General features: G+C 46.0%; 1 protein-coding gene across 1 annotated transcript; it reads right to left on the reverse strand.

Moving 5' to 3' along the window:
- Positions 1-7,358: 7,358 nt before the first annotated feature.
- Positions 7,359-51,245, reverse strand: LOC143509498 (R3H domain-containing protein 1-like). Its single transcript, XM_076998313.1, is given in 28 exon segments — positions 7,359-8,714; positions 9,027-9,111; positions 9,370-9,467; positions 9,654-9,798; positions 10,266-10,438; positions 12,775-12,878; positions 14,323-14,474; positions 14,572-14,723; positions 17,873-18,002; positions 20,059-20,115; positions 20,117-20,329; positions 21,714-21,812; positions 22,975-23,123; positions 25,662-25,922; positions 27,017-27,234; positions 27,347-27,400; positions 27,615-27,643; positions 27,779-27,871; positions 28,073-28,181; positions 28,499-28,639; positions 28,802-28,861; positions 29,051-29,129; positions 29,278-29,401; positions 30,755-30,847; positions 31,347-31,382; positions 33,777-33,984; positions 34,658-34,869; positions 51,089-51,245. Coding segments are annotated over 26 exon segments (3,327 nt in total). The 5' UTR covers positions 33,945-33,984; positions 34,658-34,869; positions 51,089-51,245; the 3' UTR covers positions 7,359-8,409.
- Between the last annotated feature and the right edge of the window lie 20,844 nt (positions 51,246-72,089).

Genomic DNA, 72,089 nt, shown 5'->3' on the forward strand with positions numbered 1-72,089 from the left:
AATCTTTGTTCGCTAGAGAGTGCCTACGTGCTTTATGGATTTTTCTGAAAATGTGAGAATTTGGAGGTGATGAAATGATAAAGACCTTCTGAGCTGATTTCACAACGTCACTCAAGTTCACCCAGCGTTCTGGAATAGTACAGGAACAGGTCTCCCAGCAAAAAGGGCAGAATAATCCCTTGAGACCTGGTGAAACAAAGGCAGTCTACCCTTTGTTCTCTAGAGAGTGTTTATTTGGTTTATGATTTGGCAGTCTACACTTTGTTCTCTAGAGAGTGCCTATGTGCTTTATGGATTTTTCTGTAAATGTAAGATTTTGCATGTTTTGAAAGGGTAAAGATCTTCTGAGCTGATTTCCCAACTTCACTCAAGTTCACACAGCATTCTGGAATAATACAGGAACAGGTCTCCCAGCAAAAAGGGCAGAATAATCCCTTGAGACCTGGTGAGACAAAGGCAGTCTACCCTTTGTTCTCTAGAGAGTGTTTATTACGTTTATGATTTGTTCTGTAAAGAGTGCCTACGTGCTTTATGGATTTTTCTGAAAATGTGAGAATTTGGAGGTGATGAAATGATAAAGACCTTCTGACCTGATTTCACAACTTTACTCAAGTTCACACAGTGTTCTGGAATAGTACAGGAACAGGTCTCCCAGCAAAAAGGACAGAATAATCCCTTGAGACCTGGTGAGACAAAGGCAGTCTACCCTTTGTTCTCTATAGAGTGTTTATTTGGTTTATGATTTGGCAGTCTACCCTTTGCTGCCACACTCCAGAAATGTTTATAATTTCACCTGTCCTGTATATGTCCCCGTACAGCGCTAATTTTCCGTTTCATTTCTCCACATGGCTGCCCGCCTGCTTGAGGAATAATGAGATGAGGAGACCAGCGATCCATCCTGGGCCGGCCACCTCCTGCCTAACCGGATGCCTACACCATGATGGACATTATTACATCTTTTTCCTTTTCTTTCTCTTCTTTCTGTCTAAATTGTTGTTGTTGTCATGGTGACCGGTGTCGGCCAGAGGAGGATGGGTTCCCCCCTTGAGTCTTGGTTCCTCTCAAGGTTTCTTCCTCATGCAAAAAACTAGGGAGTTTTTCCTTGCCACTGTCACCCTTGGCTTGCTCACTGGGGGCTAGGACTCGGCACTGTTGTAAAAAGGACAACTGTTGTAAAAAGGACAACTGTTGTAATAAGCACTATATAAATAAAATTTGATTGATTGATTGATTGATTTGCTCTCTAGAGTGCTTATTTGGATGATGCTTTCTGACATTTTGCTGAATTTGTCCCACGTTGCTGCACCCGTCTTATGGTGCTGGACCCGTCCTACGGTGCTGGACCTGTCCCACGCTGATTCCAGATGGTTCTCATAACGCATATAGAGTTGTAAAGGGTCTTGCGATAAGCCTTCATTGCAGACGCATTAAGAGAAGTGATGGACTTTGAGTCCTATCGCTGTCGTTTTGTTTGTATTGTTGAAAATGGAAAGTAAAGATTTGCCTTTCCCACCTTCATCTACGGCTTCTTCATTTAACGCCTCGTGGGTCACGATAACCTTACTCCAATTGTATAGCTTTGAGTTATAACTGCTTAGGTCAAAAGTGAAGAGTATTTTAGTAAATTTGAGAGGATCAATGGATCTTCTTTCACTCATGTTTGTAAATGACAGTGTGCTCTTGCTTGTTAGTACCAAACTAGTGCATCTTCTGAAGTAGCTGCAAACATAAACAGAAACACATTGAGTGTCAATCAAGTGTCCAATCAAAATGGGCAAATATTTCCTGAAGTTCTTAATATTTCCTTAAGATGTTAGCAATCTATACTTTTGCTAAACTGTTGGTCTGTAGAGAAGATAAATTAGCGTATGTCTTATAGTTGATTGAAATGATTAAAAGTCCTTATGTCAACAATGAAACCTAAATTGTTTACTGCTTAGGTTTCTCCATAAGTGTCACATTAAAGTGTTTTTGATTCCAGTGATTTTGTTTATTTTTCGCTAGCTCCATGTTTTGGTAGAGGAGGAGAAGAAAAACAGACCTTGTCCCAGTTTCACTTCTGTTTAATTATTTTCCTTAGTAAATATATGTCAGCAGGTTCAGATATACGGTGTCCAAAACATAGACCAGTAGCGAACCATGACCATTAAACCTGACATCTGACATAGACACATAAGCTGTGTGACCTGAATACAAGTTATAAATTCCACTGTGCTACTGAATTAATAGCACATCATACCCAGTAAGTGGCACTAGATACATACACGTTTTATAATTGTGCATAGCGGACATACTGCTACCTTGATTCAGTATATTCAATACTAGACACTGGTGTTTCACAACTGGCCTGTACAGCAAGCATTTAAAATCATAATGATGATATAGGGGCAGCACACATGAAACTCCATCAGTTCACAGGTTTATGAGCAGTGGCAATTTATGGTTCAACTCATAAGACTGTTCCTCAGCTATTAAGCAGTAAGATAAATGTAACTTTATTGTTAGATTTTCTCTAGTTATAATACAGTGTATAAGAAAATGTAGACTGAAAGCTAATTAGTGACTTACGTACCCCTCAGCTCAAATGCACAGAGCTGCGGAGCCAATGTGCTGTGTGGTCTAAATCAGGAAACAGATTATTCAGGCAGAAGTGTGAATCAATTCACATGTGTAATGAATTGGTTGGTGTATTACTGTAGATCTTTCTGACCTGCAGAAGGTGGTTCACATTCTCACTTTCCTCTCCTTCAGGTAAAACACGCATCTCTTTCAGCAATGTGTGTATTTCAGCATGTGTACACACATCTCAAGATGGGATAGGTGTCTGATGTCATTGCAGCTATTAAGCTACATTTGTTGAAAGATGAATAAATAAAAATCAGATAAGCTCCTTCATTTTAGCACTCCTTCATTTTAGCACTACAACGACTATAAATTAACTTCTCTTGTCCATTTCGGAAGTTTTTGCAGTGTGGTACTGCAGTAAAAACCTCGTCATATTGGGCTGACAAGTTGCCCCCACCAACCTGTTCATCTGCCCCTGAAGTGGCAGGCTCAACATCACACCTGTTTAGTCGTACAGGGACAGGTAGTAGAACCATCAAGACCCTATGAGACAAAGACAGTCTACTACTTGTTCTCAACACAGAGGCCATTTGGTCTGAACAGAATGGTGGTGTGTGACCAGAGCGGAACCAGAGAGCAGGTTGAACAGTAGAACATTAAAAAAAAAAGGTAAACGTATGTAATCGTTTAGTGATTAGCCCCATGGCAAATCTCCAACAATCACATCAGCTCAAAGCAGCGTTAGCGTTGCTCATGTTGCAAGGCCCAACACTGCATTAACATTAACTCTCCTTGCAGTTCACCTTTGTGCTACTACTGTACATCTACGTTACCCGCCGTAGGATTACGGTTAGGATTACGCTATTCTACAAGAGATAACTGAAATATTCACACAGGCATTTCAAGATCAGACTTGTCTCTACAAGACCGTGGTTTCTGTGGTCACTGTTAACAGGTAAGAAAACATTTTCTTTACTTATATGTGTCAGTAGTCCCTCCATTCTGAATTACTGTAGATCTTTCTGACCTGCAGAAGGTGGTTTACATTCTCACTTTCCACTCCTTCAGGTAAATGAACACGCATCTCTTTCAGCAATGTGTGTATTTCAGCATGTGTACACACATCTCAAGATGGGATAGGTGTCTGATGTCATTGCAGCTATTAAGCTACATTTGTTGAAAGATGAATAAATAAAAATCAGATAAGCTCCTTCCTTTATTTCAATCACCGTTATTAATCATTTTTATTATGGAATTTACCATAATTACTACAAACTAAAACACACTGCAGTCAAGCAGTGGCTAGCAGATTGTACACGGCTGTATTTTGAAAGGCTTGAAAGAGGAGTAAAGGGCTTGTTGAGGAAAGGTAGTTCACACTTTGATCTGTAAATAGAGGAGTTTGGCTTTAAGTAATTGGTGTTTAACAGAATTTGCATAATTTGGAGTGCAAGGGTGTTTCCGTAGAAACTGGCTTTCTGCTGTCGCCTCTTACTGGACCCAGAAGCTCCTCAACAGTGACTAACAAACACGACAGTACTGGTACATTAAAGTCAACTGTATTTTGCTCTTTGTTGCAGTTCACCCTTTGTTCTCAAGCTAAATTAGGTTTCATCTGAACTAATGTGCATGTTGACTGATCAAACAAAGTAAGTTCTGATGCACAGATAAGCTAAACTTTCATACTCAAATGCCTACAACTACAAACATCTCTGACCAGCATCCGACTTTTGGGACATGTGGAAGATGTCTGAAGTAAAAGTTGTTTTGCTGAACTGGCCCACTAGATAAAGCACATGCAGATGTCAGCATTTTGATTAACATTACAAATGATGTTACCTCCGACATTTACTGCATATTACGGTCTCTGGAAAAGCTGCATTGAACCGGTGGACATACTTTGTACTGCAGGAGTATTAGTGCTGGAGAACAGGTATAGGGAAGACGCCACAGGACACCGTTTTAATTACTGCTATTCCCAAGGTGTAGGACCTGTTTATGTTGGTTGTGAAATTAAACACACCCTCAGTACCTCAACAAGACTCCACTGAATAGTGATTCAGAATATGAGCAGAAAAGAGCCCTCCAGTTGAAGGGCAGAAGAATCCCACAAGGAGTTCGGAGACAAAGGCAAAGGCAGGATGACAGTTGGGTGGAACTGGTTGAACACGACTCTTATTTGGGCTTGGATTCATATTAAAAATAATCAATTGAACACCCATTGTTCTTAGATGTGGGAGAATGGGGTTTATGTATTAATGTCTGTGGCTTTGCCAACAAAATGAAGAGATTTTTGCCAAAGAAGGATGTTTGAAATTTAATTTCCTTATAGTTTAATTGTTTTAGAAGAATTTTAAACACTTTTTTTTCCAATTTAGGATAACTATACTCATTTTTAAAATTAGTTGGTGCTTTTTGGTATGTAGTTTAGACAAACACAATTCTAAAGAAGTATGAAGGGAAAAATGAAAAAGGTGTCATGGACTAATTACTGCTTACATAATTAATATGTTCATCTAATAAAATGCTATTTGGTGTAATTTCACTGTTCATTGCTTATTAGCTAATTTTGTTATTCACTTCCTTTTATCTGATGCCGTTTGCCTGCGTTTGGTAATATGAGGTCATGATTTTAGCAACTGTTCCTCGTGATGTGAAGTTACTGTGTTGTGTTTTTATGACTGTGTTTAGAATGAATGCTCCAGTCTGAACTATTAGTTATAATCATACAGTATTGGTCAGACGTCTCATCTACAGAAAGCCACTCTGCATTTGATTTGTTCACCTAGGCTGCTGCATTTAGCTTATTTGAAATGGTAATTTTTTATGTATTACTTCCGTTATTGTGTCATCAATAATGTCGCACTAAATTAGAGCGGACATTGGTTGAAGAGATAAGCGGTTACCTTACATCACAGGGACATAAATACAACATAAACAGTAGGTGACACAGATCTTTCTTTTACAGACTGCCTTGAGCAGAAGTATTAAAATTACTCGGCAGACAGTGGGTCCGGTCCGTACATTTGTTGGTAAGCGCAACCATAGCATCTGTCCTTGAGCACTGAAGGTACTACGGGAAAGAGATTTATGCTCAGAAAACAAACCAAGGACATCACAAATCTCCATCCTTACATGTTCATAACAGATCAAACTACACCTCATTCCTTCTCCAGACTGCTTTTTTAGATCTTGTAGAAAATGCAGAATTAAAATTGCCAGATTACAACCAACATCTATGCTGTAGCTAAGAATAGCTCTCAGTGTCAGAGTACATAAGCAATGTGGAACAGAGTACTGTAATTACAATATTAAAGAAAAGAAAAAAAACAGAAGTTCAACTAAAAGTTAAACCTTAAGCCTGAACCTAAAACATCACCAGCAAATGGGTAAGATGTACATTTAATATGTGAATGAAACTGGACTGACAATTTGTGCAATGAACACAATACATACATGAATAATATGTTCTTAAACAAATTCAGGTCAATGGTTTTCTTTTTTTGGACATATGTAATACCATGACATCCCTAGTTTGATCTTCGACAAAGGGCATGTTGAAAATGGTATTAGATTTGTTGCAGTTCATGCTTGATGCATAGCCATTATTTTATTAACACTATAATAAAAACCCCGCGTCTCTTTCCTACCACCTGGGGGCAGTAGAGTATAGTAGTCTCTCTCTCCACCACCAACCATCAAGGTTTTGAGTGGGATGCAGACAGAGCGGGACGCAAGACCCTGAGCTAAATAGTTAAATAAATCTACACTTTCCGGAATGATTCATGCCGCATGAATCACTATGATGATGATTCAAATGAATACGTTGACAATCCTGTGGCGACACATTTCATTTTTTTACTGATTTAATAGGCTCCAAATTATACGATTCCCTGGTAAGAGCAACATGGAGCATTTTAATGAGTCTGGGGATCTATGTGAATATAGCGGATGGTTTCTTTGAGGGGGGCGCGAAGGCGAGTCAGACCAGCACGCCGTGTTCACTCGGGTCTTCATGTCTGAATATCAGACGAGGACGAACAACACGAGCACTTCACACTCCAAACACGGCACAAGCGACCCGGTTCCGTTCACGTCCACGATAAAAAAGACCAACGAGGTATAAACGGGGTGAACGGACGGAGGTGAGGCGGTCTGTGTATAACGACCTCTATACCGACCGGACTCCTTACCGTCAGCGGGGGATGAGGCCGTCCGCTTTAGAGAGGATCTGGCAACCCGAACCCCCCCCCCCCCCCCAGACGCGGGCAGGTGGGCTGCGATTCTCTTTCACTAAATTGCTTTGACGTTATTAGGGAAAGGAGGGGCAAAAGAAAAAAGGAGGGGGCAAGAAAAATCTAGATAAACTGTGGAGCGTTTTGGAGCAGTGAGGTTGGGGGGAGGTTAATGTAGCAGACAAATGACCCAATAAAAGGGAAATTGAGATGGATAGCGGCCACTACAGCAGCAGATAGAGGCAGGAGAGAGATGAGGGGCCCCCAGGGGCCCAGCCACACCGCCGCAGTGCTGCAGGACAAAACGCCTTATAACGCAGACGCAGGCATCAGTCTGACGGGGAGCAACACAGGAATGTTTCTGGAATACGCAACAACGAATAATGATAATAATAATGACTCATCTTCATGGCATAAAGACATCATTGTTTGAAAAATGTCATTTGGTGTAAACATTTATTGGTTTTCAAACTAAAATAAAAATGACTTGCACCAGTAAACATTGAACAGCCTTTCAGAAGCCACACGTTTTTCTTTGAGAAATAAAAGAAAAATATATTCATATATATATATCGACTCGTATAAATGTGCAAACTGTTTTTTTTTTTCCAGTGACCCAGTAGGTATATAATTTTTAAAAGACTTTGAAAATCAAAGATCTGACATGGTTTTCCATGTATGAGTGAGTCAGTGTGAGAGAACCAGATCGTCCAGACGGAGGACTGTGACAGGGCGGTGGGACACGGAGGAGACAGGGTGAGATTCTGCCTTAAATTAAGTTAAAAATGAGTTGTCGCCACCCCCAACCCCAAAAGAGGGGGAGAAAGGGAGAGAAAAAAGACTTTCTTGCTCTCACCTGTGTCCCATTATTCAGAGAGGAAGGGGGAACGGATTGAATTATTTAGCTACTATATAAATTATTTACAAAACCAAATGTATGGGTCCTTATTTTACAGGAGACACGGAGGCGGCTTCTTGTTTCTTTGTCAGAGAAAGCTGAAGTCGACCTCGGGTTGAAGGCACATGAGACCCACTGTGTAGCGAGGAGGCCACCCCGTGATTTCACCACACGGAGGGGCGAATGGCTGTTATGGAAGGGTAACTGCACCAAGGAGGCCGGGGGGGGGGGGGGGCAAATGAACACAAGAGCTCTGGTCAAGGAAAGGCGCTCTGGACTGGTTTTAGACATGACATTTTATAACAATAAAAAAACTGAAAACCAAAAAAAAAAAAGGATAATTAAAAAAGGGGGGAACGCAACAGGAAACACGGGCTACCCTTTGATATGTGTCAATTATCCAAAGACAGCATGTGTGTAACAGATCTGAAACCTAATGGGGATTTGTCTCTAATGACTTCTTCAATTTCATCCTTATGCGTTTGTGTTTGCCACCTGCCCCTCAACACACAGGACATAAAGAGAAACTTTCACCCCTGCGAGTGTCTGTAACGAGTGTGGGGGACTGAACAAGTGTCCATTTTTTGTGAGGGCAACTCAGAACCAGGAGTGATCAAAAAGGGGGGGGGGGGGGGGGGGTCGCGCTGGTGCTGAAGAGTGCACGTTGTGGGCGGGGGCACATTGTGGGCGGGGCAGTTAAACTGAATCATCTCATTGGGAGTTGGCCCTCTCCAGGCTGGGCCTCTTGCTGGGGGCGAGTGTGAAGGTGCCTGGGGGCCCGGCGCGTCGAGCTATGGCCCCTTGTGTTGCCTGTCTCGTCGGGAAGGTGGCCAGGACGGTGTAGGAAGAAACCGGCTCAAACGTGCGCAGACCGTCACCATGGTCACTGTCACCATGGTGATCCGGGAGCCAGGTGATCACGGCGCCCGCCCTGCCTAGCTCGCCGAGCAGGTAGTCGGCCTGCGGCCGGCTGACTCCCCCGGGCAGGTCCGTCACCTCTAGCACACGCCCACTCACTGGACCAGACAGGAAGAGGGGAGAGAGGAAGACAGCAATCAGCAGAACTACACGACATCCGTCCGATTCTCCACAAAACAGCTCAGACGGCCATCACACACACCATCTGGTCTAAAATCCTTCCCAAAGAAAGTAGATTTAATCATAAAAAAGAAGTGTATTACATAAAGTTACATGTAAATATACCCCCCCCCCCCCCCCCCGATACAACTTGGTTGCAAGGACGTTGTTAAGACAGGACGTCTTTTAGCAAGACAATGTCCCCGTTTCGTCCTGCTGGGGAGCACTGTGATGCCCCCCCACACCTTTACCTGCTCCACCTACACTGAGATCTGTAGACAGCGCTTTTCTGGGCGGCTTCCTGCCTCGGGGGGCGTGCCGGATTCCCATAGTGCCCTGGGCAACAGAACAGACGAGAGAGGGTTAGGGGTATAAAAACCCAGACTCTCCATCCTTGGGACTCTGTGCCACAAATGTCAGCTGTAATGACATGACTGCATTTTAAAGCAGCTTCATTATGTGAAGCGTTACTGCCTTTACAACAGTGTACTAGCGTGGAGAGGATGTGCTAGGATGATCTACAGGAGACGCTGGGAGGAGCCGTCATTTAGGTTTAGGTTGTGTGTGTTTCAGCGTGTGTTGAGGGAGACTCACCTGGTGATTAGGGAGCGTGGGAGGTGGGTGGAGTAAAGGCGCACGGATCTGGGGGTTGTAGCGGAGCGACTGTCCCAGGAGGGGGTAACGAGCATCGCCTGGTGAAGACAGAAGAGGCTCAGCATGTCAGCAATCACAACGTCACTGCCTCAGAAGCAGCGGTGGCAAAACTGACTTCTGAGAGACAGTGAGTGAGTCAATATCTGATCAAGTAAAAAATAAACACCAACACATTTTTATAACTTTTTTTTCTTTAACTCCACTTCTTGGCAAGTCGGACTCACCTTGCCCTGGGACAAAGGGTCTGGAGAACTGGGGCATGATGGGAACGGAGGGCATGCCGGGGCGAACGTTCTTCCCGCTGGTCAGGTGGGGGGGCGTGGGGGACTGTGCAGGGGAGCCTCCCGGGCTTCCCAGCTGGGGACTGTTCTGTTGGGGCACCACACACAACTGACCACTTAAAAACCTTACAGGAAAAAGCGCTCAAACTCCCACACTCTTCCCAAGAGTACACAGACAGGAACACAGTTCTGGGGCCCGCTACAACCTTCCTGAGGGTCTTAACCATTTACAAAAAACAAACAAACAAACAAACAAAAATACCCTGGAACATTTTTAAAGTACATTTCCGAAAATGGACATGAAGTCACAGGCTGGTAAGCTGGGAGCTTGTGTGTGTGTGTGTGTGTGTGTGTGTGTGTGTACACGCAGGAGAGCCATGCATGCGGAGTCTGTGAGTGTGTTTGGGGAAATGAGGAAATGTAGTTGCAAGTTTTGGGAGCTGGAGGAGTGTGGGGAGGTGTACCTGCAAAAGGTCTGGAGGTGTGTATTTGGAGTGGGAGGCGGAGGTGTGTATGTGAGGGTGGAAAGTGAAGGTGGAGGTGTGAGGGTGGTACCTGAGAAGTGTCCAGACTGCAAAGCTCGGCTGATTTCTGGCTGCGCTGGTGGTCCAGACTGTGGAACTTGTTGTGTTTCCACTGTGGGGGCGAGTGTGGACGGGGATGATGAGCAGGAGGTAATGTGAGCTGCATCATCACCATGCCACCACCAGGGGGCGCAGGAGGAACTCCTACACACACACACACACACACACACACACACACACACACCCACCAATAAGACACCCCATTCAGAAAGAAAGACAGAGGGAGCTTTGCCTTGTATGTCAAAAAGGCACCGAGAGGCTAGTATGCAATATTCAAGGTTGAAGAATGAGACCGTTGCTGTGTGAACACCTATTAATACACCTCATTATTATATATAGCACACAGTCCTCTTGGTCCTCCATTACATAAAATGGAACACCATTAGTCCATCACGGGGGATTCTGAGTGTGTAATGAGGACAAGCAAGACCAAAATCTACAGAGTTGTTTTCTCCTTATTTTATTTCCAAGAAATTACCACTTGTACTACCCACTCTGGAAACTCTCCCACTTGACAGGATGGTTAACAGATGACCACCGTGGCTGTGTTGCTACACGGTGTCCCGGGAGCAGCGCACAGATGCCAACACCTCTGATCTGGAGACGGGGTTCAGGAGAAGCCCAACACGCCTGGTTCTGGGTAACAGCTGTGCACGAGGTCCTCCATACAACACTTAAAAAGTCGGAGGGGTTTTTTTTTGCCCCCAGAGCCTAGACTGACCTCATTTAAGAGACGTCCGAAGGCTTGTCTCTCTGGGAAATGACTCTTTTTGCAAATGGCTCAAAGCAGCCTATTTAATATCCTCTTGTGGATGAGATCAAGACAAGGTTGAACGTGAATGGCTCGTGTTTGCTATAGATACAGGTTTTATTAAGACTCGTTCATTTTGCTTATATGAAAATGGCTGGCGTGTGCTTTCTGCTATATGAAATAACTGCCGTCTAATTTCAGTGTTAGTGTTAAGTGCTTCAGCCTCATTCTGACAGAGAATTGATAGTCACTAACCTGATAAGGAACGACTTAAGCCACATTATCTAAATTAAATTCTAATGAAATGAAAAATACTTTACAAGAATAAGCAGGAGGTACAGCAAAAAAAGGAAAAGTACCTAGACAATCAGAGAGTAAACTATCTCCAGGTCTCGCTCTCTCTTCAAAAGGACCCGTATTTGATCAAGACGCACTGAAAAGGGGATGCTCAAATATTTAGGAATTACCACAGCACAGGTTTAAAGGGCTTGTACCCTCCCTCCTGGTAACTGCCCCATGAAATGACACCATTTCACCCACTGACTGCTAAGAGGGGTAGTAAGAATGCAATTTGAGCATCGGAGAGGCAGGTTTGCTCCCCTCATCTCCTCCTTTAATTAGTTATTAAGGACGGGAGGAGAGGGCGATGGAGAGACGGTGGTGAACGATCACAGGAGCTCGTGGCGAGAAGCTTCCGCGTTAATGGCACATAAAGCAGCACATTAGAACCAGAGGCTCCATGAAGGCCGTGCTCCTCTTGGCTTTTTTTAAAACATGGCCATAACCGGGAAGAAAGCAGCTAAGGAATGACTTTTTAATTACCACCCCATATCTGTTCAATAATTGGATCGTTAGGGCTGGAGAATGTAATTTCAATTAGCACCTTTAAGCTTGACGAGGAATTGAAATCGGGGCGGGGAGGGAGTGGGGGGGGGGGGACTAAGACGCCCCCCCCCCCCGCAAGCCCCCCCGCGCCGTCCCGCTCTTTTGTCGCGGCTCAATGACACGGCGCAGACGGAGCCACGCCCCCCTGCTGGTGCGGACGGACGCGCAGGGACACCGTCCTTTGTCCACGCCCCCTTTCAGGAAGCCCCCCCCCCCCCCCCCACCCCCCCCCACCCCGTGCGCTTGGCCGGGCGGAACGAGGGGCCGGAGGGAGAGGAGGGGAGAGCAATAACAGGGGGAGTGAAGAGGATATGGAGGTGAAAGGGTGGAGGTGCAGGACACTCCCCCATTCACACATTCAGGCTCTCGCTGCTGCACATTACGTTTGCGGCGTTTGGGATCAGAGTGTAATAAAAGGTGGTGGGCACCAGGGACGACCTCAGACTGGAGCGCAGCAGGACTGTTAATGTGAAACTCTGTTCTTCTGGATTTCTGCTAGTTCAGCACTTGTACCATCAAAAGCAGGAGAAGCAGAACGTCAGGTTGACATTCTGAACACAAAGAAACGACACGCAGGGAGAGCCGACCAATGGTTCAGTCATTTATCACTTTCTTTTATGAGTTATTTTCATGGGAAGTCACTGACTATGTATTATTAACTGATATGGCCACTTAACAGCAGAAGCCCTTACAGATGGTGGAAGTGCTAAAGTCTCATTTAAAATGTAGATTTGGAGCATTTAAATATTCAGCAGTTACAGTTTGCACAAACGTTGGTGAGGACGACTGAGCGGGGCACGTGGGGCGCGTGGGGTCTGGTCCAGGACTATCTGGGTTCAAGTACCTGAGCACTGCTGGACGGGGATCTGCTGCGTGCTGCAGGGGGAGGAGGTGCGAGGGAAGGACATCTGCTCCGTGCCTGGAGGAGGCAAGAACCCCACAGAGGAACTGTGGAGACACACACACACACACAATGCAAAAATACATTTGAAAAATCACAAAATATCAGCATCTGACATACTCTAGCACAAATTCAGCTGATAGGCTGGAAACTGGAAGCAAATGACTAATATAGGGCACTAAGTACACATGGGAATAATGCAAGACAGCACAATGGCACTGGTTTAAATATCCCCCTGCAAACCGGTGGGGATACGCCCCCCCCACCAAAAAAAAAAAAAAAAAAACCCACTGCCAATTTAATTTTCATGGCGGTAAAATAAGATGTGGCACCGTAGGCATTTATCATCTTTCGCTGCGACCAATTTTCCAAGACGCGATTCCTGGTCGCCCTCCCCTTCATGGCTCGTACGCGCTGGTCTAACGAGGACGTAAGCAGCACAGAGGGTGAGGGGCCCCAAGAAAACAGGGCGGAGTGTGAGGGGCCCCAGTAAAACAGGGCGGAGTGTGAGGGGCCCCAGTAAAACAGGGCAGAGTGTGAGGGGCCCCAAGAAAACAGGGCAGAGGGTGAGGGGCCCCAAGAAAACAGGGCAGAGGGTGAGGGGCCCCAAGAAAACAGGGCAGAGGGTGAGGGGCCCCAAGAAAACAGGGCGGAGTGTGAGGGGCCCCAAGAAAACAGGGCGGAGGGTGAGGGGCCCCAAGAAAACAGGGCAGAGTGTGAGGGGCCCCAAGAAAACAGGGCAGAGTGTGAGGGGCCCCAAGAAAACAGGGCAGAGTGTGAGGGGCCCCAAGAAAACAGGGCAGAGTGTGAGGGGCCCCAAGAAAACAGGGCAGAGTGTGAGGGGCCCCAAGAAAACAGGGCAGAGTGTGAGGGGCCCCAAGAAAACAGGGCAGAGTGTGAGGGGCCCGAAGAAAACAGGGCAGAGGGTGAGGGGCCCCAAGAAAACAGGGCAGAGTGTGAGGGGCCCCAAGAAAACAGGGCAGAGTGTGAGGGGCCCCAAGAAAACAGGGCAGAGGGTGAGGGGCCCCAAGAAAACAGGGCAGAGGGTGAGGGGCCCCAAGAAAACAGGGCAGAGGGTGAGGGGCCCCAAGAAAACAGGGCGGAGTGTGAGGGGCCCCAAGAAAAGAGGGCAGAGGGTGAGGGGCCCCAAGAAAACATTGCGGCTGCTGCTGGGAGCCCTGAAGATTATGACACATCCACGGGCTCCATGACGGGTGCAGAGTTGGGGAAGGGCGGGGGGGGGGCTGTGTGTGATATGGGGGGGGGAGCATTTTCCTCACGGGACCAGCTGGGTAATATATTCACTGGCTGGGTATCTGGCCACATAAATCATGGCAGGTATGGCCTACTAAAGTCACGGTGAAGAACGTGACCCCCTCTCGCTCACGTGGGGCTACAGCAGTGTTTCTCCTGACCTCTCCAACACAAAGACAACCTCGTGCACCATCTCTGCTACTTCTCTCCCTCAAAGCGGGACACGTGGAGACGTACCTCATGGCGCTCTGCTGGCCGGGTGGGAGCACGCTGTAGTAGACCTGGATGCTGGACGCTGGCAGGGCTCCGTGGTTGGACTGGTTAGGAATAATAACTGGCTGCTGATATGTCTGCTGGGACACGCCCTGGGATCCAGGAGGCATGGATACCTGTCAACACACACAGCAGCGTTGGTATATAAAAAATAAAAACAACACCAACTCAACCAGGATTAAATATGAGCTGTGGGGTGCTAGCAACACTCACCTGATAAGAGGGCACTGAGGGATACTGGACCATCATGCCTTGCATTTGATTTCCTATATTGCTATGTTGGCCACTGACCAGTGTTGGACTCTGGGGCTGCTGGCTCATGTTCTGGTAGCTCTGGGCTTGATTTGGCATCACAGTTTGGTAACCTAAAGAAACACAAGGAATGAGATGAAGAGATCATGAGATTCAGCAGGTATGGGCTTTGTTCTGCACCCAGAGATGCTCTCTGAACTTCCTGCCAGTGTCGTATGTTCTCACGTTACGCGGCGTAGGGGAAGTGAGCGAGTGTGAGGTAGCGAACTCCTCCTCACACCGCTAGCACTGGGAGTTTGAAAAAAAAAAAAAAACTCAGATTCAAAGAAGAACGTGCTACAAAAATCAACTCAAGTTGGGACAAATTCAGAAGGTACCTGGCAACCCGTAGTTGCTACTCAAGAATGTGAAATCAGACAGACAACATGGTGCAAACATGGCAGTACACAAACATATCTGTATAAAAACCTCATTAAACTCAGATGTGTAATAAGAGATTAAATGGGCAAACTCAAGACCGGTACTTTGCAAAAACAACCAGTCTCAGCTTGGACACTCTATAAATTATATCCCAGTCATTTTGTGCAAGAAAGAAAATACAACAAATACCTCCACTGTGGTGCATGAAAGTGTGTGGAGCTCATTGTACAACCAGTCACAGCAATATTACACGCACACGCCCCAATCAATGATTTGGTCCAGGACGTCAATTTTACCAAAAACACCCAATTATACTCTCGTTAGCAAAATTGCTGACGATCACCTGTGGTGGCACCTGAGATTTTTCCCCAATTAAACTGCTTTTCCATCACCTCCGAGTAAGTGTACAGAGTGTGTTTATTAAAGCGACATTCCTTTCAGCACCGTCCCGCGTTACATCTAGACGAGGGGGTGGGTGGGGGGCAGAGGGGCGGGGGGCTGCAGAAAAAGAGACGGCACTCGTTTGCAGAAACAGCCCAGCCGGGGTGCCGCGTGCTCAGAGAGAAGGCAGCAGCCATGATAAAAGCAGCTGACGCAGTTTTGTTCCAACACCCATTATGGGGCAGAATAATTTGCATCGGTCTCAAGGTTATCTGCATGGGGGGAGGTGAGAGGGGGGGGGGGGGGGTGAGGGGGGGGTTGTCTCATAACCTGCAGACACTATTGAAAAACTCTCGCCAGAGGAGGTGCACAGCGTGGAGACTCTGTGGGAGGCCCATAAGGGAGCAGGAGAAAGTCAGGGTTGTGGAGGGTGGGCAATTTTCAATTTTTCCTGGCTTTTGGCCAAAGCGACAGCAATCAATTTAGCCCAGATGAGAAAAGAAGTGGGACAAAAGGAATGGATGGATGGACGGCCCCCGGCGAGGGGGCGAAGAGGAGCGGCTATTTTTGGTTCAATTCTCTCACCTCCACTTAGGGAGCCAGTATGAAAGGAATATAATATTAAACACTTTCTGTTCAGGCTGAGTGAGCAAGCAGGAGACAGCACAGACGTGGGAGGGGGCGGGTGTTCACTCTGCCACCCTGAACCTAGCGCGGTTTCAAAGACATCTTTGGGCCTGCTACTCACAAGGTTGCCAGCCTTAAGGGGAGGGGGGGGGGGGGGGGGGGGGGGGGGGGAAGAGAACCCTGTCAGAAGCCTGTGCAAGATTTTTTATTGTGTGTGTGTGTGTGTGTGTGTGTGTGTGTGTGGGGCGGGTAGGAGAAAACCTACATGGTGCCATTCTCCTTTCCAGGGTAGTTGTTTTGCTTCCTTCACAGACTCTCTTACCCCCCCCCCCCCCCCCTCACTAACCTCCTCATCCATCAATCCTGATCTGATCCAAGTTTCTAACATCAAGGAAACAAATGATGTTGCCATGTCCTTCAGCGTGGCTTTGTAAAAACCTTTCCCTTTTCCGCACACAATTACGAAAAACACAATGTCAACAGATCATTTTAAATATCGCCTCCTACTACGTAGAAATTTGAAGAAAGCTGTCAGTTTCACAAAGATGCACACCACCACAGAAATCCTGATGGATGATTTTTCTAACGTCACATTGTTCGGTTGTCAGACGGGCGTTCTGCAGCAGGGTCCTTTTTTTAAGATGAGCTCGAACGGGGGGGATGTGTGTGCCTCTGAAATCCAAGGTGGCCCGTTTGCTTCTCGGCCGTGGCGGTCCGGCCGGGAGGAGGAGTGAGGGGCTGAAAAAGAGACCGGTTCACTGTGAGAATCGTAGGGCCTCTCAGACAGTGTCCCGGCCCCGCGTTCAGCCACTCTGGGTCCGAGCACATGGACGCCGTAGACTCCCAACGAGACATATGCCGGGCTGCAGGCTCACTACACAGGCATCTTGCAGTATTCTGTTGCCCCTCCCCTGGACCCGTGTTGGCTGTGATTTTCCACACTTTCCAGACAATACATTTTACACCTATTCTTTAGCTCACAGTTTTGACCGAGCCCTAAAATGGCTTTGCACCTTCCCAACAAAGACTAAATTCAGCCAAGCAGGTGCTTAAAACATCGAGTATCTCAAAGTTATTAATAGATTTGTACTGAAATAATTAAAAAATTCAAGAAACAAAGCACTTTTGACCCCTTTTTAAACAGAGCTTTTACAATTCAATTGAACAAAATGCGTCACAGCTCACAGGGCAGCAAATAAGCGGGCAGTGAACCAGTCAGGGAGGAAACGACGCTAACTGTGGAAATGCCTATTGTATCTGTATCTGAGTGCAATACAAAGCAGGAACCCAGAGCGCCAAAATGATCGGCGGTGTAATTAGCTTCCGGCTTCATTCTACCGCCCCTGGGGTGTCTCCTCATTTTCACAGTCAGAGTTTCAGTGAACACGAAAAACAGCAAATGACCAAAACAGACGGAGAAAAGAGTCATGAATCAAGAGTAAATAAATAATAAAAATATAATAACAATAATGAGAAAACGGAGATGAACAGGAACAGTGTAAATGGAGTCTATAAAGAATGAGACTCAAAGTAAGAAAGAGAACCGTGTCCCCACAAATTTCAATTCACCTCCAAGGGACAAAGGAGCATTTATATCAATGTGCATGAACCAGAGGAAAACGAGTGATGTCTTGATTAAATAAATTACAGCTCAGTAACTTCACATGTGTTAAATCACACATGTTTGGGGGAGGAAAATAAATAAATAAATAAATAAATAAATAAATAAAAAACCAGCTTCGTTTGAGAGAGTGGTTGGGGTTGCCAGGTGTTCTGCGGGGCTCCTGGCTGTTGGGAGAGGAGGTGAGAGGTTGCCAGGTGTTCGGGGGCGTACCTGGCTGTTGGGAGGTCGGGGGCGGGGCGAGGGGCTGGTTCTGAGCGCTAGCATACTGCATGGTGCCAAGCGCCCGATACTGCTGGCTGGACAGAGAATATTGGCCCGGCGCACAGTAGCACGTTGGCATCTGCAAAAGACAAACGAGAATCAAATTACAGAGGCACTCGCAAGCCATCTGATACAGGTGCGGCGGTCGATACGCAACACCTGATGAAAATAGCAACTGTCAGATAATAGACGTTACGAATCAATACATCTTATAATCTATACTTTCTACTCTGATACAGCGAGCTTCATCACAAATGTGTCGGATAATATATGAGAATGATTTGGCCATCACAATAACATAAAAAATATAATAACTTCACACTAGACTAAGAAGCACCTGCATCAGACGTCTCTCGCGTGACCAGAGGTGGGCAGTGTATCCAAAAAGTGTCAAGTGTCTCAAATAAAAGCAGTTATTACTTAAGTGAAAACTAATTTTACTCCCACTTAAGTATTATTATAGTTACTTAAGTATTATTATAGTTACTTAAGTATTATTATAGTTACTTAAGTATAATACTCGAATAAAAGTAGTTATTATAAACATAGAAATACTTAGGTAGGACTACAAGATAAATTCAAAAAATAAATTCTTACTTAATATTAAATAATTACATGAATGTAAGAAAATAATAAGATTACTCATGCAGTTATTTAATTGGATCTTATTTAATAAAACAGCAAAACGTTCATTATCATTAGCAATCGGTAGCAATGTTGCTAGTACCTATTTAGCTGATCTGTAGGTGCTAAAAATGTATAAAAATAGCTGGATACTGCACACTGATATAGCAGCTGAATTTGTTACTTTTTCTGTTGCTTGTAGCTAGCTAGCCACTGTTTCTGTCAGAATATCCTTGACGTCTTTGGATTGCAATACTATTTTCTGATTTTGATTTTGACGTGGTGATAATTCTCCTGTACCTCTACCTGACGCGACGTGGCGATAATTCTCCTGTACCTCTACCTGACGTGGTGATAATTCTGTACCTCTACCTGACGCGACGTGGCGATAATTCTCCTGTACCTCTACCTGACGTGGCGATAATTCTCCTGTACCTCTACCTGACGTGGTGATAATTCTCCTGTTCCTCTACCTGACGCGACGTGGCGATAATTCTCCTGTACCTCTACCTGACGTGGCGATAATTCTCCTGTACCTCTACCTGACGTGGCGATAATTCTCCTGTACCTCTACCTGACGTGGCGATAATTCTCCTGTACCTCTACCTGACGTGGCTGATAATTCTCCTGTACCTCTACCTGACGTGGCTGATAATTCTCCTGTACCTCTACCTGACGTGGCTGATAATTCTCCTGTACCTCTACCTGACGTGGCTGATAATTCTCCTGTACCTCTACCTGACGTGGCTGATAATTCTCCTGTACCTCTACCTGACGTGGCGATAATTCTCCTGTACCTCTACCTGACGTGGCGATAATTCTCCTGTACCTCTACCTGACGTGGCGATAATTCTCCTGTACCTCTACCTGACGTGGCGATAATTCTCCTGTACCTCTACCTGACGTGGCGATAATTCTCCTGTACCTCTACCTGACGTGGCGATAATTCTCCTGTACCTCTACCTGACGTGGCGATAATTCTCCTGTACCTCTACCTGACGTGGCGATAATTCTCCTGTACCTCTACCTGACGTGGCGATAATTCTCCTGTACCTCTACCTGACGTGGCGATAATTCTCCTGTACCTCTACCTGACGTGGTGATAATTCTCCTGTACCTCTACCTGACGTGGCGATAATTCTCCTGTACCTCTACCTGACGTGGCGATAATTCTCCTGTACCTCTACCTGACGTGGCGATAATTCTCCTGTACCTCTACCTGACGTGGCGATAATTCTCCTGTACCTCTACCTGACGTGGTGATAATTCTCCTGTACCTCTACCTGACGTGGCGATAATTCTCCTGTACCGCTACCTGACGTGGCGATAATTCTCCTGTACCTCTACCTGACGTGGCGATAATTCTCCTGTACCTCTACCTGACGTGGCGATAATTCTCCTGTACCTCTACCTGACGTGGTGATAATTCTCCTGTACCTCTACCTGACGTGGCGATAATTCTCCTGTACCTCTACCTGACGTGATGTGGTGATGTTCTCATCTAACCGTACCTGCTGTACTGGCTGCTGCAGGTAGCTCTGCGGCTGCATAACTGGCTGGCTGACGGGGGGCGGGGCCAGGCCCCGGGGCAGAGTAGGCGGAGCCAGGCACACTCTGGCTGGGGGAGGGCACCATGTAGCCAGGCTGTTGTGGGGGTGGTGGTGGAGGGGGAGCCTGGAGCACCACAGGAGAGGGGTACATGGCAGTGTGGGCGTCACGGCCCTCCCCAGACGGCTGTCGTGCCAGGGTCAAGTGGCTGAACTGGGCTCCCAGGCCATCTTGCTGGGGGGGGGGTCACAAACAACGGGGACATGAGCGTGTACATGGTGCCCTTTGCAAAACATAAAAAAATCAGGATAACTGAAGCAAGCATTACCATTCAATGACACGGTAAATGATTGGATTATTACAAATCTTTTGCCCAGTCATGGGTTGTGTTACTGGCTTTGCACAAGCAAAAGAATTCTGCAGGTGCTAATGAGTTTGGTAAATCAAGCCTTGGGAGTTTAATTACCAATCCATATCAATTTGTTTTATTCCCCCCCCCCCTCCCCCCTCCCATAAGTACACAGGGACTCACTGCATTTCTATTCATAGAATATTAACTTCAACATCTGGTCCTAGATTAATTATTCAAAGCAGTCTTCCTCTTTTTAATTAGTCATTAAGAGATGTTTACTGCTAGAGGGAGGTCAAAAGAAGAGGTTGGCAGAACACACGATGTGTGTTTACAAGAGAAAGATAGAGAAATAAGGCACACTGACAACTGTAGCACGCAATGCTACGAGTCTTCAGATCAACAGCGCACACACACCTGCAGGCTGCATGCTGACGGCTAATGTTCATACAAGGCATTCCAAACAGTGCCGCGGACTGCAGACTAAAAACTTTTGGAGATCATATTAATCTAATGTGGGCACAAGACCAATGAGCACCATTAAGACAGGCAATGTGCTGCCATCTATTCTGCAGAGCTTTTCTATTTTTTATTAAGCAGACCAATCCATCACAGAACCTGCTTTAAATGACCACATAATATTCAAATTTGGACCAGAGGAATTCATCAACCAGCAAGAAACGCCTTGCTGTACAGATCTAATTATTTTCTCTTTTTTTTCTTTCGTCTCCCCCCCCCCCATATACTAGTTAACATACGCTTTCTGATTTTAAGACATTACTGAACATTATTATACTATTGCTCTCTGATCTAATGTTATATCATGCAAGCCAATATTTCTGCATATCAGTAACACAAACCTTTAAAATAAATAAATAAAAATACCGACTGACATCAAAACATTTTGATTAAAGAAAGAATAAAATCATGCAAAATTATGCAGAATTTATTCACACACGTGTATATATTATATATATATATTTTTTTTTTACACACACACACACACAGTGTGTAATATACACTGTGTGTGTGTGTGAGAGAGAGAGAGAGAGAGAGAGAGAGAGAGAGAGAGAGAGAGAGAGAGAGAGCGAGAGAGAGAGAGAGCGAGAGAGAGAGAGACACAGAAAGGTGACACTGGGTACACTGATACACTGATGTACTAAATGACAACACAGAGATGGAGACAACACAGAGGACGGTCAGCGGCACAGACACTCGGAGGAGAAGAGGAAGAGTGAGAGGAAGAGTGAGAGGAAGAGTGAGAGGTACCACAGTGTACTGTTGTGTAGGAGAGACGGGGAGGAACTGGGGTAGATAAGAGACGGTCGGATACTGCGCTGGCGGAGACGGCTGCATGGGCCAGAGGGACTGAGGAAGCAACAGATGAGGAGAGAAGGGGCGGAGACAGGGGAAAGGGGGCGGGGACATGGGAGAAGGGGGCAGGGCCAGAGGAGAGGGGAAAGGGGTTTTAGTCAACAATGAAGATGACGAAAGGCTATAAAGGTGCATTAACACAGGCGTTCAGATCTTTCAGTGCATGGTTTCACCATGGAAGTGTATTAGTCTAGCAGCACAGCAGGAAAAGAAAACAGAAAATTAACACTGTGTGATGAAGTAAATTCAGCCAATCAGGTGACTCGACGCGAAGTTTAATATAAACATACAGCGAGAGGTAACAGGGACAGTTAAACCATATGGACATGCTAACTTGGCTTCCCTGGACATTGGGACACATTTAATTTTGGACCTTAATGTGACTTCATTCAGGAGATTGCACTAATAGGCTAGTACATCAGGGCATTGATTGAAAAACAGAAGCTGTGAGCCTATTGTTGGACTTGGATCGCTGTTCTATAAAGGGTCAAATTAATTCTGCATCTTAGCATTTCATTAAGTCTCCAGCCCTCATCATCCCATATCCCAGGGTCGTCATGGAATCACTCGAGCGATATAGCCAGCATCTAACAGATTGTAATTTCTCTCCGAATTGGCCTGTGTGAACTGCAATGACTCCCATTTGGAAAGTGAACTGCACCCTGGTCTTTACCCTGAGCATATATTTGCCTGAAAATCATTGAGTTACACACTTGCCCACTCCTAACCCCCCCTCGCTAGCATGGCTACAGGTCTAATCTTTCCTTAATAGCAGGCGAAATACCTGGGCCAAGCAATTAATGACCCATCAGCCTTAATAACCAGGCCACAAGGCACCATCAGCAGATTCACCACCATCTATCATATTTAATTGACTTCACAAAAACATGGCTAGACAGGCAATTAATTACATTTAAAGGACAGTAAAGTGTTTATTTGAAAAATAACAGAATATTACTCATGAATTTAGAGCATTGACCTTCAATATTTAGCAATAAGGGAAAATTATCTTGAGAGGAAAAAAAGGTGTCCGTGCAGCACACGTCAACGTGATATTTTTGGCAGGGGGACAGAACCGCTGATGAAAATGTCTATACATCCTGTACACATAATGCTGCATAGAGTAATGCTGAAGTCATGGCGTTCATGCACATACCTGAGGGACGACGTGATTGGTGGGCTGGTGCTGGTGGGGACCAGTGGGCGGTGGAGGCGGGGGAGGCGGGGGCTGGGGTCTGGAGGCCTGAGGCGCCATGGTGGGGTTGTAGACCACGGCACTGCCGTCTGGGTTCACGAAAGGCTGACCTACAAATGCACATGAGGTACTCGAAAATCGCCCAAGATATGTGGGAGTCTGGACTGAATGGCATTAAGACTAGGACTACATGAATACTCATCAAGTAAGCGGCAAGTCAAATGACCTGACGGAGCAGAAACGAAGCTAAACTACGCTAAAGGTCATGGATGTGCTTTAACCTTTAAAGCCGAGCCAAAAATGACCTTTTCTGACTGGCTTTTAATTCACCCTGCTCTGTGTGACATGAAAAGGGCATTAGGTAACACAGCCAGAAATGTACAGATTTCTGTTACTAACGACTGTGAGCAGGCCAAGAAGTGCATGGAATAAAACCCTCACACCTTTTCCCTCTCCCCATTACCGATACAGAAAGAAAAAATGTGTGAACGGCATGTTCTGGACCTGGTCTGCACACGAGGGGTTAAACCCACTGTGCCGCATGCCGGCACTCCCAAAGTCTGAAGTGGCGCCGTTCTGCTGTTGTGCTCGGAAACAAACGAACGCTAGCATACGGAAAGCACAGATTTCTTATGCAGACGTGCTCCAGTATGGCCGAAATTGATATGCATGTTGAGGCGCTGTTGTTGTGGTTTGTGTTTAAAATATTAGGGGTCTTATGTGTGCAGGTCCCTGGCTCAATAGGGGGCCTGCACCAGCAACTCTGATGACTTGTGAAAGTACAAACGTCGCTCAAAAGAACAAAATATGCATGTTGGAGCGAACCAACGAGAGAACTTTTGCTGAGAAGTATGGATAATTCATATGTTTTGATTTTCTAGGGTTGAAACTGAAGTGTCAAACTGAAATGTTATATACTTTAGTAGTTTAATAGATAAAAAGCTATCATGAATGTCAAAGTAAGAACAGTTCACTGCAACCGTAGCTGCCAGCAGCAAGAACAGTTCCTCAACTCTCAAAAAGGTAACAAGGCACTAAAGCAGGCGTTGTCATTTAATGGTCTCAATGACTAACTTCACATTCCTTGATATTCTTTTTCCCGTTTCTTCTTATATTAAAGAAGAGTTTATTAATTAATACAAAATATAATCCTTAATTTAAACAAATCTGATTTGGCAGATATGATTAGTGTTGGACAGAGAAAAAAATTAACTGGTGGACCTTTCATTTACTATCATACATGGAAATATAAAACATTAAACAAATAAAAATAAATAAAATCTGATACATATTTATGCTTTCACAAGAACAGAATTCTGGTCAGGTCACATATGGACATTGCTGATTCGCAGATCTGTTTTTGCTGTTGAGAAAACACAAAATGGCCTCAAGGCAGGTACAGTTTACATTTAGGTTTGGCTGAGCTTCTTGGTCGTAATGAGCCGCATTAGCCAGTGGCAGGAACATCCCCCCCAGTGGAAGACGCGCTTGTGTGTGTCTTGCTTAAGGGTGCGGTGACAGTAGCCATCAGCTTGTATATAAGCCAGGCACTGTGGGATTATTTTCTCGGGCTGTCTACGCGTGCTTGACTTTCTGCGGATGGACACATTTTGGTGCTGCTAAATTCAAGCCCAGATGGCAGGCTTCTGAGCCCAACGAAACACAATACATAGGGTGCATTTTACTGAATAGCTGGCCTCCTATTCAGAGCAGTTCTTAAATTTGACTGAACACTTGTTAAGTGTGATAAGCAGAGATGAATTCGAGGAAGAGCTTCAACCTCCATCAAGGCATCCAACCACCCTGAAATGAGTCTCCTTGAGTTTTGAAGACCTGCTTTTCAAGAGGGGTTCCTCAGACCTCTACAGGAGGGGGAAAATTCCCATTTGCCCACTGCTTAAAAAAAGGTCAATATGCAATTATACACCTGTCCTTTTCCTTGAAAATATATTAGCAACTGCAAATTTACCATCTTAGCATATTTAAAAATGGGAGTGCAAAAAAGTGTATGTATATATATATATATATATATATATATATATATATATATATATAAAGATATAAAGGTGAATAAGTTTATTTTAGACATCAGTGGCAACAGTGCCTATTTTCCTTTCAGTAACAAACAACAGCTTCACAGTGCGTTTCCCCTGACGCTTTGTGGAGTTGGTTTTGACCAGTGCCAGGTTTATTGATCACAGCAGACAATGGCCCAAGTTTCAATAATCTGGCTGGTGGAGAGAGCGATAGAAATGACATACGAGCTGCATCATTAGACAGAAACCCTGGGCACTTCTACCACGACCAGACACACTGAACCAACTCTGAGTTTAGCGAATAACTGCAGCCAGAGGAACTTCTAATTATTAGTCAGACAGTTGAGTAACTTTGGGACTCTAGACGGTCAAACACTCTAAGGCGTGTTTATTCCTCAGTTCCTCCGAGACGACGCTCTTCTTGTATCTCGGATGCTTTGACAGTATCACACTGAGCAGCACAAGAGAGGGCCAGTGTGTGGGCGGCGGTGAAGACAGTATGTAAATAGGGTTAGTTCAGGATTTAGTAGTCTACAAAGCAGAGAAAGAAGCAAACTCCAATAGCTACAATCAGCATGAAGAGAGAAGGTGTGAGCCTGCAGAAATACCCACCTGTGTGCGGGTTGACCAGGACGCTCCCGGCCGGTATCCCCGCCGCTTCCAGAGGAAGCAAATAGTAGCTAGTGTTAGCCGCAGTGGCGGGCAGGCCAGTCCTGCTGCCCTCGTAGGACAGACTGCTACTAGTGCTGACGGCGGGGAAGGCCAAGGGGACGACAGGGCCCGGCTGGGTTAGGGCCGGCCCGGGAGGAGGAGGGGGCTGAGGTCGAGACAGCGAGCCAGTGGATGAACCTACACTACTAGACGAGTCGGAACCTACAGAGGGAGCAATGAGAGGAACCCTTAACCCAGACAGACACACACCACCAGTCCGTTCACGTCAGAAGAGGCAGCGCAGTGATGATGGACTCTGGAACCGGCATGTGCAGCTTTTGAGACCTGGAGTACCAAAAGCTGCTAGAATTCATTGGGGATTGTGGGGGACACTGGGGAACCTGCCCCCCCCCCTTTCTTTCACAAAGGAGATTGGTGTTTATAAATTGGTGTTTAATCTGCAGATTGACTCCAGCAAAGTGCAGTGATTGCACCACTACAGCAACATCAAATTCATACATTTTTTATTCTAATTACTTCAGAGACCAAAGCAAACAAAAATTATAATGATTTTATTAGCAATGAGTTTCAACATCTTTTCCGTGATTAGTGTTTTTGGTGATATGGCATTTGACTTTTCTTTTCAAACAGAATTTTTAGATTAGAAATAAATGGATGTGATTTGTGTTCAAAAGACCAATGTCCCCTCCTGTTTTACATGCGTGTAGTAATTTTGTTCAGAGTCCTACACTGAAACCTTTAGAAATTCTTTCAAAAATGATTCGAAACCAATAATGGATAAATGATTGCAATTAAGACCTCCAATGAATTCTTAAGCTTACAAGAGCCTCATTTCAGAATTTTTAAATAAAGCAGGGTATAAATATGCATTATATAAAAAGAAAGCATGTGTTAGAGAGTATAAATGAGAGCCATGCACTAAGCCTTTTGGACAGTCCTTTATTAAGACCTCTACTGACTACTGGAAGCATGCAGTAAAGAGAAAGGAAAGTGTAAGGTTGTGTGGAGGGAGGGAGGGGCGGGGTCATCTTGTGTTGCCCAGTGCTAAAGCAATTTTGAAAATGACATGATAAATAAATAAACACACAAACAAGCAAATACCAAAAAATATGGAGCATATGGAGTTTATTTTTCTAGAATGTTCCTAACACCAGCCACGGTTACGATTCTGAGCATGACAAATGTACAACACCCATTATTTTGAAGAGACTTATATATTTAAAATTTATATACTTCTTTTATAAAAAAAAAGGAGGGGTGCTGTAGGGGGCGGGGCCAACCAGGCCCACACTCACCTGTCTTGGAGAGGCGGCCGGCACTCCTGCTACTGCAGGAACTGTCTCCGCGGATCAGCACGGACACGCCGCTGAAGCTGCCGGCCTTGGTCATGGCGGGCTTGAGGTTGCGGTTGGAGCTGTCAGAGTCCGTGCTGCTCCAGGGTCGGGGCTCCCAGTACCTCGGCTCGGTCTCAGAACTGCTCTGGCGGCTGTTACCCGACCGGCCGTCTTTTGACCTGAAAGACAGGTATGGATGTGTTGCAGTGAGAGAATGTCAGTGTGTGTGAGTGTGTGTGTGTGTGTGTGTTTTATATATAGAACAGGTGGGGACCCTTCTGGACAGCATACCTAAAGATTTGCCTCCTCTGCTGAGTGCTGTCACAGGCGTCATCTTCCTGGATCCTAGAGAAACAGAAGAGAGGACTTAATTTCCCCAGAGTCTATGACTTATTACACTGCTTAGCCATTCCTGCACACGGAACATGGGCCGACACACTTTCAGGTCACTTCCACATTCATGGTGATCTCTCCGGTTTGGGATTCAGATGCTGCTTTATTCCCTTTTATTAGCATTAAGGACTTTAACTTGTTTTTCCCCCTAATACCTCTCACTCACCTTTTATCAAGCTGGAATGTATCCAAACCCTACAACAAAAATCCAGTGTGAGTTATTACATTTTGCCACAGGAAATAAAGCAAGAGTTTTATGCAGTTTGTCGATAATTTATGCTACAGACATTTTTAACAATGGGCTGAAGCTAACGGAGCTGTAAATCTCACATCAGCGAATATTCTCTCCCTGGCCCTCTGGTACTCCTCTTCACGCTCCTCTATTGATTTACTTCTCCTGTCCTCCTTCAACCTCATTCGCATCTGAAACACAAACCCCTGCTTTGAGAGCATGAACTACAAGCTGTCAATTCTCTAGCACAATCACACACACACACAAATAAAAGAAATAACCATGTATACATATATTTTGTATATCGTTTTTTTTTTTTTTTTAAATTAAAAGCACTGATCTATTTGATGCTTGCTTGCATCATTAGTGGTTTATTTATGCTTACGACGTACCATACTGTCATCTTTGTCCATACTGGAGTTGTCCCTTTTTAATATGTACCGCTTCTGGAAATCGTCGGTCTTGTCATCTTTGATGTGTTCAGAGAACTTCTGATCTGGTCTACGTGTCGAAACCCACAGGACGAGAAAGTGTCAAACACGGGTTGTTAATAAGATGTCTTCCAAGAAACCAAAAGATGTTCACACCATCCACTTCCCCCACATGAACACCGTTCCTCGGCGCCCGCAATATTAAAATCTCACATAATTAAGTTTCTTCCCCACTGAAACCCATTTCAAAAGGGACACAAGGCAAAATCCATTTTGCTTCAGAAGATTGTGCCAACATTCATTTCTGCAGCCTAAGCCGTTTGACTCAGAGCTGGAGTGAAATGGCAGCGGTGTTGCTGTGGGCGAGGTGTGTGCAGGAACGCTCACATTCTAGTATTGCTAGTTTTGTTGATGATCACACATTTGCCGCTTTGGTCGACGTTGTGGTCCAAGCCAAAGTAGGCAGCTACACGGTGCAACAGCATTCTGTGATACGAGGTCATGGGGGGGAATTTTCTCCTCTGGCTTCTGGAACAATGACCAACAAGTTCGTGATCAAGAAAGGGCTCACCAAAGATATAATCAGTTCTCAGCAATGTCCAATTTAGCCACAAGTTACATTTCTTGGATGCAAACAAAAATGAAGAAACTATCAAGTGAAAAGATACATTTAGGGAACCAATAACTCACTCATTGTTACTGATAAAGTCCAAAATGTCCTGTTCCAGCTTCAGAAGCATCATTCTGTCCCTAGATCAGAAGAAAGGCCATTTAGGCAAAAGGTCAGCAAGGCCATTTAGGCTTAAGTGAAAACTTGAAGAGAAGGTACACATTTATCGCTCATATTACAGAATGCACAGAAGACTTTAATGCAAATTCCCTTTCAGTTTTAAAATACACAGAAGCAAGAGATCTGGTGCTAAATAAATGTCTACAAACCTGGGGTTATTTTTCAATGTGTTTACCAAGAACTCGTGAAGATCAATGCCAGTAGAGTCTGTGTATTCTTGACTGGAATCTTGAGAGGGAGGAGAAGGGGTGTTGAATTTCTCCACGTAAATATCACATCGCATATTGTGACAGTTTCTCCTATTTTATTTATTTATTTATTTTTTAAAGACGCCATTCCATCATCACTGAAATGAAACCGATGCGAGAGCACACACCTCTTGACAGCATCTTGCGGGACATTTTCTCCAGTTTGTCTGTGCTTTTGTCCTTGTCTTCGTTCTTGCTGGCTGGAGTGTCCTCTTTGTCAAACGACTGGGAGAGCTTAATCTGAATTTCATCCTGTGGAATGATGAAATTAACAAATATTAATTTGTTCCCCCCCTTCCCCCCCTCACTTTTTGCTGTTGCTGACCCACACAAACAGGATGATTGGGTATATCTGTAATAAATGCAGTTTTTTTTTTGTCTATTATTTGGTTTCTCTTAACGATTTCCGCTGTTGTGCTGTGCACTGCTGCATGACATCATCTGACCAGCTCATTTAAACATTTTTTTTTTTTTTAAAAGAAGTCAGCATTTGTGCAAGAGGTCATCTTTAAGCGCTGGCCTTAAACCACAACTGGTGGAAAATGCTGCGTCACATTCAGAGTGCTTCAGTTCAGCGTCTGCAGTAACAGATTCTATTTTATGCCGTGGGCTTTGAGGACCCCCGCCAAGCACAGTAGGGCTGAGCCTGAAACCCTGAGGGGGGGGCTTTGGTTCAGGCCTTTTTTCTTTTCCTGCAGGCTCAAGCGTGTCCTTGTGCCTTCACCCCCACCCGAGTGCCTGCGACCAGGCGGCCGCCCCCCCACCCCCCTTCCCTTTGATTAGCGGCGCCACAGAAGAAAGGAGCCCATTTTGGTTTTCAAAACCGGCACAAAAGTAAAACAAAGTGGATCGGGCGCGCGGCGTGACGCCGAGAGCCGCGGTGTGTTTTCAAAGGAGCTGCCCCCCCTCCCGGCCCCGTGGGGCGAAGGGAGCCGCGACGTTTACATCGAGGAAAGGCAGGTCTGCGTTTTGCAAGGAAAACCAGCAGGCAAGTCCTGCGGCCGGCTAATATACCTCTAAGGACCCGCCGAGTCTGAGGTTCAGAACAGGAGCAGGGCAGGGGCGTTCTCACTTATTAATAACAACGCAAATCTGAACAGGTTGTGCTTTAACTCTTTCTCTAGCGGTTTTAAATATCGTAAAAGCCGTCTCTGGAGGGTCAGACGCAAATGTGTCGTGTCTAGTTGTTTCCATCATTGAAGTGCATGTCATATTTTTTGTATTAATTTAATTACATTATCTCAAGATTCCAAACATAACTTTGGGAAAAAAAATCAGAATAAGACTTAAAAAATGTCTTAAATGAATGTACTTGAACAGCTGTAAACAAATAAACCATGCTGAAGGATGGTTAAAAGGACCTTCCAAACACACAGGAATAACAGTTCCATGCAGGGAGTATGAAGACGTCAGGCTCCAAGTGCCTGATTATTTCTTCATCAAGCCAGGGTGATCCTCCAATGGATCGCGTAGAGACTAAATCCTGGCGCACAGAATTTATGTGATACAAGGACTGAGAGCGAGTTCAAAATCACCATGCGATGGGCGAGACGAAGCCGCGGGCATTACCCAGTGAGCAGCGTGGAGGCCCTACGAGAGGTTTACCTGGTGTTCTGGAGGCAGATCGGAGGTATTTGGGGGAGAGGAGGGTTCTTCACAAATGGCCAGGCTCCGAACTAACTTTAACTTTGCGTTAGACTGGAGGAGAGTAGTAAGGGTTAGACAGGTCAGGATGTACACAGAAACCAACACAAGTTGTGTTTCATTTCCACAATTAGACGTGCATGGACCCGGGGGATAATAAATTAGGGGAAATGAAAATGAATTATGTGAATAATAAAAATTAAAAATAAATAAATAAAAAGAGTCACCCATGCAAGGAGTAAACACACAAAAGATTGAAATGATGAGTGTGATTCTCAAAGCTCAAGGACGGGTAAGAACCAGGCCAGTCCAATACAACTCCACGCAGTTCAGTTAGAGGACACAAATGTGGCTACTGAGCCTTTCAAAATCATGCAGATATTTAGATTTATGGACCATTTACGGGACGCTCAAACTCCTCATCACACTTAAGCACGTCTTTCACAAGCACGGGGGACGTGATGATTTATGGTACGCAGCACACAAACGGAATGAAACTGGCTGGGTTGACCAAGCAAACACATCTAGGACATGATGCCTCTCGCCACGATACCTTGGGCCTCCGTGCACTCTGTCCAGGTGTTTGCCGCTGTACGGTAGGCAATGGGACAAAATGAAGCACATGGATTATAGCACTGAACCATCGGTCAGTCAGAACAAGAGTACTGAACACACTTCTGAATGAGATGCTACACAGAAATGCACAGGGCACATAACATCCTGCCTTAAACCGTTCATCATAAAAATATAGATGCATTATCTACATTTCTAGAAATAATGGATGGTTTCAAGGAGATTCATGCATGTACCCAAACTTGATTTTCCTTCAGTAAAATTAAAAGCTAACCACGTTTCTTTCTTTTAAGTAAACACAAACATGTTCAATCCAAAAAGACGGTGTTATAAACTGTGTTAATGTCCCAAATTCTTTGATCTAAAAACCTTAGTATGTGAGTAAAATAATCTGTACTCATTTAGTTTCCCCGACTCATAGATGTGGGTTTGACCTAAAGCAGTCTGCCACCTCACCATGACAAGTGAGAAAAATTAAGAGTGGAGTCAGACGATCTAAATTGTGGCTTCACCAGGTTTAAAAGCAAACAGCTGTCTTCCTGGCACCCTCCTCCTCCTCCTTCATACTATATCACCACCTGCTTGTGGACATCTATAAGGGAACGAACAGTATCTAAAAACAGGGTGAAGATTTTATTTTTTTTTAGGGTGAAGAGATATGAAGAGTGTGAAGAGAACAACCCCCGCAGGGCTGAACAGCACTTCATGGCATGTCTTTCTAGAAAGAAATGTCATTATTCACACAGCTGTGTGAAGTAGTTACTGTGCCTTATGAATGCTAAAAGTCGATGTGTTGAAAACACCCGCCTGGGAAAAAGAGAGTCGTTTTGCAACTGGGCCGTATCGGACACCCGAAAATGGGCAGGAACTGTGTGAATTGCCAATATTCTCCCAGGTGAAGGCAGAAAACGTAAGAAAAGGAGACGGCACCAAGGGAAGCGCCCGGGACGCCATCACTCCACATCGGACTCCGCCTGGGTTTGTGGTCTCTGCTGGAGCGTCCCCTGACTCAAGCGGACACCAGCGGACCGTGGGGAATGAGCAGCTCGCAGGGCCCCTACAAAATGACGACGGATGCTTATTCACCCTTAATTGGGTGTTGAGCATCTCAAGAGTCCCCGAGCGGCAGGGGCTGGCACGGAACCGACGATCGCAGCGCTAGACGCACGCCGAGCGGCGGAACACACGCCGTGTGCACGAATTCAGGACCAAGAGAGGAAAACAGAATCGGGGAAATGTGTGTACACCGCAGAAATAAAAGGGAGAAGCAGGTAGCACCACGTCGTGTGCAGTGAGGCATCTCGGATCTGCGAAGAGAGAGTTGGGGGGGGGGGGGGGGGGGGGGGGGCGCCAGATGGCCATAATGCCACTTGCTGTGCTTCCCTCCCCCCCCCAGGGGCGACGCAGAGGAAGTCTGAGGATAAGCTCGGATTGCCAGCCGCACGGCTGGTCACACAGCCCTCCACCATCGCTGCCTGCTGCCTGCAGCTCCTCGAGGGGCAAGAGGAAGGGGGCAATTTGCGGAATGAAAGGAGAGGCGTCACATGACGCACAGGGGAAAAGCAAACGCTGCCACGTCAAGAGAGAAATGTTGCTCACTTGGGTACCTGACAAAAAAAATAATTACATAAAAATAAAATAAATAAAGATGCACTACTTTAACCTTCAACAACTTAACCTTCACACGCTGGAGTGGGCTGAGGTGTATCCATGTCGGCTGGTTCTCATAACACAATTACCTGACAATTGATTGGTTGTGCTTGGCTGGCAACTCTCCCCCCCCTCCCCCCAGAGCCCCGTGTGCCTGGGCTGGATCAGAACAATCGTTTCACTGATTTGTTTTTCTGACCTCTCTCCTTCAGAAGATTCACTCGATACAAACCTCTAGGCACAATCTTTTGGTTTTTTTTCCACCCTTTTTGTGAAGAATAGAGATAATTATGATGATCAATACCTTATCGATCACTAGCAAACACACAACGAATGTGTTGTGTACTACAAAGATAGTATGGAGGCCATTACTCAACATTAAATACTTGTGTAATAATCAGAGAATAGCACTCCAAAACAACCATTTCTCCAAACTGGTGCATATCCACCCCGCTCTAATTTGGTTTATACTGTAACTGTCTGTTTTTGAAAAAGTAATGAGATTTTTATTAATGCACACAATCATGAAATAAAATTGTCTGTGCTTCACAGCAGCAGGAATGAAAGGTTATATATACTGTTCACCGGTGCCTATATATAAAGGTAGGAAGGCTTCCTTCCACAGACTTTCATAAGGATTCATTCTGTTAACTCTTAGCCCCAATCTCTTTTTTTTCCCCCCAATGTTTCCCAATCTCTTGGCAGAACGTGGGAAGAGCTCCGCCCGCTGCTTCTAGCTCCGCCCACCCTCCCGTTTTACCTGCGGGTCACTCTTGGCGTGGCAGCCGTTCTCGTCCCCGTCTGGCTCGATCTGCTCCCGGGTCTCTGTGAGACTGTGGCCCTCGGGCGGTGAGCGGCGTTCCTCTGCCTCCAGACCTCTCATGGTTTCACTTGTGTCCTTTACGGCGAGCGTCTCAGACATCCTCATTAGAGAAGGCTACTTGGAGCGTGTACCAGGAGCTTGGGACCTGGGGGAGGAGAAGTAGGTTGGATTTACTCCAGATAGACGGGCTGGATGCTAGGACTTGCCCTTGAAGGACAGATAGGAGAGTGCAAATAAATGTTTTACAATCAAAAGCTCGATTATTAATAATTCCTAATAAGTAAAAAGTAAAATAATAATTTTAAATATTAGACTGGTGGTAATCTCTAAATTTGTGAAATCTTTAAAGAACAAAGAACTACAAAGTATGAACTCCGAGAGTACCTTTGGATGTAGGTGTAGGTAATACCAGACATACACTCATCAATTCCCCCATAAACCCACCCGCTTAGCTTCAGGCTGGGAAAAAAAAAGGCTAATTAGCATTCTGTCAATCTAAGAGTTCCATTAACACGTTACGACTGTGTGAGATCTTCAACCATGTGACACTCCAAACCCCGCTGAGAGCGTCTTGGAGTGTGGACAGACCGTCCAGATGGTTCAGGAAGCTATGAACGCATACTGAATTTTATAAAGCTTTTTAGACGGCTTCTTTCAGCTTTCAAAAAAACAAACGAAAAAAACCCTCTTCTTCTATCGTGAGGGCGTCGCCTAATTGATACCTGTGATCTGAGCTGAGCTTGCTGTCGACAAGGAGTCGGTTTGTGGTGGTGGTGGTGGTAGTGATGATGACGTTGCCTCTTGGCTCCGCCCCTTACCCAGTGTTGTGCTGCGTGCTGGGCCGGTGCTGGCGCCGCCCCGGTGAGAAGGCTGAACCCCGCGTCCCTGTCAGTGGCTCTGTGGAGCAGGTCGTCGCTTGTGTTGAGCGTGCTGGAAGCCCTAGGGAAGACGCCCATGTCCGCTTCACCAGCACTCGCTCCGGGTCAGAAGAGCGCTGGCGGCCCACGAGGCACCCATGGCCTTCAGGAACCTGAGGACGAGAGGACACGCCCGCTCAGAGGCTGGAAGGGCCGTCCCGCGCTTGCCCCGGAGCGGTCCCGCAAGAGCTCATTTGGGTCGCTTTGCTGACCGGCGGACGGCCGATCCCCCCGGCAGGCGCAGCCGAGCTTTTAGTTAACGAGGGGCTCATTACTCGTGCCGAGTGGCATCTTAGCAGCGCGCGCTATGATGGTGCATCGCGGAGCTACAACAGCCTCTCCAATTACTGAGCCTGTGTGGAGACGCCTCCGTGAGCACACCCATCTGGGGAGACAAACGCGGAAAAGGGGGCACGGCCGGCCCAAGAATGTGTGGCCAGCAGAGACAGCAGGAGAACTTCCACAGGGCTGCGCACCCCCCCCCCCCCCCTTACTCCCTCCCTGAGTGAATTGCCATGGCTGGACATTCTGCTACAAGATGAATATCTGTAACTTCCATTCCGTGTGTGGCAGGGAAGCGGCACAACGGGTCGATAAAGCAACAACTAGCAGACGGATCGGTGGAGGCAGTCAACACGCTGTCGAATTTCAAAACAAGGTGGCCCGATACGCCCCTGCCATCACTCTGCAGGCCTCCCCCCCCTTTTATCTGCTAAGGCCAGAGATCAAAGGGACGTGTTTAGAATTGGAGGACACGATGTAGCTAAGCAAACACTTGGAGGTGCCGTTTCGACGACTGCGTAGCGCATTTATCACGCTAATGTAGCCGCGGAGGGCGCCGGTGCATAATTTAAGGGGCTGATGGCCCTGGCTGATTTGGATTCATGAGATCTGAGGCTCAAGGGTGGGTGTATGGTGAGGGTGGGGGCTGTCACTGGAAGGGACACAGGTGCGGAAGAGCTCGCTCAACTACCCGCACGGACATGAAGGCTTTTCACGGCTGGCCCTCCGAGGACCGCGTCCTGAACGAGAGCGGTCAGACGTGTGCGGAGACGCCCTGCCCTCTCACTCCTAGACCCTGCGCTCCCGTCCTAATGACCTCCACAAACTCCGGCAAAGCAGCATGCTGTGGGGTGGGGGGGGGGGGGGGGCACTCGAAGGACATCAGGACACAGCCACACACGAGGGACACGTCCTCGTCCTTCACGTCTCCGATGGCGGTCGACAATCGTGCGACACCTGCCAGCCGCAGGAAGAGCGCGAGCGTGAAACTGGGAAAGAAGTCGTTGCCGGGAGCGTTCACGGACTGCCGCACGACCGTGACCACCGGCGGGAGAGACCTGGGTCGGGACCCCCGTGCTGGGTCTCAGCACGCACATTGTTATGTTAATAAAGTAGATGTAATCTCCAGGAGCCTTATAACGGCGCGGTGAGGCCACGGGGCGAGTGAGAGCAGCGCACCGTACAGGGTTCTAGGTGTGGCACACCACGAACACGCGGTGGGACAACACCATCCTTCACGTCCCTGCTAACGAGCTTACTGGGACCCAACAGAAGAGCCCCCTGCCCGAAAAAAATAAAAGAAATCTTAAGAAACTCGGGAAGAACTAATTCATTAAATATAAGATTTAATATACACTTTTTAAGCGTTCACGGCGGAAAGCGGGCGGGAGTGCAGGCAGGCTCGTTGCTTTCTTAAGGGGCCTCTCATCTCGCTCCAAGAGCCGGAGCCGTTTTTGTGAGCGGCAGGAAGGCGGCTTGTGGAGTTGCTTCCACATCTCCAGCTAATTGGCTGGTGCGTGGCAGCCAGACACACGGCGGCGTTTGAAACGGACTCGTGGCCGTTTAATGCCTCACAGCTAATAGCCCTGAGATCTGCTGACGAGAGAAAAGGAGAAAAACAAACACAAAGAATGAAGAGAAAAAAAATGGAGCAGGCGGTTCTGAGAGTTTGAGAGTAGCGTAATCAGTATGAACTCCTGTCTTGTGACTGCAAGACGGTTTACGGGCACGAGTGTGTGTGTGTGTGTGTGTGTGTGTGTGTGTGTGTGTGTAAGTAAAGAAAAAAAGCGGCATGCCTGGGTTTGCATGCTGAAGAATCCTTTAACAGCATGGAATGAATATTTGGAGATATAAATGAGATACCTACATTGGCATCAACATGCGACACACGCAACACACGCGCGCGCGGGTATTGAGAACAGGAGACTAGCGTCAGGGTGAGTATTGCAACACTAACTGCTCTCATTATGTTCTGGGCTTACATTAGCTTCATTACTGCCCAGAATGTTTGGACCCACTTAAAACTGAAGTGGAATCCCAGGAAGGTAAATGATATTTAGGCACCAGGATCTCGTACCTTATTAAAAAAAAATAAACAAGTTAAGAAAAATTAAATGTCAGAGCTGCATTTTTCTGCATAGGCCAGTTCATTTTGTTCTAAAATCACAAAAGCAATAGCTGTGTGTAACATCAGGGCGAGATCTGCTGAGCCTTTACACACACACACACACACACACACACACACACACTATTAATATAATCCCCATCAGCCCTGCTGGACTATTATTATTTCTCAGCCAATTATATTGCAATGATTGGCAGTAGCTGCTATTGGACCAGAATACCAATTGTAGTCGCATGTCTGAAACCTGCACTACAGGCAGGAGAGAGCAGCACAGTCAAAACCACAAATGAAAAAAAATAACACACCGAGCGAGAGATTAAACTTCAGTGAGGAACTCATTTTGATCACAGCTCCATCCTCTACATTTCAAAAATCCCCTCACTAGGTGAGCTTGAGCACTAAAGGAATATATACATTTAAAAATAAACGACAAGATAGTCTGACACAATTCTATCAGATTGAGTTTGGGTCAATCGTACGATTGTGGGCATTTAATTACTTACTAATGAAAATCGGGGCTCTTTCTCCAAGGCTAAGAGGAGAGATGAGGTCAGTGCCACTACAGCAGGGGTGAGTGAGAGGGAGAAGAACCCGTTAGATGTATGAGGTTCTGTCTGTCTCCTGATCTACCAGAAGACTAACGCTGCACACAAGCTCGTATGCCATGATGCTCAGGACGCTGAGGTGGGCTTGATCACCCATTCTTTCCCTTTATTGGAAAGGAAACATATTTTCCTAATTTCATTGCTTATCAAATTACTCCCAGTTACAAGCCAGTTCTACACCTTAAGGGTTCGCCAACGGCCCTATTTAACAAAACTGAACTGCACACAAACACAAGCGATTTGTTAGAAATTGCAATCTATGATCTAGAAAATCCACGACAATTAGCGTTCAAGTCATAGTTCCCAAACGCACAGTGCAAGAGAATAACTAAATAGCCAGATGACAAGTAAACACCCAATTTAAGATGTTAAGGAGCAGATACTTCAAAGCTCGCATTTAACCTCGCCAAGAGCGCCATTCGATTTTTGAACAATGCCTCAAATATACATGTATTTTTTTGTGACAAATTATCAAACAAAAAGCAAAGCACAAAAACCACCATGAGCATTAATTAGCGACTTCGTCTGCCGTGACTCGAGAAAGAAATTCCAATGAGCCGCTTAGAGCAATTCGCAAAAAGGTGTCCCGACCTCACCCGCGTGAACGGAAACAAGGACCGTGTTGCCCACACCCCGTTAACCCCCACTGTCCTACGGAGCCGTCACGCCAGGAAAGACCCAGCTCAGCAGAACCAAGCTCAGCAGAACCAAGCTCAGCAGACCCATGCTACGTTAAATCAACAATTCTTGCTGGACCAGAGTAAAGCACGGCAGCCTCCGTAAACCACCCCCCTCCCCCCCGTCCTAGCGTGGAGCGGTTACGGACCCCGTGACTAGCGGCACAGCTCGGGCAAGGCGCTCGGGAGCCGTCCAGAGAACATCAAAGACCTCGGCAGGGGAGAGACACGCTGGCCCCCTTACACTCCTCTATCTGCGCCAGAATGTCAACGCTTCAGGAGAAAAGACAACAAAAGACAAAAGTCCAAAGAGCAAAAGAAATAAAGAACCTCACACGAAAACATGCATCCCTTCACAAATTCAAAAGTTCAGACTTTTATAAAAAAACATACCAACAAAGCAAATAAATAAAAATATATATAAACATCAATTTGGCAAACTGTAGCCCGCATCGAGTGTACGAACTACACGTAAAACGAAGGAAAACGATGCTTGTGGCGGCAAAAACGCTCACTGTAAAACATTTCACGTTAAGTTCACCCAGCCTACCTGGAGCTCCTCGCTGTCTGCACACACTCACCTGACACATCGCAGCCTCCATTATTTCCATTGGTCAGAGGTTTAGTTTCCATAGTACCAGAGGCTGCATTGGCTGTGGCAGTTGCTGCGTGGAGCAAGCACCCAGCCCCCCCTTCTCCCTCTCTCTTCCCCTCGCTGGCTCTCTCTCCGCGGCGCTAGCTCCGTCTGTGCCTAAGTGCCAGAGCCCATGGTTGAGACTCTCGCCCCGGAGCCTCGGAGACAGCGGCAAATCAACGGCTGGGCTGCGTGATGTCAGCAGCGTGCTCAGCCAGTCAGAGCGCGCGCTTCGCCTCGCGGCGCGTCACTGGCTAAATTGAGCTCTTCATTAGCGAGGCAGCCGCGGCCAGGGGCGTCGGGAGGAGCGGTGGGTGGTTTACCTTCACGCCCCCTCAAAAGCGCCGGCACCATCGCATCCAGCGTGCATGAGAGAGAGAGAGAGAGGGAGCGCGAACCTCGGGAGGGAGCGGGTACGTTCACGGAGGCTGGGTCACACGGCATCCTCACACAGGGGTCGGGGGGGTGGGAGTGAAAACTCACGTGAATCTATTTCTCTGAGGACCAGGAGGGGAGAACGCTGCACTCTGAGCTCTGGTTGAGAGTCAGATGAATCGATTAATTCTGAAAATCCTTCTAATTTGAACCCTTGCCGCCAAACACGCCAAACACGCCTCGTGTCAAACGTTCTTCTCTCGGCCGCCGGAGAGGGCCAGAATCACTCACAGTAAAATACAAAAACGCACCGATTTCGACAGAAAACATTAACGAGAACTTTCTCACCCAACGAGAGGATGGTAGGAGAATTACTGCACGAGATCACACGAGCGTTCTGGAGATGCGTTCGGTTTGGGAAAAGGACGGAGAACCCAGAACATCAACAGAGCGCAGGGATCTGGCAACCCAGAGCTTCAACAGGGAGAGTTCTACTGGCCTGCCCCACTGATGGCACAGGGTCCGTGCAGACTCGCTCCTCCGTAGAGCGGGCGTAGCACGGGAGTGATCTCCACCCGGGCCCGAATGCGACGAGCTTCCAGGCAGGAGGTCGAGAGAGCGGGCGCGTCAGCTATTCTTAAGACAATTACGGGAGCAGCGTGCGTGAACAAACGCTCCCGCACCTCCACTGATGACACGTGGACGCAATAAAGTGCTTCGGCGCCCTGACACGGAGGCCCTGGGAGAGAGAGCAGCACGTTCATTAAATCTGTTTACGCTACTCAGCCGGGACAGCAGAAATCAAGGATGCATGCAGACTTCACCCGGCAGTAACAAAGCCATGGATATCGTGGTAATAAGACGAGAAAGCTATGAAGCTCAGCTGAACGGCAAAGAAAACCGTGGAGTAAGGCCGCGCGCACACACACACACACACACACACACACGGTACCCTCTTATTGTTGAATCGGTGCAGACAAGGTCGAGTCGTAGATTAAATCAGAACGTCCTCGAGATGATTACAGCAAACACCTGAGAAGGCGAGTCACAGATGTGCTCCAAGCTGCCCAGAGGAAGTGGCTCCCACAGCCCGGCTCCTGCAGCCGGTCGCTCTGACCTCCGCGGGCCCGGCCGTGTGAGGGTGGAGGTGCGCGGACCAGCGGGCGGAGGTGTCAACAGCAGCGGGGACGGTGAGGTGCCTCGACACCGCTGCCCGACGGAGAAGCAGGCATCATGCTCCCCTCCTCACTGCTAGGTTGCTGGCGTGAGATCGCAGCTACGTTACGCAATTTGCAAGAGACTTGAGATCGCGCTGAAGAAAGGAAACGTCTTATAGTTTGATGAAATACAATTTGCCTAGAAAAATAAAAGACACTAAACACAAGTGATTACACGACGGGTAAACAGCACACGGCTGCTATTTTAGCCGGTACAACCACATAAAACATTCTTAGAAATGCAGAGCAGATGACTAAAGCAAAGCTGCGACACTACACAGTCAGCAGTGCAGTCACCACAACACAGCTCACCTGGGCTGGTACGCAGCTCTGAGCTCAGTGATGGAGAAGGCTCCTGGCAACAGCTTGACAGCCAGAAAGATGAACACAAACTCAGAGATGAACTGAACTTTTCCCTAATTGCCCTTGCCTGCTTCCCAGAAGAAAACGATCCTCTTAGCTATTCAATTAGAAAGAACATGTGTCAACACTGGCCTGTATGTACTAAATTACAACACTGCACTCATCATAAATCAGAGGCGAATAAATAACTACACATGCCCCAGTTCGAGAGGCCAGTGGACGGCGCATCCCTGTGTTAAAATAATAGATGGCGAGACACTCCATTGTCTACGAGATAGCGGTAAATCACGAAGGCAGCAGACAGCTTGGCAAAGCTAGACAACAGCTTAGTCCTGTCAGCTACTCTCTGAACATGGTGTCATGGATCATGGAATAAATTTCTTCATGAAGTTATCCAAAGCATGAAGACAGGTGAGCAAGACCAAACGTGAACGCCACCAACACACAGTGGGAACGCGGGGAACACATATTAACGAACTACAGCAGGATAGGCATCGTCGTCTTCATTATGATTATCCTAATCAACAGGCAGTAATAGTAGTAATTGGTCCTTTGGTCCTTATTGACGTGCCCCAAGGGAGTCCATATTAGCCCGGTTACGTACATGATTTAGCAACGCAGAGCTGGATACCAAACGTATTCAGGCATTCTTAACTCACTGACGACCGCTTGAACCAGAAAAGGGTGATTGTGCACAGGCCGTACACCTCCCACCGTACACCTGGTGGCCGCACACCTCCACACGCAGAAGCCACGTCCAGCGCAAACCCATAACCAGCGTGGTAGAAATCCCTGCCTCACCAGAGCTCACATCCACGACATGACGAGCTTCATCTGGACACGCTACAGATAATCGGATCAAGACTGATGCAGTGTAAAATGATACAAAGAACTGTAAGGTGATAGAGAAACTATTATTACACTTTTAAGCCTGCACATTCCTACATTAATATTTGAATGGCCGAGATGTTTGACATTTTGAGGAGACTCCCTTGCCGTCACACCTGTGTTTAAGCAAACCTGTACTTAAGAAGAGATGATGAGTTCTCGGCATGGTCACTCCCCCTGTACACCATGTGCTGTACACCTGACCTAGTCACGCTGACACTGAACTATAGAATCACACACACTCAGACGGAGGCGCCTGCTGTTCGATTTTTAGTTTTGCAAGGTTCTAAGCCTTAACCACAAACAAAAATACACATCATCTTGTATGGCAATACTCGGTTTGGTGTGTGAACATTGTGGTGCTGCATGAGTAAATATACCCAAGAACCAATTTAAATGGCCTTATTTTGAAATATGTTTTACTTTTAATTTTAGCACAACTCAAAACTTCAGATTCAAACTGGATTGAAATGGTCAACCAAAGTTTGCATCACACGCTACTTCAAAAAGGTTCAAAAAGGTCCCGCTATCAAATCATCTTGTTCACCTCTTTTAAAAAAATATACTATATACCACATACTTATGGTTTTTAAGACCACCAAGAAATAAATCAGTGTCTACTTCCAAATATTTATGCTCACCTGTTTCTAGGAGCGTCTCGCGATCTGAATTGCATCAAGTCATTTGAAATGATTCACATGAATAGACGCCGAGTTGTCATTTGTATCAGCCTGTTCATGCCTGCAATCTTGCGTCCGACCCAACCCACGAGCCACCCAGCCATGTGTCACGCGTAGTTAGTGTTTGTGAAAGGAATAGCAACGCTAAGGTTAAAGCATGCCTTGATTGCAGCGGTTTTGATGGAACAATGCTTGATATGGATATGTCTTTTACGTTAAACGACAACCAGTCGTCTGGGTTTATCATATCACCAATGTGCAAGTGTGCAGCCTGACAAAACACAAAGGGCAGGCCTAGCCTCGGGAATTATCCCCACGAGTCTAAAACTCCTCTATGCACACATCGCCCGGGTCTCTTGCAACCCTTCTATTCAAAGTGTACTTGATATCTTTGCACGTTATGGACATTTAACAAGGCTGCAATGCCCAAAATCAGCTTCTACGCACAGTTAAATTCCACCTGGGTTCAGATCTTGAGACGGCACACTAACAAGGCGAGCGCAGACCCTGATCTTGGCACGTGGTGCCTTACCTAACGGCTCTCAGAGATAAACACACAGTGAATCTCCACTGCAGTCTCCTACAGCTGGAGACAGCGGAGGCAGCGAAGTCAGGGTCTCTGTGATGAAACCCTTCCCTCGGGGGGAGGCTGTGGGCCTTCGGCAAACAAAGAGGGGATTATCACCCTTTTCACCTCAGTCACTGTCAATTTCCAGGTAATAATCCTTTCTTGGTTTTCCACAACACCAGGCCCCTGTAGTACTGCGAGTAGCTGGTAAAAGCTGAGGTAGACGCATGAGGGCAGAAATTGCACGAGCAGGTGGAGAGGATTGAGAACAAGCATCTTCCTTTATAAAAATGGCTGTGACCTGTTAACCCACTGCTAAAGGAAGAGCACTCAGAGGATTTCAATATTAATCACCTGTAACCAGCGTAAGGGTTGGGGTTAAGGCTGACTGAGATCATACGCTGTTATTATTGGGATGAACTCTGTCATGATTTGCTTTTATATCCATATTGCAGGTTTCGTCATACAGAAAACTAGACCAAATAGACGTTTCCATGAAAATACATTAAAAAAAAAGAAAGTAGAGAAAGATTCAAGCTAGGTTGAAAAACAAACAAACAAACAAACAAAAAACAGGACCCAGTGGTGGTCGCCATGAATTAAATTTTCAGAACTACAGGTAGCTAATATGCTAGCAAATGATGTGATTATTTTTACCAGCTATTTGATTTTCTCCCCCCGTTTATTTTGGTAAGTGTTGAATCAATCACACAGTGGTGCAACCAAGTCACGGTGAAACGCACCATCTGTCTTAGACAGTTCATCTGCTAGAACACCTCACAGAAAGCAAACACTGAAACGTGTAGCATCAAAACGCTTTCAAGCGTCGGGAAATTATGGTTTTAGCCCACCCAGCTCTTAGCACCACCATCCCCACACCGGAGCTCTTTTTTATGCACATTAAGGTTTTTGCCTTCTGCTCCAGTGAGGTTGTCAGGGAAGGGGAGAGATGTCTCAGCACATGAATGATAAGCGGCACGGTCCCACACTCCATAGAAGCTTCATCCTGAAAATCATCAGGCACTTTCTCCTCGGCGCGGCAACAAAGGGAGCCAAAGTGGGCCCGTCATTCACGCCTCCCCCAGCACTACAGCCTCATAGCGGAGGGGAGGAGGGGAGAAAAATCATCTGTCAAATAATTATAGCTTGTCCTGCAATTTCACAGTACAGTTGTCTTTTTCTTTAGCACTGAGAGGGGGGGAAAAAAATCCCCTCAGCCAGCATTCAGTCAGGAAACACCTGGCACAAAGCTTGTGAGACAACACTTCCAAATGGTCGACTGTCTCATTTACATAATAAAGAAAGCGTAATGCCAGCGCTTACTAATTAAGTCTCACAATGCAATTTTTCTTCTTCGAGAAGGCAAAAAAATATATAAATAAATAAAAAAATTAAGGAAGTGAGGTGGGTGAGGATGGAGGGGTGTAAGTGACAAATGCATTTATTTACATTTTTCCCTAAGGACGCCCCAATTCCTACACAGACACGGGGAAAAAAAAAACCCTAATGAGGTCCCTTGGGGGAGAGGAGAGGAGGCTTGTTCACTCTGCGGTGAGGAACGTGACAGAGCTCCTGTGGACAGTGTTCCATCCTCATTAGAGCCGGGGAAGGATTCGGCAGAGCCAGCTCTGGTTCAGGATGTCACCGTGTGCCGATGCCTTTACTCTTCATTGTGACACACTCCCGCGGTGGCAAAGGACAGGCGGCAGGGTGCGGAAGGAGGAAAAACGAAATCGCTGGCAACCCGACTGGTTAATGCATGCTTCGCCTCTGCCGCTGCACCGCCTGAATTTCATTTTGGCACTTTCCGGTTCGACTGAGGTATCTTTGGGGTCAAATTCGGACCAGAACCGGCTCACCAAGCGGCCCAGTCCAGCTAACACGCAGCTGCAGCCACATTTGGATCGGTTTTGAGTATTCTGTCGTTACACAGTACAGACTCCAGGTCACACGGTCTTTCATCATTTCTCTAACGGCAACACCATGTGATTTTGCCCTCAGAGTTCCCGTTTCAGACAGGAATCTGAATTAGATGAGTCAGGTACCCAGAAGGGAGGGAGGGAGCATGGCATGTGCACAAACACATAAGCATATGGATGGGCCTTTTACACCCCCCGCCAGAAAGCGGCGAGCTCTCTTATTCCAGCTACGATCTATTACCTAGCAAAAGATCTAAAGAGGTCTGAACAACCTGCTTAATGATGATTACCTTGTTTTTGTTTCGTGAAATCACTGAGCATTAGTAACAGGAGATGCAATTACAGTGAGTGGGAAAAGCCGCCATTAGGTACAAGCCAGTTAATTGTCGGAATCAACTGTGAAACACTTCGACGGTAAAAATGACGTGACATTTTGTACATTGTGCAACACTGGAGAGAAAACACGCGGTGAGGCGACGAGCCGTTCAACACGAAACCCCCAAATTTAACACCGCAAGGACTCGCAACTACTGGTTTATAGCAGCAGCACGTGACCTGGCGTCTCAGGCAACAAGGTCTTACGAGATCTAAAAGAACCCCGAACCTGAATGCAGTGTGCGATTCTTAGCGAGGGAAGTCTTCATTGAGCCTTCTTGTCGCATATCTGACTGTAAAATATATAAGCAGCCCAGTATCTCCTCACTTCATAAACAAACACAGTAAACAAGCCGTCAGGCCACAGCTCATGGTTAGGAATTCAAGACTGCACACTCCATATGGAGAATGACGCATCAGACCCTAGCACAATACTCATCTCCATCTTACCATCTCCGTGCTAAAAACAGAGACAAGCAGAGAAAAATGAGACAGGAAAGGAGAAGCCAGAAGGTTCATCAGGTAAAAACACAACCAAAAGTGATGGACCTTCACTAGCAGGGATATGAAAGGCTCACCATCCCCACTCAGGAGGAGAAAGGGCAATGGTGTTTGAAGTGCTGTATTGAACCATGCAGAATCACCAGCATTCAATCGCCTCAATATGCAAATCTCTGCAGACACCGCCAATGAAAGTGTGTCGACACAAAGAGTGGTGGTGGGGATCATTACACAAGCTTGAAAGAAAAAAAAAAAAGGGAGATCTCTTGCAATTAAAAAAAAATCTTATCTAGAAGATTGGCTTAGAGGAGCTCTTGCTGCAATCGGAGGTGGCCACCTCTGCACAAGCTGCAGCATATGCAAATGATGGGAAGACATTTTTTACTGCAGGGGTTTTGTAGGAAATGGATCAAAGTTTCTGCAAGCGCATTTTCTAATTAGGTCAGAGCGTGTCCTAGGTGTCGCCCTACACCTCGATTTGCCAGAACCTGGCGTGTCCCCGTTTGCTTGGCAGAGCGTGAGAGCACACCGGGCTGTGGGCGGAGGTGGGAACAGGAGCAGGAGAGATGGAGCGGGCCTCGGACAGGGAGCGTGGACTCACGTTCCTTCACCAGGGCTCTCGGCTTTCCCTCCGAGTGTCGGTGGTGGTTTTGCGGCGCTGGAAAGACTTTTTGCACAAGAGATTTTCATCAAGGAATTTCATCAAACCAAGTTTAGTCCCTGTTGCAAGTCCATGAACTGTGTAAGATTATTTCCTTCACAAACCTCAGAGGCAAAACCGCAATGTTGGGGAAATCAGATTGACGCTATGACCCATTGCAATGACGGATGACTCTGGATGGCACGAGCATTCAAAAGACACAGAAGACTGATGGGGGTGATCCTGTAATGGATTTAAACCTGCAGGAGGGTCAACGCACTGCTGGACAGCTAAAGCCCCCTACTGTGGCAAAGGAACAGCTCGACAAATCTCAGATGTCAGATGTTTCATAGACATGGGGAAGCAGGCTCCCTAATGGATGACAGAGAAAAAAAGAAAAAAAGGTGTGTGTGTGTGTGTGTGAGGGGGGGGGGGGGGGGGTGTTAAGAGACAGTCCCTTCACCTCACGCAGATCATTGAGAAATGAGTCTCATCAGAGGTACTTTTCCATAGCAGAACCCATACAGCTGAGACAAGGCAACAAAAAGGATTAAGAGCCCAAATGCGTTCCTTCTATTCTCTATGGTGGATACCTGTTTATCGTTCACAAGAGAGGACACTGGCTGTAAATGTGGCAAGAAAAAACAATCTTAGGCATCAGTGAAACAGCAGAAGACACGTCCACATCCTCAGCGGGTTGAATGGCTCCAGCGAGCCGAGAACAGCAGCCGTGGCTATTGCGGTCATGTAACGCGTTACATCAGAAAAGCCAAAGGCTGCTTCCCACTGATACACTTGTCCAGCTACCCTTCACTTCCTCAGTTACGCTGCAAGTCACACGTCCAGAGCTCAACACGTATGGCTGCAGAATGAGATTACAAATACACCACAGCGTCCAAGTGTTGATACTAACGAGGCGGTTCCAGGCTAAAATTAGCCAATGAAACTGGAAACAGGTGGTGTAGTGTTTTAACAAAGGGCTCCTGGGGCTTGTTACTCTCTAGTGAATACTTCCTAGGGGGTGATGTACACCTACATTTGTTCACTCCTCACCAGAGCTCATACATCACTTCACGGCTATTAATATTCCCCCTGACAGATACAGGCCAGAGAAGAGAGAAGACTGCAGAACAATACTGCACAGGAGATCAGTTATAATGCAATTAGATGGCCTGACCAACCTGGCAGAGATAAAAAGGTACAACAGATTTGTTTTCGGGTGGGCGGGGGTGGTGGTGTATGTTGGTTAAATAGGTTATTTTCCTCTCTTTTTCATATTTCTTCTCCATGAAGGAGAACATTATCTACTAGAATGGTTAACTTTGCCGAAAATCACATACGCATTCCGGTGTTGCTTCATTTGCAGGCTGGAGGACGTCTGTGCTGGTTTTAACACTGCCATAGCGGTGACCTGCACACTGGCATCAAGCCCTCGAGTCGCAATGCATTAACGTATGGTTCCTTAACGCAGCAGGCTAAAGGCAGGAGGGTCGCGGTTTGGCTGCCCACACCCTGCTTCCATTAAAGAGACTTGACAGCAACGGCAGCTCAGTAGAGTAGAGCCATCAAACGAGCCTAGTGCTAAAGTAGTAAGTAAAACCTGCATTTAAACACGAGCTGTGGCGAGGTAGCAGACAGCCAGCTAATGGTTGTGTGCGCACGCATGTTTTTCAGCATCACAGATGTGAATGACGATCCCTACAACATTGCTCTACATAAACAAGCTCAATCAGAGATCTGTGCAGTGTGTGTGTGTGTAGGACTACAGGCAAGAGTGAGTGAGTGAGTGAGTGAGGACACTCACATTTCTAAGAGTTAGTTGTTGCTCAACTACCCATCGGGCTGGCCGAGACAGACAGTCACAGAGACAGACAGTCACAGAGAGACAGTGACTGGTAGGTGCGTGAGGGGTGTCTGAATACATGCAGCAGTAGCTACTGGTACACAAAACAGTTCATAGTGAAGACAGAGATAAACATTTTTGCTGCCTGTGAAGAGTGATCGCTGCTCTCCAATTTATCAATTAGGTCAGAAATTACACGGCTGGATAGAATTAAAGAATGGTTATTTTTCACAAACGCTAGTGGTTTTGTTCAAAGATTAGATTAACATTATAGCTATCCTGTTGGATTATAATGTAGGATATTCATGACAAGTCTAATGATGATGAAAATTATTTTATTACTAATCTATTGTGGTCTGCTTTGCCCAGTGTGAAAATACATTGTATTGCCAATTATGATTCGCTCTTAGCAAGCCAATAGTAATATTCATTATCAAGCCAAGAGTAATATTTATTAGCCAGCCAGCTAAGTAGCATGAAAGAAGTCACATTTTAACATCACGTGTTTCACACATCACATTTTTTATACTGCAGTCAAGCGCTTTGGGAAAGAATACACTACAATTTTTGATGCATTATTTACTATAATCTTATTTTTCCTCATTTTGCAGCATTAGAGTCTTTATATCTCTGGGACTACCTCCACATGTGAATAAACATGACTTTATGTTTAATATTTGTTGAGAGCTATGGCTGACACTAGCAACTGCAAAGTGCAACATGGACCAATACTTTTGCATTTCATGCAACACATTAACTTGAAGGATAGCAGGCCTCTAGAACTGAGGCATTTTTTTCAGTAATAAGACACTGAAGTCTCAGATTTGCAGATTTGATCTGAGATTGTAGGAGTTGTAGATGTTGAACTGTTGATATTTGCATGACAAACGTGATGGATGGCAGCGTGAGGCAGCCAAGACTGCCTACATATCGTGCCCTCACTGCCGTGACTGCCCCCACTCATCAATGGCCAACAGAAAAGCTAAACTACACGCGTACCTTTAAGACATTTTTTGACATTTGATATTAGTAACAAATGCGATGGAACGCTGTAGTTGTAGTCATTCATGTTGTGGGTGAAAATAAAAGCCGGTTTAAAGCAAGATGAGTAAGAATGGTATGTTGTCATCAGATCACAGTGTGTACCATCAAATCTTGGCAAATACACCAATCGCAAACCTACTATATAGCGAGTGGCAGTACACTAGCAGTAGCTCACAAATTACTACTGTTACAAGTACGTCCACGCAGTAGAAATCCATCTTCCATGTGTGAAAGAGAAAAACGTGTTACAACAGAAGGATAAAATACAGAACATACAGATGTAGAGAAACATTACAAATGTTCAAATTGTTGATCTTTTTCAATCATCACCTACGTGAAACGTGCATGAATATTTGCCTTGTCCATCGACCACTACGGGAAATTAAACGAATTAAACGTCAAATTAGGTCCCGTTAAAAAACCCACAGAATGTCCAATGTGGACATTTGACTGGACACAGCATGCAGGGACACTAATAAACCACCACTGTGGCTCCCTGCACCAGTTTGACTACTGACACTTGTATCAATATGAATTCAGTTTTTGCCACATCTTGGTTTTTACTCGACAAACTTCATTCTGAAACTTTAACGTCAGTTCACTCACTCACAGCCATCATGTGTGTTTAACCACATCATGCTAACCCCATAACTGCTAACTGACTAGTTAAAACTGTCGACACACTTGAGAATCAACCAGGCGAAATGACTGATTACATTTCTCAGGACACCCAGAAGAAAACAGCCACCGACACGCGTGCCCCCCGTGGGTCGATCCACCCAGACACCGACACGCGTGTCCCCCCGTGGGTCGACCCACCCAGACACCGACACGCGTGTCCCGTGGGTTAACCCACACGCACCGGGCAGCCACAGCTGCTCAGGTAGCCCAGCGAAGATGAGCGCCGCTAGCTGGTGGGAATACGGAGGTCAGCCCGCCAGCTCGCCCGGCTCCTCCCCGCGCTGGTCGGGCCCCGAGCGCCACACGGACGCTCACAAACCCCCTAATGTGACACTAAACACGGGTAACCGCTTCTGGAAGTGAACCGTTACCCCGACGAGATGACCGAGACGAGCCAGGCACAACGCGGGCCTAGATGAAGGCTCGGCGCGGGCTAGCTGGTCGGCTAAAGCCGCTAGCACGGGCTAGCACTAGCGGCTAAGCTAACTAGCTACCGTTACCAAGGCTGCCAGTGCGCTAGCCAGTTAGCCAGCTAGCTACTTTAGCCAGGTTAGCTAACTAACCTGTCAGCGAGACAACACACACCGATATAATGAAACAAACAATATAAACAATGTATTATTTATGTTTGTTACATTATATCGGTACATATAAGAGGATATTCACAATTCTTCACCGTTTCTGTGGTAAACCCCGCACTGCAGTGTTGTGGGCTTTAGCCAGCTAGCCAGTTTGATGCATTTCACCATTAGAAGTAGCATTAGCAAGTTAGCCCATTTAAATTAGCATTAGCAGTCGCTCGCGACCAGGCTAATAATAATACAGCTCGTAGCCGATTTTAGTCCACAGAAACGTTCACAGCGTCGAAGACAAAAAATATTCAGCAACAATAACGTAAAAATGATATATTCTTACCGGTGTTGTAAAACTGCGGCTACTTTTGTCTCTCGCTGATGCAGACAGGAGTATTTTTTCGTTTATTTAGCATGAATCGGGAACATGAGGGCTCAGGCCAGCGGGGGCGAGCAGCGCGTCCGCGGTCGGACCGTCGGGCTCGGGAGGGCGGGGCGGCAGGGGCTGACTGACAGCCCGTCTGGTCCAATCACAGCGCTCAATTTGTACACTCTAGTAAGGTCCATTTGGATCACGCCCACAGCGTCTTACCTGTATGGGTGGAGTTTAAAACCATCGTGCCCGTCGGATGAAGAATAGGCAAAAAACTGAGTTTGGTCAAGCATTGTTTTTACATGCAAAATTATGATGTTTATCTGTGTTATCAAATGTTTATCGTCTCCTTCACAGTAAACCCAAAGTTTAATACATTTTATTAGTAAGCTAACTGAAGCAAAGGTGTTGCATAAATATAGCCACTGGAGACAAAGTTAGAAGTTGAATGGAATTCAAATGGCATTCAAACCTATACACATTTTATTTATTTATTTTTGCTCAAAACTGTTTTGTGTAAATATGATTCAGTGCATATCTTAAGTGTAGTGGTATTTGTTGTTCTTTTTGTGTCTTGTGATGATTCTCAGACAAAACCAGTAATCATATATTTGATTTTTACACATCACATCTGTGAGATGCTCTTAGAATTTTTTTTTACCAACACTTTCCTTAGGGGAATTAAATGGAAAAGCTACCACTGCAATTTTTGTCTGAGCTCTGAAATACCTTATTAGTGCCATAGCTTGTATACAATATATAAATATATATATAAATTAAATATTTCTAAACATGAAATCATGCCACATAGTCATAGCAGAATTAATTGCAGCTATGTTTGATTTGTCACTCACTTGTGAATATCTTAGAAGGGTATTAGTGTGGAGAGCTTAGTTCCCAAACTTTATCATATTGATTATCTCTATGAACACTCACTGAACCAATAACCCTATTCCGGAGGTGGTCTTAAGGGTTGAGGGAGGATTCAATACCCTGGGCCCAACCAGCCGTTGCCCTGCTGAGATGGGGTCAGACGGTCAATAGTGAGAGAAGGCAGGGAAGCAGCTATGACAAGGAACTTGGTGACCAAAGACCTAGAGACCATCCCATCAGATCCCACTGCAGATTAAGCAAGACGGAATCTCTACAAAAGCTATTGATTAAAGAAGTCACTGTACTGTATAAGCTGTGTCTTTTAGTTAACTGCCACGTGGCATTCAGCATCTTTTATTTCCCTTCAAAGGTGCATTTCTCCCGTTTATTTGTAGCGCTTCCGATCTCCCAGCTTATGAAAAGCACACATCAGGCAAATGACCTTGATTTCCAGACAGGCTTTTAAAGTAAAGCAATCATCAGTAACCTGTCTCACCTAGTGTTACCACAACTCCATTAGCCTCTAACAGCTCAAAATGTCCAAGAGCTGTCCGTCAGAGCAGAGCACGAACTCCAGGTACTGTATGTTGGTTTCCATAAAATAACTCTGTGCTGAACCCCCCTCCACCCTCTTCCCTCTCCATCTCCTCTCCCTCCATCTCCTCTCCCTCCACCCTCTCCCTCTCCCTCCATCCTCTCCCTCCACCCTCTCCCTCCACCCTCTCCATCTCCATCTCCCTCCACCCTCTCCCTCCACCCTCTCCCTCCACTCTCTCCCTCCACCCTCTCCCTCCACCCACTCTCTCCATCTCCATCTCTCTCTGCCCAGTCACTTCCTCTCACTCACTGATGGGCTCTGCTTTAGGCTGCCGGTGGTCCACAGTACGTAGGACAAACAAAGCCGTGGTTCAGTAAGAGCCAAGCTTTCTTTCTCTCTGTCTCTCTCTCTCTCTCTCTCTCTCTCTCTCTCTCTCTCTCTCTCTCTCTCTCTCTCTCCCCCATCTCCCTAAATTGATTGATACCTTAGAGAAGTCACCCGCTGACGTGCACGCTCTGTGAAGAGATGGCTGATCCGCCGCCCTGCTAGATTTATATAACGGCTGTGTGGGAGGCCCGTGACGATGGAGAAGGTGACTGCAGCCCATCCAGTAGATACGGTTCTGTTCAGAGCTGCCGAGATGTGTGGGCAAGCCGCTTTTAACAAATGGATACTGGCTCACACTCGGGCTTATGGGGGAGGGGTGAGATGGAATTATGTAAATATCCTTCAGAGTAGTGACACACACCGGATATGGACGCGCGTTCGAAGTAAAATAGCTATTGATTGTAAATTATGACAGATATTCTTGTGCAGGTCTTTCCTCAGTGATTGTGCAGAATTGTATAATGATAAAAAATTACACAATTTTAAAGTGATCATCTATTTATAAGGTATTATCTTAATGGTGTATACAGTAAATCCAGTCTTTCTGAATGTAGGATGCAGTTTTGGTAGCCAAAACACAGATGAGGAAAAAAAAATATTTTTGTATTGTCAATTTTGACAGCGTATATTATTTTCACACTGGACGTGAGAATAGTGAGAGCAGGTGACACTCCTCGTGCAGGCGACACTCCTCATGCAGGCGACACTCATCGTGCAGGTGACACTCCTCGTGCAGGTGACCGGTGGCCCTGTGACATGTGGCACACTCACACGGCTGGCAAATGCTGAATCAGCCCCTGTGTACCTACTGATGCTTGAAAATAGAAATAACCAGCTGGAACACACCGGTAAAAAAAAAAAAAGGAAAAGAAAGAGAAAGAGCAAGAATAGAAAAGAAAGAAAGAGAAAGCAAGAATGGAGAGAATGGAGTGTTGCTTCAGAAGAGACGAGTGATGACTGTGTGTCTGGACTACAGTAAGAAGGGGTGACCCATCACATACACACATCATATATATCAGCCTCCCAGTTTACCTCAAGTGACGCTGTCAAAATAGCGGGTGTTATTTTTATTTATTCCTGTTTCTCATAACGGACGTTATCACAAAGCAGGTCTACAAAGACCTGGGCCCATTCCCATAATGAACAAACCAAGAATGATGCTGGCAAGGAGTTAAAACCCTGAAGCTGGCACCCACGAAGAGAAGCCCAGAGAAGCCAAGACTCTAAAGGAGAACCAAACTGTCACTGAATCAGTGATCTCCTGTTCTCCATGACAATTTTATTAAGCAAGTTGCTTACTGACATAAACTCTTTGTAATGTTTATCAAACATTGGCAACATTAGGTGTGTTACATTTGAAATGGTCGTATACTTAACAGACAACACGGACCTTATTTTACCTAATGAAACTGGCAGTGGCTGAATTTAACAAGTGCGTGTTACACCAGGCCGAGTCAGAAGGAATTATAATTCAGGTATTGTTTTGCCATGTGTTGTTATGAGGTCACTGTTTACTTGAACCCCAGACACTCAAGGAGACACATCCCTTTTGCCCAGAACAATACAGCCATCAATGGGACTTGACAACTCTTGGCTTATCTCTCTGGACCATGTTGGTCAGCTGGACGGCTTTAGTTCTTCAGTCCAATAGACTGCGACCGCACACGCCATTATTTCCCCTGATCCTCCAATGACAGCGCAAATCCTCATGGGTCCCGCGCGCAGCCGACAGCTTCTCCAGGTCCCCCGCAATACCACCAGATCCCGCGGATCAGGCTTCCTGTCCTGATAGATGTTAATTTCCTGGGGCGTCTATGCACGTGTGTGTGTGTGTGTGTGTGTGTGTTTGTTGTCATCTCCCTTGTTTATATTAGAACTGTATATTTGGACTCTTTTTCTACAGTTTTGTGTCACTCTCCAGGCTGGTTATTTATCTGTAAATTGGGGGCCAGGTCTTCCCAGGGAGGCGGCCGCCACTTGTCCCCGCTGAAATTGGGGGGCAGGTTTTAGCCCGTTTACATTTGCCTTGGCTTTGGGAGTGTGTAATGGAGCAATCTACCTCTCCCCATGCCCCCCCCCCCCCCACTCATCACATCCCCAGATGGCTTTTGTGGTATTATTCATCCCTTCAAAAAATTTTCCTACCTTATTGGTCCCCCGGAGCCACATTTTACTGGGCAGTTGACCCTCGTCCTTTATATCCATCCCTGCATCAGCGGGCGCCTCTCACGTCAAATCCCCCCCTCCGGCTTTGTCTGTTTTTCACACTCACTCCCACTCTTGTGTTGAGGTCCCACACACACGGCAGAGTCACTCCATTTACGGCTGAGAGGGGCTCATTCGCAACGAGGAGACATGAGCCGGCCGCTTTTATTTCAGCCTTACCGCTCCCTAACAGTATATTTAAGTGTTACCATTAGGCTGCATGAAGTAATACCTACCACCACTGTAAAAGCATGCTTTATGAATAGGAAAGGCAACCTTATCAAAGAGGACAAGCCCGGGGAGTGAGCTGGACCATGAAGGAGGTGTAAAGGGGTGAGAGATTGCGCTACGATAACTGTTTACACCGGGAGGCAGAACAGGCCGAGTGACGTAAGGGAACAGGAGCGTACGTATGTATTTTTACCCTCTCGTTAGCCCTCTTTATGCTGTCCCGTTGGGGGGGCTGGGGGCAGCACGGGGGGGGGGGGGGGGGGGTGTCTGAGCTGCACCTGAGTGGGAGGGAGAGGGAACAAGACGCTTTACACACCGAGCCCTGCACTGACTCACCCCGGTGGGCGCAGATCCACGGAACAGCGGGGGACACCCACGCCGTGAGCCCACTCTGGACCAATACAGCTCTCTTCTGCCCAGAGAGAAACCACAGAGAGAGGGGGGGGGGGGGGCGGGGTGGAGGGTGGAGAGGTGGGGTGGTGGAGGAAGAGAGGGAGATAAAAAAAAGTGGAGATAAAACACAATCTCTCCCTTAGCAGGGTATAAATAGTTCACTGCTGGTAAAATGGTTTCAGATAGGAGGATATCTCCGTTGCTCCATTCGAAATGCTCTGATCTGTGTTATCGATCGTAGCAGAACTTGCACGGAGCAGAGTACTTTTACACGGAGCAGAGTACTTTTACAGTGATTCCCGGGTTTTCGCCGCAGAGGGTGAGCTGAGCAGAACGCAGCTTTGTGGTTCAAACGTCACCATCTGCCATGTCACTGTGTCAAAGGTGGCAAAGGGTTGGGGAGAACTGACTACTGTGCTGCTGTACTCTAGAGCACACGTGTACTGTGCTGCTGTACTCTAGAGCACACGTGTACTGTGCTGCTGTACTCTAGAGCACACGTGTACTGTGCTGCTGTACTCTAGAGCACACGTGTACTGTGCTGCTGTACTCTAGAGCACACGTGTACTGTGCTGCTGTACTCTAGAGCACACACACACACACACACACACACACACACACACACACACACACACACATATACATATATATATATATATATATATATATATATATATATATATATATATATATATATATATATATATATATATATATATATATATATATATATATACAATATCTGCTTAAGGACATTAAGGACATAATCTAATAATATAGTTATTTGTCTGTAAAATGCACCTACACCTAAAGGTCAGATAGAATTAAAAAGTGTCTCTTGTTTGTTCAAAGCCAGAAAGAAACAAAGTTTGAACTGATGATTAAAATCCTTTTCACCCCTTCTGCTCTCTAAAAAATAATAAATCACAAGAAAACAAACAAACAAAACCCTCAGATTGTGGCTCCTACCACAATCCTCCTTGGCACCATCACCAACAACCTGATAATAAAACTGGTCCAGTGACAGAAGGGAGGTGGTGGTGGTGGTGATGGTGATGGTGGTGGTGGTGGTGATGGTGGTGATGGTGGTGATGGTGGTGGTGGTGATGGTGGTGGTGATGGTGGTGATGGTGGTGGTGATGGTGGTGATGGTGATGGTGATGGTGGTGGTGATGGTGGTGGTGATGGTGGTGGTGATGGTGGTGATGGTGGTGGTGATGGTGGAGGTGGTAGTGGTGGTGGTGGTAGTGGTGGTGGTGGTAGTGGTGGTGGTGATGGTGGTGGTGGTGATGGTGGTGGTGATGGTGGTGATGGTGGTGGTGATGGTGGTGATGATGGTGGTGATGGTGGTGGTGATGGTGGTGGTGATGGTGGTGGTGATGGTGGAGGTGGTAGTGGTGGTGGTGGTAGTGGTGGTGATGGTAGTGATGGTGTTGGTGGTGTGGTGGTGGAGGTGGTGGTGGTGATGGTGGAGGTGGTGGTGGTGGTGATGGTGGTGATGGTGGTGGAGGTGGTGATGGTGGTTGTGGTGGTGGTGGTGATGGTGGTGATTGTGGTGATGGTTGTGGTAGTGTTGGAGGTGGTAGTGGTGGAAGTGGTGGTGGTGGTGATGGTGGTGGTGGTGGTGATGGTGGTGGTGGTGGTGGTGGTGGTGGTAGTGGTGGACGTGGTAGTGGTGGTGGTTGTGGCGATGGTGGTAATGGTGGTGATGGTGGTGGTGGTAATGGTGATGGTGGTGGAGGTGGTGGTGGTGGGTACATCTGCATTCTCAGGCAGACAGCGAGGCAAATGCTAAAGTATCAGCGTATCTGTGGTGACCAGGCAAGGCAGGAACAGAACTGCACCACGGCAATTACCGAGAAGCTCACCAGCACCGACTAAACGCTCCACCAGGTGATGGAGCAGGCCGGAGAACACAAATGGACTCGCACTTCAGGCCCACAAAATCGAGCGGGTTAGTGGAGAAGCGACACGAGTCACATTCTGCCGGGTCAGTAACAATTAAGGGAGATAATTACCCAACGCCGAGAGCGAGATGTTCGTGTGGCACTGCTGACCATCTTTGTTACAGGGCTAATGGATTGTAACAGCTCACGTTAAGATGTCAAAACGAGTTCATAATGATATCTGGCAGAAATTGGCCCGAGTCGAATTGTTTGTTTATCTTGTGCCACTGTCTGAGTGCTGTCAGATGTGTCAATGATTTGGCAACTGAGCATTTGTAAAATGCTACTGCAATGCCTTCATTTCAACACCAAGAGTGCTCTGAACTGCATGCCACTTTTAATTTAACATTTGTAGAGCCTCTGGTGCTATTCTCAGACGTGCCTAAGCACCTGAAATTAGTCCACTCTTGTCCATTAGTTACTTGGGTACATTCTTTCAAAGCCACCTTCAGTTGGAGAATCCTTAATAAACAAATAGCAGGCCATCCAGCCGGCCCATCCAGCAATCGATCTGAGTACTCCATTCTCTGCTTCCCTTGTACAACCCGAGCGCAACAACACTACGTGAGCCCCTGGTGAATAAAATAAGAAAATGATGGCTCTCAGTTATGAGTTTATACTCGCAGGAGGAGAGGTGAGATTAGCGAGCTGAGCAGGCTGGGCTAGTTTCACCAGAAGGGACCTCCTTCTCCTGTCAGGTGGCTGGTGTGTAGGAGAGATAACATTTGGAAATCCTGCATGCTGTTGTCAAGCAACCTCGACCCCAGATCCCGGCTGTCTCGTGGTTCTTCCAGACAGAGATGATTAATGCTCGGGGAGTCACCCGCACCAGCCCCACACTCTACCATTGTGTGTGCGCGGGCCGACAGGAGAAAGGGGATCTGGGCAATTAAAAAGGGACAGTGCTGGCAAGGAGCAAAGCCATCGGTTTGGGGGGGGGGGGGGGGGGGGGGGTTGTTGTTGTTGGGGGGGGGTGGATGGGGGGGGTGGAGCAAAAAAACAAAACAAAAATATAATGTCTGCTACGGTAGCAGGGGATCAAAAGGGTTGTTTTTTTAACATAGTGCCAACGTTGTTGCACAGGCATCGCGAGTCACAAATAAAGCAGCATCTCAGTAAGATTAGAATGAAAACGGCCAAGGTTATAACCCAGGCAACAGAAGCCAATAAAACCTTCAACTTTGATTTGCGTGGCCCTGCCAGACGCGTAATTGCGGAGCTGTAGAATGAGAAGCTGGCAGAAGCGGCTCAACTCTTCGCATCCGCGGCTGTCATGTGTCACGAAACTTTATCACGCTCATACTTCGCCGACGTTGGAAAACTTTTAACTCCACAGCTGGGAAGGTTGTTTCCAATGACCTGGTTACTGTAGTGGTAACATAATCCTGAAGATTACACAACCTCATTGAGATATTCTGATCACATTACTGTTGAATTACATTTTGTTTAAAGCAAATACTGAAGTATAATGATTGAGCGTTGTGGTACATTTAGCAGCACAATACATTTAAAAATGGGGGGATTCTAAAAACTGTTGTACAGTCACAGATGCAATAAGAAATGAAAGTGAGCGATATAGTACAGTTACTACGGTACGTTCTGCTAGTGTTCAACCGTGTTGTAAATGCAGTGGTGCTGAGTGTCACACAGCAAACCCGTCCTGACACACCACCGTGTCTTCTACGCCTGCAGGATATGAACACAATGTCCTGAGAGCTTTTATTCCATGCCTAACTTCCCAGTGATCACCAGTTAAATGGCTCCCATTCACAGAAACAACACACACCAGCAACGCGAATCTGACAACCTTACACTAACAGGAAAAAGACTTCCATTCAACCAGTATTTGAAAGCAGCTTTAAAAAATGAAATGAAATCCTTTCATAATTTGCCCCCTCTTACACTACATCTGTGACAATGTTGGAGGAAAGATTCCAGTACCTTTAATCCACTGGTTTTCTACACACCGCTCCTGCATTGGTGGAAGACAGACCACAAGTAGGCAGTTAGCTGTCAGAAGCTAATCAAGACTCATCCACACCCCCCAACCCCCATTTTGTCCTGCTGTTGTTTATGTTTGATTAATTGTGGAGGCGTTTGGAGAGAGGGGGGGGGGGGGGGGGGGGGGACAGGGCCTTGCATCTATAAAACAGCATTTGCAAATGCAGCTTGGTGAAAGCTGTTTGCAATCCAAAATGATTAAATCACACTGCACTTGGAAGAGTATTTCTTCTCCCTCTTGTGATTAAGCTAAATCATTCATTACTGTTCAACCACCGTTGTGATGTGATTTTCATGAAGGTGGACATGTCTGACTGTCACAAACTTCTGCTTCAATTAGTGCACTGCAATCAGAGACAACTCTAACACTAACACACTAATACTGCTTCTTCTTCTATTTTTAGCCAGAGAAAATGTCTTGAGTATGCCCATATGTTTTTGCAGCCAATTTAATTATTTGCTTATTAATCTCTTTTAAATTTTTCTCACTTACACAATTGGTGTCATTTTGAAAGAGACGGAATTCATTAGAGATTCGGATAGGAGTACAACTCACTCACTTTCCAACTAAAACCATTCTAGGTTAAAAAACAAACAAACAAACAAACAAAAAAAAATGACCAGTTGGTTTGATTTTTATTCAGTTACACAGTTTCAGTTTTTAGTTTAACATTAGTCTTGGGAACTAGAAGAACATAATGATTAATAAAAAAAAAATACTGTGTACCGTCAGCGTGTGCTTTTAAAAGAGAAATCTGCAGTTAAATCCTCATGTCCTTGTGAAGGAAGTCTTCCACTTCTGAAAGACAGAGTTCAACTTTTGATGTTTGTTTTAAACAGAGACGAAGAACAAGTGTTTTTCATTAATGAGTATCTGAAATGTCGAGGACACAGTCAGGGGGTATGCAGGCAAGGTGACATTTATTCTCTGTGGTTTGGATTTCGAGAGCTCGACGATAGAGCTTCTCTTGACACGGACTCTCTCTTCCTGTCATTTAATTAACCTTGGCACGGATTAAGATGTTATCCACCGTTATCTGAAAGCGAGGGTAGCGGGTGGGGGAGTGTAGGCACTGAAATGACTCCACGTTTGTTAAGATGTCAGAAAGTGAGATGTTCCCAGCTATCCTAGCACATTAGAGTAATACGCTTTGATATTTGAAGGAGTTATTATGAACTGTGAAGAGGGAGCAAACAGGTTGTCTTTTGTCTCCTGTTGCTCTAGTTCTGACATTATGCAGAGGTTAATCCACAGGGCTCGGTAAAACACTAAAGCCGGTCAACTCAAGACATCACCTCTCACTCTTTCTCTCCGAGTTTGGGTCGAGTGGCACACTTGTGGCACCTTAAATAAATCTGTAGTAAAAAGAATTCAAAGTCTGCTTATAATGCAACTTTGAAACTCAAACTGAAAAGTAGCCCGGATTCAAACGCTGAAACTGGTGCATAAAGATCACAGAGCGACCTGATAAAAGAGAAGAAAAAACCATACCAAACTCCGACCACGTTACATAAGAGTTCCTCGAAATAAGGCTGAATAATTCTTTACTCCAACTTCACAACCTGCTGTGGTCTTGCAACTTTCCTTGTCTCATGGTGCTAAACCCCTCCCAGCTGACCCCCAGCCCGGCTCCAGCCGTCTCTGTTATTTAGCACGGCTCCTGGGTGCATTGTCTTCAGTGTGACTGAGACTCCAGCACCTGCTGACCATAGGTGCATTGTGGGAGGACGCACCTGGAGGCACCGGGCGCTCGCTCCAAGTCAGGTGCTGCGTAAGCGGAAACGACACACCCGTTCTGTGAGAGAGTGCCGGGAAAGGCGGGCGTTTGGGGACCGAATGAACAGCTAGTGCAAAGTCAGACGCTCCGTTTTCCAAAGACAAAAGGTCACGTGCACCTCTGCTTCCTGGCACCAATTAGGAACAACCTAAACTGATCTCCAAACTTCCTCTGTCCCACCACGTCTACACGCAGCCATTCGTTAAAGATTCACTCCACAGTAGTTCAGTGAATAGTGCTTCATTGCAAACTTTAATGATGCACCACAAGCATTAATGACGTGTAATAAAGACATGTCTAATAAGAGATTTAATACTTACAGATTTGGGTCTAAAGTCATATTAACTAAGCTTAATAACTTAATTATCCAGTTCCAACCGACTTCTTAATGTTTGAATGTTGTTGTAGCCTGCTACCTCCAAAGTTAGACAGTAGTGTTATGGCTACTCTAACAGCGTTTCAGCTGATCAGTGTTTCCCCTATTACAATTACTGTATTCTCAGTGTAGCCTTGTCTGTTTTTGGACTGTGAATAATATATACCATAATTAATTATTAAACCTGTTTCAGTGACACTTGTTTCTGCATTAAATGGATAATGAAAAGCTCTATGTATAACCTCCCAGGTTAATGTTTGTTTTATATTTCCGGGGCCTATAGTCTGTGGTCACAGCCACCATTCCCATCACCACAAGGGACGGTAAGAAGCTGTTGTCGGATATTAAAGCATACAGCTCCACTTCTTATGTACTTCACCCCCACCTCCACCTCCTGCCCCACCCCAATAATGTTCCCCTGTCAGGAGACAAACACAACGGTGCTGTCCGAAAGAGAGAAAGGGGGGGAAAAAAAAAACGCTGACATGCAGGTGCATGAAAGATTGATGCGCTGAACCCCTGGGCTGCTGGTGTCTGGTGGTGCTGGCCTGCGTGTGACTGAGCGGGGACGTTCCCCAGGGTTCTCCGCGGCAGCTGCTGAATCTTTTATGACTCCTCTGCTCCAGGGGACCGAGGTGTGGCTACGTTTGGTTCTCCCCCGAAATTGTGCCCGGTGGCCCCCTGGGGAGAGTGCAGGAGACGATGCCCCCGAAAGAGGAGGGAAGAGTTGGTGCAGGGGGGTAGGACACGTCCGTGTCTGCCAGTCCTCATCTTCTGTGAATGTCCCTGACAGCACAGATGACTTAGAAGGGACAGAGAGCCTGAATAACTGGTTGGGCCGGTCCCACCAGAAGCGTAGCATGCTAAAGCTATTCATAATCTTTTTAAAATAATCCACTGCAAGTATACCATGAATTTGCGCACAATGAACACTACACAGCTGTAATTAGATTTCAGGCGTGTAGAGCTGATAAACTGGAAAAGTTGTGGAGATTCCAGTGTTGGAGACATGAAGCAATTTCTAATGTGCACGTACACATTGTTCTGCGAAGATGAATTAGTTTGAGACACTCGTGTCTAAAGAAAGAAATCTCACAAACTAATGAGTTCTTGTTGTTATTGCAGAAACGCTCGCTCTCCGCGAGAATTTCAACAGCAGGCTAAGTTGACCTATCTGTCGCTACCATGGTAACATCGGAACAGATCTCTGATGTTTCCTGCCAAGTGTAGATATTTATAACAACCCTGAGCTTTATGTTAAACTGTTAACCTGTTATGAGAACAAGATGCTATCTTACTCCTATAGAACATCAAGCCTCCTGATTGTAGCCTATGAAGACGCTGAAGGTTATCAGGGAGGAATATGCATTTAATGCTCGTTATAACCTACAAGACAACACTCTTTCTTAGAAAGATTGCAAGTGAGAATAATATTTAAATATCAACCTAAACTCTGAACATTTGTGTATTGGCGAAGAACGTTTTTAACAATCCAATCAAATATGCATTTTTTTCTGTTGAATGGACTTATTCAGAAACAGGGGGTCTTGTAAGAAGTCACGTGGTATTAGTGGACCTAAATTGTTATGCAGCTACTGGAAGATTGTTAGAAGATATTTACTGCAAAGATAGGCAGATTGATTTCATCCAAGATAGTGAATTAAGTTAATTCGTTTCATTCATTTTAAACTGCCACTTGATAATTAGAACAGCTAAGAGCAAATTAGCAACTAACTGGTTAGAAAATACATTTACATTATAACTAATAAAATTGATGAGTTACAAATATATTTATGGCAGATTCTTGGTCAGGACACTGACTTGAATGAGGAAAAGATTTTTGCTGAACTGTTTCTAATTCACTTGGTTTATTCATAGCATAAATTCACTCACACAAGCTGTAAGTCATTCATTGCCTTTAGTTGTTTGTCTTTTCACTTACTTTTACATATTGCTTAATTGCTATATAATTCTAATTAACGGTGCATATTGCATAGCTTTAATTACACAGGCACTATTTAGAAGAACACAACAAATTATAAAGTATAATGATGCATGATTTCCATAAATAATCATAAGGTGGGTGGAATAAGAGTTGTCTTATTTGGAGTGTTGGCAATCATATTATCATGTACAAATTAAAATCTTTTCAACCTTTGAAAGATTGAAGCACCACCTCAAAAAACAAAACAAAAAAACCTCCCTGTCACTGTACACAAAAACACAAGAAGGTTTGTCTCCTCTTTGCCTCACGTAGGTAAACGTGTCACTGATAGACACATTCATTCAAACCTTCCCGACACTCCTATTTCACGTCGAAACGCAGTATGGGGGCACAGGGCCTCATGCTGTGACAGGGTACCGGCAGTATCATTTAAATGCGGCCCTCCAAATTGTTTGCCATGACATTTGTGGGCCAAGCCAATCCATGGCTCATTTTACCTCTCTGGGATTATATCAAAAGACCAGCGCTCCATTAGATCAATACCGGCGAGATCTCCCCGGCCCACTCCAGCGTAAATATCACGTGTGCTCGCCCGTTTGTCGGGCCAGAATTAGATGCGGGTGTCTACACGCTGCTTAGGGCTTTGATGAGAGCAATCAGGCGTCTCCAAAACGCACGTGGGCAGCACAAAAGCAGACTCGCAGTAATTGCTAGTTATTAAAGCTCGTAATCACCCCCAGCGCGCAATGAGGTATAATGAACTTCACTGATGGACCCATCTCAGAGGATATGAACGTCTTGTACATGCAAAGGGGAACGAGAGTGAGACTGAGTGTGTGTGGGGGGAGAGGGGGTGGGGGGGGAGGGCGGGAGTCTTAATTTGGGAGCACAGTGGCACAGGACTGAAAGTGATCTCTCTTTGTATTTGTCTGTTGACGTCCTTAAGGGAAGTAATCAGCTGCAACCCCAGAAGTGTGTTTCCCCCCACCGGCACTCGAAGGGAATCAAAACGCCGTCGACTTGAAACACTCTGTTCCTGCTGCCCACGCACACACACCCACGCTTGTCCACCCACAGTCTTCTCCAAACCCCCAAACAGACACCGAATGCCCGTTCGTTCGCTATGAGTCAAGCGGATTTATTTCCGTGGAACTTTGAAAAGAAGAAAGGGGGGAAAAGGGCCAAAGGAAAAGTGAAGAGTTTAAAGTGAACGGAGCTTAGCATATGTTCATTATCGTGAACAAAGAACCTTGCGATAGTTAAGACAGAAACAGATGTTAAAAACCAAAGGTGCTAAGAAAAAATGCGTTCCACTTCACCCCTCCGGTTGACGTGTTGGCCCCCCAGAGGAGTCTGACTGTTTTGCTGCCCCAGGTGACCTGACTGACATCTCACATCCACACACAGGGCTGGCGTGTCAGCTCTGTATTAATGAACTTGATTTGTCATTCCTGACTTAATTGGGGCCATCTTTATTCATCAGCTATTTTTTTCTTTTCACTTCTTTTTTTTCCCCACAGAACTAACAGACTCAAGGGGGATCGAGCCAATTTAATTGCGAGGTGAGGACTACAGTAGAACCTCAGGAGCAGTTTGGAGGTCACCACATGTCACCACATGTCACCACATTCACCAACATTCACAAAAAACGATGAGCAGAGTCTTCTTGGCCAGCAATGCTGACACATTTGGTATCCGCACACTTTCCACATCTCTACATTTGAACTGTGTTGAACTAGTTAGCTATAATTTTTTTACATTACGTTTGGATTCAATGTTAACATGCACTGATTACATGCTGAACTGTTAACCTAATTGAAATGCAGACAGAACACAAAATATTAAACAGGTCATGTTTTGCCTAATTGCTTGCCGTTATGATTTGGGAACATGTGGTTAAACTTGTTCAACCCATTATGATTTAGTAACCTTAATATACTAAACATTTGGTTTAGCCTATAACTAACCTACTCCATTTGAACTTACCCAGCCTACACATAGCACATGGTTTATTAGAAACATTTGTTAGAAAGGTAATTTTTGTCACGACTATGGCTACGTCTGAAATGGTCTACTCATTTAACATCGGGGCTGTGGCCAGGCCCTAGTCAGTACCGAGCCTGCCCACTCATTCCACACGTGCCTGTCACGACACTCATTCATGTCCAATTTGCATTCTCACTTTACTTTCGTTTACTTTAGATTATTTTTACGTTTAATAAAAACACGCTAGTAACACTCGCACCTTGATGGAGGGATGCCACGGCTATACAAGGAACCTGCGATGGGGACACCAGACCATGCACTCTTGAGCAGGAAATCACTCCGAACTTTCGTCGAGCAAACTATCAGAAATAAGACTAGCGCTACAATCATAGCACACTGAAGCGATTTAGTGATGTTTTACAACTTTACAACTTTAAATATGTTTCGGCATGACTAATAATACCCGGGTGTACAGCCACATCCCTGTTCCCTCTAATCAATAAAACTGAGTGAAATCCTGCAATGTTTATTTCTTGAGCACAAGCTTCGTTTATTCTCGTTGGAGTCACATTAACACACCGTGACAGTTACTTTGGGGCTCACCTGAAATAACGGTGCCGAACCTGACAACATGTCTGTTATACTGATAATGCTAAATAAAGCACTACCATCTGCCACAGGAAACGTTATGCATTGTGGTACTGTTGCCTGTTCACTTTTCACATTTACGGGGCACTGTGGGTAACAATATAGCGAACTATATAGGAAATGTGAAGTGTACACAGAGCATTTGAAAACCACTTCAAATTGCCGACACTTTAAATAGAACACTAAACCGTAAGTAGGGTGAGATTTAGGACGCACTTTATGGCCGAGCACTGTTAATGTTTTTCCCATCCTCCAACACTACATCATCGGACACCGCCACCGTTAGCTGGATTTGTGGGTGGCACAACACTCAGTAGTAACACTGACATGGAAGAAAAAAAAATGTGCACAACACCCAACCGGCCTCCCATGTCACAATCATGTCAGTGTGTCATTGTACAAATATAAAATGGATGTGTGAGACAGCTGTGTCTAATAGAGCAGAGAGGGTGCTGGGTGGTGTCTAATAAAGTGGGCAGTGAGTGGAACGGTTGGAGATATGATTGAGAGATGACGGCGGAGTTCTCTTCCCTGCAGTGCCATTACTGCATCCTAATCAATCACCTGCGTAATTCAATCATTTAGGTTGCACAGATGACTCAACATGGATTTATATAATCCCTCTTTCAGATTTATATAATCCCTCTTTCACAAGATCTTGCAGTTTATATGAATTCACCACACACTAGGCCAAAACGAAGAATGACAAATAACCTGCAACCAGAAGTGTGTTTGGCCCAAACCAGTTCTGGTTTCATGAGGTTTTGTCCTCTGGATTTAGCAGCATATGCTTCATTTAACAAGCCCCTTTATCCATTTGGAGCCTCATTTGCTTATGGAAGACAAGATGGCCGCCAACGTCAACATGTTATCAAAACATCACACCTTCTTTGAGAAGACACAAACTGTTCACAGTGAATAGAAACCCCCTTTGAAATGATAATATACGCTGGAACGAAATGTAAATGAACCATATTGTCCATTCAGTGGTGGATCTAAGTAGCTTCAGCACACTGTGACGTGTCCCCTACGCTGTTTCCATCAGCCACACAGCGTTTGAAATGCAGTGCACCTGTATTCATCGACAGGCAATTTGCACAGGTTAGAATTCCTGCGGCTCTATCAGAGACTTATGAGGGTCCGATTGTCCCATGTGAATAAGTAACAGCGTGGGCACTGTTCCTGTACATTCTGTCAGCATTGGACCTTTTGGGAATTTCAAAAACCCTTCACACCTACATCCTTGCCACCCGAAATAGACAAGGTGTCTATGTCTCTCTCTCTCTCTCTCTCTCTCTCTCTCTCTCTCTCTCTCTCTCTCTCTCTCTCTCTCTCTCTCTCTGTAGTCCTCTCTTAGATGAGGAAAAGCAAAAGAAAGAGGGAGGGAGAGAGAGAAAGACAGAGGAGATATAAATAGAATCCATTACTCCATTATTACAGCCTATCGTCTGTTGCTAGGCAATGGTATCAGATTAACACTAATTATCATTTTATCACACCCCCCCCTTGACATTCTCTCTCTTTCTCTCTCTCTCTCTCTCACACACACACACTCGTTTTCTCTCTTTCTTTAGCACTTTCTTTCCTCTGCAAAGGCTGAATTGTCACTTTGAACATTTGCATTGAAGAACTGTCGGCACACTCCGAATCCATTTATTAAAATATCTATGTTCAGAAGCATTTCATTTGTGCTGTTATGAGAGGGGACTTAATGAATAGAAGGAAGCTAATATCAGCTCAGCTGTTATACACCTTCTAGAGAACACCAAATATCATCAAGTGATTAAAAAAAAGCAGAGACATAATAACCCTTACTGTGCATCTACCAAGATATCCAGTGTTTGTGCTAGCCAGGGCTACATGACTGCATTGTGTCTTTATGTTGTCGTTGGAAAAATTGTAGGCTATAGTCCTTTTTGTTCTGCGTAAAATGAATCGCAGCGCTAATTAAAGGTAAGTTGTTGGTGGCATTTAGGATGTGCGGTGTATTCACTGTGTGAACGGAGGAGAGGATTCAGCAGCTCGCCCCCCTGTCCCAGCCCCCAGCCCCACGGCGCTCTGGGTGATTTATTCCTGTGGAACTGTGGCAGCGGTGTAGGCCAGCGCTCCGGGGCAGGCATGCCTTGTTCCCAACCTGCCCATTGTTTCTGCGTATAGAGCCAGTAATGAGAGAGTGCGGAGGAGCAGAGCTCAGCGCCGCTGTCAGCGTGAGGAATGCAGGCGCAGCAAGAGCGCGGAGTGCTAGCTCACACCCGCCCGCGCGGACGGGCACACGCACGCTCGCACGCACGCATGATCGCACGCACGCAGACATTCGAGCGCACACGAACGCAGACGTGCTCTCTCTCTCTCTCTCTTACATGCGTGCAGACACACACAAAAAAAATGTTTAAATGTGCTTGCACGTACCTTTGCCTCTGCCTGTGGATTTGCGATCAATGTCTATATCAATTTCTTTGGATAGCATTGCCAGAGATCTCTTGCTTGGAATACATTACCCTTGAACCAATTACTGAATGTTAAGGGCATGTGTAGTTAAATCTTTAGCAAGGCATCAGAACTAGAAAGAGAAAAGAGAGTGATACTATGGAAATAAGAGACGCACATAATGCATCCCCCCAATAACTTGCAAACGCACAAGTGAGTCCCACCTGCTGGGGGACCCTAAATCATACATTGTCATTCCACATTGAGGCTCCCCTAAGTCTTTGTCCAATTAGAGGTTGGGGCATGCATCAGGGAAACTCTAATATGCATGAGCATAATGAAAACAGCGGCAGACTAAGTCCATTCAATACTTCATCCTCATTTCTTTGGCTATCATTTAAATAATGGATTAAAGAAATCACCTACTGGGTATAATGGGACAAAGGAACACTTCTTTACCCCCCCTGCTCACAACTGGACAGGGGGTGTTGTGTTTTGCGTCATGCAGTGTAACTCAGGATTATCTCATTCGAGGATTTGGGGGAAATTTTGAAGTCAGGTTGAGACAGTCCACACCAAAGGTGCCCCACTTTTAGCATTAATAAATCTGAATGTGGCATGCAGGATTCGCCCCCCAATTTAGATTAGCAGAGTCCAAGTCCGTCTTTATCCAGATCTGTAGGCTTACGGGGCAGTTACTGCACGAACGGTCCTATGCAGGTCTTCAGTGGCCCAATTCCCATTTCCTCGCTGCGAATTCCCGACTCGCCAGCCTCCCTGGAAAACGGGCTGGTCCTCACCTTGAAAATGAGCCATCCGCCTTTGATTTATGGCGTCGGAGCGGAGCGTTTCCATCTTCGCCCCCCGAGTTGTCACGGCCATTCTATAATTGGCCAACGCGCGTGACCGACCTAGCCAGCGTTTATCGGCAGCCATGTTTGGGAATTTTCCTCCGCTCTTGCCTTGCCACGCTAGCAGAGGCAAAAAAGTAGGACGCCGGTCGACGCCGCCCGCATTGTCATTAATCGTCCTACCCTTTCCGGCACCCAATGGGGGATGAGGGGAGGGAGGACGGTAAGAATAATCAGAGCGGAGTGAAACAGAGCCTGGTCTGGAAGAGGAGCTACCCAGTTCCCCTTGTCCTCCGTGGAGAGCGAAGGTAAAAGATTTCACATTGAGAGAGGTGAGTGAATTGGGATACCGGCGAGCGACGCTTACTCTTCCCAGGACTCTGCAATGCTGGTGTCGCCCTCAAAGTGTCATTTGAGCGTGTGATGTTTCTGTAATGCTCCCCTCCTTACTGTGCTGCTGGATGCCCTGGAAGAAGGTTCTAGCTGCAGCTGGTCCTCAGGACACTTTCAAGCAGACGTAATGATGTCTAATGCACAGCCATCTCTATAAAGCTGTCAATGTAACTTAAAGGCCTTGATAAAAGAATAAATGTTTATCACTCTGTTGCAAAGCTTTATTTAATTAACATGTTCTTTCTAGATGGAAATGGTTGAATGGTAAATAATGTTTATCTTACACCGTGGTAATTTTATACCCCCATACACTACCGATTCTACACTCTCATTTTTACTCAATGCAAGAACAGGTCTATTTACATTTTGAAAGTTTTTCAGACCTTGTAATTTTTTTAACTTATTTTTTATTGCCTCTGGTTCCTAGCATCAATATTTACCTGTATCTCTGAGGCACTGTTAGCTATAGTAGAGCACCCTCCTTGTTCAAGTGTGCTTTGGGTCACTGCAGTGTGTATCTAGCTCCCTTGGGAAAGTGAAACCAATTAGCATACTGGTTATTTCATGTTAATTACTTTCACTTTCTGATTCTCTTTTTTTGTCGGAGCTCTACCAAAAGAAAGAAGACTGTAATTTATGGTTGTGTCAAGAAGATGCACTATTTACAGACAATACCACCTATAGGAGTCTTTTAAGAGCATCATACCATTTACTGAAAAATATATCAGCAGCAGAAAGTTTAATTTGGTCAGAGCTATGACACATCTGAAGTCTAGAGCTCTTGGTTCATTTAACAGTAGTGGACTAAAATGTTTACCACTAGGGGGCCAGTTAAATGTTTATAATAGCATAGCACAAAATTCAGCACGACCCCTCCCCTCTCACACAGCCCCTCCTCACTCTCAAAAAGCCCCTCCCCACTCTCACACAGCCCCTCCCAACTCTCACACAACCCCTGCCAACCATCACACAGCCCCTCCCCACTCTCAAAAAGCCCCTCCCAACTCTCCCACAGCCCCTCCCAACCTTCACACAGCCCCTCCCCACTCTCACATAGCCCCTCCCCACTCTCACATAGCCCCTCCCAACTCTCACATAGCCCCTCCCCACTCTCCCACAGCCCCTCCCAACTCTCCCACAGCCCCTCCCAACTCTCCCACAGCCCCTCCCAACCTTCACACAGCCCCTCCCCACTCTCCCACAGCCCCTCCCAACTCTCACATAGCCCCTCCCAACTCTCACATAGCCCCTCCCCACTCACCCACAGCCCCTCCCCACTCTCCCACAGCCCCTCCCCACTCTCCCACAGCCCCTCCCAACTCTCCCACAGCCCCTCCCCACTCTCCCACAGCCCCTCCCAACTCTCACATAGCCCCTCCCAACTCTCACATAGCCCCTCCCCACTCTCCCACAGCCCCTCCCCACTCTCCCACAGCCCCTCCCAGTTGTCCTATCCTCTCCACCCTGGGAGAATACTGGGGTCCCACCTGCTCTATTCTCCATGTGTCCGTAAACACCAATTAAACGGCGCTGTGCGGAGGCCGGACGGTGCTGCCCGCTCACTTTACCGTTGAGTACGTAGAAACTCCATTATCTCACTATCTACAAAAAGGCCTGTTGGTCATCCCACCTGGAGGCCGTGGACGCTCCAGTCCTTCTCCTCTTCTTGCATGTTTTTATCATTCTTCATCAATATCAAAACATGTTTTCCAAAGATATAAAAGCAGTCTAACATGCTGAATATATGAGTAATTGCTTAAGAAATACTGTTTATTGTATACCTAGAGTAATCTTCATTTACCTTCAGTTTCTATACTCGGTGGAGAAAAAATGTCTTTATTGAATCTGGTCTACGGTCCCTTTGGTTTGCACGGCTCATAATTCACGATGAAGCTTTTAATCTTGTCATCATTAATATACATGAAAAATATCCACAAAAAATACCGCCCTGTTAGTTTGGAATTCGCTGTTGGGATCGTCCTGTGTACTTGGG

The sequence above is a fragment of the Brachyhypopomus gauderio genome, chromosome 3, assembly GCF_052324685.1.
Source record: "Brachyhypopomus gauderio isolate BG-103 chromosome 3, BGAUD_0.2, whole genome shotgun sequence".
Lineage (NCBI taxonomy): Eukaryota > Metazoa > Chordata > Actinopteri > Gymnotiformes > Hypopomidae > Brachyhypopomus > Brachyhypopomus gauderio.